This window comes from Nycticebus coucang, chromosome 9, assembly GCF_027406575.1.
Source record: "Nycticebus coucang isolate mNycCou1 chromosome 9, mNycCou1.pri, whole genome shotgun sequence".
NCBI lineage: Eukaryota > Metazoa > Chordata > Mammalia > Primates > Lorisidae > Nycticebus > Nycticebus coucang.
In genome coordinates this window covers 57,386,644-57,458,732 of record NC_069788.1, presented here as the reverse complement: position 1 = coordinate 57,458,732, position 72,089 = coordinate 57,386,644, and the positions used below count along the sequence as shown (strand labels likewise).

The following is a 72,089-nucleotide window of genomic DNA, read 5'->3' as shown; positions in this document are numbered from 1 at the left end:
AGTTATTATGATTTGTGGATAATACCTGAGTGATACCAGCTACATACCTGTGTATTCAGCAGGCTGTAAACATCTCCATATTCAGTCCCAAAGGTAAATCAAACCCAAGGCATCTGAGACCAAACGCATATCATTTTGGTGCTTCATCCTAGAAAAAGTAATCTGGTCTTTTATTGTTTCCTGCTTTACAGAGAATCCTAATATTCTGTCATTTGCTCAAGTACAAAGATACTCTCCCCATCACCCCTCTCCTCTCTCATTTCTGTTTTACCAACCTTTAAACTTGGCCCACTACATTTCTGTTAAAAGCTTCTATTTCTCAACATTTCTGCTGCCACCACAGTAGCCAGAGAGGCCATCATTTGGTGATCAACTCATCTTTGTCTGAGTTCTATACAAAGAGATCTGCTTGTCACTCCCAGGAAGTTCTCCCTCTCCCCACTGTACCCCTGTTGTCAGAATGCTCACTTCAGAAGTCCAACTTGATCTTCCCTTTGCTTCAGACCTTTCCATGGTTTCCCGTTACTCTTAAGATAATGACCACAGACCTTCACATGCTTTGCCCAGCCTGGCCACTGAGGCCTCTTCGGCCGTCTCCCTTTCTATCTCCTGCTTCTCCCTGTGCTCTGGCTGTGCTGACATCATTCAGCTATGATCTACAAATCATAACTACAGCTACAGACCCAAGGGGCATTCACTATTTGACTGGCATTGCCGTGAGCACTTTACATGTATGAATACGTCCTCACCACAGCTGGAGGAGGTGGGTATTGTCACTATTCTCACTTTCAGTTGCTTACACACACTCTGCTGTCCCTCACCAGAGGACCTGTGTACCTGCAGTTCACTGTGCTGGAAAGCTCTCTCTGTCTCTGCCTCTCCTCTGCCCCACTTCCTGGTAAATTCTTATGCATCCATCAGATCTCAGCCCAAATCCTGCTCCTTCAGGGAAACTTTCCCTGACCAGGTAACCACTTTACTAAGCTCCACACACTGTTTTCTCTTCTTTAGAGCATATACCTCATTTTTTAACTGGAGTTTTGTGTTTGAGGTCCCCATGACCATGCTCAGGCTCAATGATTTCTTAGAAGGACTCATTATACTTCTGGTTAAAGTTTATTACAGTGAGAGAATATAGATTAAAACCAACAAGTGAAAAGGTGGATAGGGTGTGGAGCCGAGAAGCAATCTAGCTCCCTCTTCCAATTGCCCCATCCCAGTGGAGTCACATGGGTGACACTTAATTCCCTCAACAACAATGTGTGACAACACACGTAAAGTGTTGCCAGCCAAAGATGCTCTCTTGATTGTGTGTCCAGGCTTTTTACTGGAAGTCAGTCACATAAGCATGCAGCACCTAGCTTCAGTTTCCTTCCAAAAGAGCAAACTAAGGTGACATGGTCCAAAGCCTCGGCATACAGACATAGGTGTTCGCCGTAAATCACAGTGATGGCATAAACCATCTAGTGTGGCTCATCGTCTCAAGCACACAAAGACACTTCTATCTTAGCCAAGGGTTCAGAAGTAATCTGCCAGGAACTAGGCCGACACCAGCCCTAAAGACCCTGGGAATGTGCAGGAGGTGGGAGCCCAGGGCTTTGCAGTTAACCCGTTTTCCTGCACATTTTAGTAGAGCCATTATTTGGCTGGCTATGATGGCTCACACCTGTAATCCTAGCACTCTGGGAGGCTGAGGTGGGAGGATCACTTGAGCTCAAGAGTTCAAGACCAGCCTGAGCAATAGCAAGATCCAATCTCTCCTAAAAATAGAAAAATTAGCTGGGCACGGTGGCATGCATCAGTGTGTAGTCCCAGCTAGTCTGGAGGCTATTGCAGGAGGATAGTTTCAACTCAGGAGTTTGAGGTTGCCGTGAACTACGATGATGCCACTGTACTCTAGCCCAGGTGACAGAGAGAGACTGTGTCTCAAAAAAAAAAAAAAAATGAAAAGCCATTATTTGATTAATATCTCTTTTTCCACAGACTACACAAGAGCAAAGTCTGTAACTATCCAGTGTAATATACGTAAGCCTTGGCATGCGTCCTAAGCGCAGTTGCTGACCAAGAGGAGGTGCTCTGCAAATATTTTTTGAACAAATGAATAAAAATCTACTTTTTCTTGTCTTCATCTCCTTTTAGTCTATACTGTGTCTCTGTCTTTCTGCCCAACTGCTTTCATGCGCTTGTTCTTTATTGTGGAGTCTTGGCATGCATTTAAAGTTACTTTGTGCTAATGAATAATATGCAGTAAATGCCTAAAATATTTATCATTTTCCTTTCAGTCCTAATTATATGCTATACCTCCAAGTAGTATGCTGTCTATGTATTAAAATTTTAAACTGGCAACTGTTATTACACTTGTACTTTAAATACATGTAGTCAGTATGTCAGATTATGTGATAGCTATTTACAGCACAAGAGCTATTTCTAATAGAGTGAGGTATTGACCCAGCATCTGCGTTAAGAGTTCCAGTAACCACATCTTGTTTAACTTTGAAACCACTGACTATATATTGAATTTTATCCTGCGTATATCAGAAATGTAGGAAGAAAGTTCCCTGGGATGAGGGGATATATCTGCATTGTCTCTGCATGAGATGGGATAGCAAAAATACCTTCCTTGATGGTCCTCAGTTTCTTAACTTTCAACATCCATGGATATCCAAGCACTTTGCCCCACCTACAATCTCTTTGGCCCAGAGTCAAAAGGTGTCAGGCCATTTCAGCAATGAATTTGAATATACCTCTATTTAAAAATTCTTCATTGTGACAGTTTGAATAATAATTTAAAATATAAAATAAATAATCTTGAGTTCATACTGTTATAAAAATGATTGATTGAATAAATAAATAAGAGAGAAGAGACAATTTGCTCATGCAGAAGAGTTCCAAATAATTTATGTAGCTATTTTGTCCAGAGTGGGTGGGGTATAACTTCCCACTCCTTAAGGGTGGGCTGCACACAGTGACATCTTTCCAGAGTGTGGTATGGGCGAGTGGGCAAGGGGAAGAGTAACTTTACAATGGAGAAATGTAACAAACATTTCCACAGCCAGGTGATCAAGGTTCACCAATATAAACATGTTGATGGTATGTATACTTTTTAATTTGGTGAGAATGGTACTTCACCTTGGTGGTCTTCCCCACCCAACCCCCCAATCCATTGCTCCAGTCAAACCCTAAGAAAAATGTCAAACTCAAATTCAAACTCAAACAAATGGCTTCTGATCTGAGACCCTACAGTGTCAATGCTGCCATTTCTGCTGACCCACTTGCCTGGAGTTTGACCTGGTTTGTCTGTACAGAACTCTTATGTTTCATGACGTAAATGATGATTTGAGTTTGATCCATTGTACTATGAGTGTAATATCAAGAGCATCCTACATGTATACAAATAATGCTCGCTTAAACTCTCAAGCTCATTCAAAACAAGGAAAGTCTGGGAAGCTCACAGCAAGAGGTGCCCACAAGCACATGACAAGTTAGTGTAATGTGGTGAACCAGATGGGCTCCTGGAACCACAAAAGGACGTTAGGTAAAAAAGAAGGAAATTGAAATGAATTAATTGAGTATTAATTAATACTATATTGATTATTCATTAATTATGACAAATGTGAGATGCCGGTGATAGGAGAAACTGGGACCTCTGTTTAGCTTTGTAATTTTCCTGTATATCTAAACTATCTAAAATTTAAAAATTATTAAAGGTTTTTATAATGTGTTAAAAGTGTTTCAATTTCATCGCAATGCTCTTTAATGAAATTTGCTTATCATTTGTTTTATTTGTACTTGATTAAATATTATCTGAAGTTTATTGGGGTTCTTCAGATTTTTTTAATGCAGTTGTCAAAAGGCTGATTTTTCTACAGCAGATACAGAAATCGTTCCATCATGTAATTGTTGAAAAATAATTCTATTCTCTGTAGTTATGAATTTCTTGAGATTCTTTTTTTTTTCAATTTTATCAAACTTTTAATGAAGAAACAATACCACACAAACTCAGAAAATAGAGGAATGATTTCCAATTCATTTTATGACATTGGCATACTGGGATACTGAAACCAGGCATCACAAAAAATAAAACTACAGACTATCCCTCAAAAATATAGGTAGAAAAATTCCTAACAAAATACTAGCAAATAGAATTCAGCAATATATAACATAGTTTGAGCAAATGAAGGTTAGCCCAGAAGCCCAAGGTCAATCAATTTAATTTACTACATTAACAAAATGTAGAGAAAATTGAAAGATTTTAAGATATTGAGAATTTTAGACTATATCCAGTTTTAAAAGTAATAGGACAAGGGAGGCACCTGTGGCTCAAGGAGTAGGGTAACAGCCCCATATATCAGAGGTGGTGGCTTCAAACCCAGCCCCAGCCAAAAAAAATCCTGCAAAAATAAATAAATGAATAAACAAAAATAAAAGTAACAGGACAAAATCATTAAATTAGCTAACTATATTGGCATAAAATTAAAAAACTGCATTTTTAAGAGCATGAGCCCAGACAATATGTCTGCAAGATAGACTTTACAAACTTAGTTTGATTAATTTTTGTTTTTCCGAGGATATGATTCTTTTCTGTAATTATCGTTCTGTTTTCCCTGACAGGCTATCAAATATTGGCTGCCTTAAGCTCCCTGTGAATTGAGTTATTCTCAATAATACTCTGTATTATGAAGGCATTATTTGAGTGGCTGTCCACTGTGATCTGGTTATTTGGAGCTTTACATAAAGCAGGTGGTTCTTCCATCTCATCGACATTTCTTATTATCCAGAACTCGCCCTCTTCTCTCCATGACTCGTCGTACTTCGTCCATGGCAGACGTGGCTCTGCGCTCTAGTTCACCCCAGTTTATTTGGTTTCTCATTTACATTCTTTTCTCTTAGGTACACCAAGTTCTCTTGTTTTCTGACTTTATCAAAGGTTCTGTGTTTATTTTCACTCTGACTAATTCCCAAAAGGCTTTGCAGCAGCTGATTTTATTTGTTTGGCTCTGAGAGATGATTCAGGCATTTATTGTCCATGGGCACAGGACGGATGACCCCAACCAGAGAACAAATGGCTTCTGATCTGAGACCCTAGTGTGTCAATGCTACCATTTCTGCTGACCCACTTGCCTGGAGTTTGACCTGGTTTGTCTGTCCAGAACTCTTATGTTTCATGACGTAAATGATGATTTGAGTTTGATCCACTGTACTATGAGTGTAATCTCAAGAGCACAGAAACTTTTAGAGTCATATAGAACAATGCCTGAATCTTGTTGCGATCATTTGTTAACTTTGTCACCTTGAGGAAGTTATTTAATATCTGTGGGTCTCGGTTTCCCCACCTATAAAATGAGAATAATAAGGGCACAGTTGCAGAATTGTTATTAAACAGATAAAGTGTATTTATAATGCCTCTGGAAGGCCTAATTCTGTATCATGGCCACTTATTGTGAGGCCTGGGCAGATTAAAGAGAGGGATTTGCTTTTGATTTGGTTTTGGGGTGTTAAGGATGAGGTGGGAGAAGGGGAAAAGAAAGAAGAGATGCTAGGCAGAGGGACGGACCCTTGGGTAATAGCTCTGGACCCCCATTGCCTGAATTTGCAGCCTGGCAGCCTGGCTCCCTTTCTTGAGGACTCAGTGGCCTTGGTCAAGTTACCTAACTGCTCTGTTGCTACAGTTTCCTCATCTGAAAAATGGGAATTAAAAACAGGTCCTAACTCAGTAAATGTGGGTGCTCGGAGCAATACCTAACATGTATTAAGTAAAACAAGTGTCCGACATTATTAGAATTATTTTTTCCAAAGCTTTTGCAGCATTTACTACATCAGATAATCCACTTACTGATGTGTCTTTTATAGTCTCAGTAACATAGAGTGACAAGATCACTCTGGTTTTCTTAGCATACTCATACAGACAAAAGTTGCTCCTTTCAAAGTTGTCACACTAAAACGTGCTACACTTATGTCAATTTCACAACATAGTCAACGTATGTGATTAATTACTTTAAAATTTTCTTTGGGTTCTACAAAACATCATTCTTACCCTCAGTGATAACAAATCACTGTCTTTTGAACATGGTGTATCAGAAGTTAGGCCAGCTCTACTAAATTAGTAAGTGGTATGTGTTGATAGTCTTTCCTCCATATCTGTATAATTTCATGTACTTATATAATTATATAAATTTTACAAGTTTCTGATCTTAATAAAGCATGTGATATGCATGTAATATATTCATTCACACATAAAATATCTATGTGAGTGTGTGTGCGTTTTGGAAAGGGAGAGTTAAGGATGAGTGCCTGATGTAAGCTGAATTATTTTCATGAAGAAAAAGTCATGAAACAGTTCACTTGCAAAAAAATTCACACATAATTTTTCTTATGTTCCAGAATTTTCATTTTAAGCCTTATTAAGCTTTTGGCCTTATGGGATTCATTCTACACAAAGAATAATTGGAAGGAAACAGAGTAAAGAAAGAACATCTCGTCTTTTCGGGTTCTGGTGGTCTTTTCTTCCTTTCCATATTTTTACATTCCTATAGACATCATAACACTGTAGCACTGATCCTGGGGACCTACAGAAAAGGCCATCAAATTGGGGAGTGGGGGAAGTGTGCTTCAATAAGATACTCAGTCTAACTAAAAGTCTTGGGCATATGCCTTCCTCCTCTACTGTTTGAAAATGCCTCACTGCTTTAGCAGCCAGTGATGTATATGTATGCATGTGACATCCTCAAGATGGCTATTTTAATTCTTTTAAAGTTTCCTCTGAATATCTGTCTTACTACTTGAATGGATATGTGGTCATGTGTGGTAATTGCATTTTAGAGTCTCTATTATATTGGTGACAGTAAGCTAATGTTTATAACTTTTGTTCATATCAAATGCTATTTAGGCACTTAATTATGTAACAGTTTGCTGCATAGGTATGTTTTGCAAACATCAAGAAGCATCAGTCCATCTCCACATCACTACCTACGTCTACGGCATGTGCACTGGATGGTGTAGCTTCCTGTTTAGGCTCCCAGGAGTCTTGCAATCCATTGCTCCTCACCCCAGAGTCCTAGCTTGATAACCCTCTGCCCAACTCCCACATAGATATTTAAGACTGAAGCAATATTGTTGCACTAGGGGCTGTGCAACCAGGCTCCTAACAATCAGAGAAACTAGGAGACAGCACGACTTAAGGATCTCCAGGATCACAGACAGATTGTGTAGTTTATATGTCAAGAGCAGAGGATCTGCACAGTCCAGAAATGCATGCCTCCTCTCTGACAGGTCAGCAGACAACCTGGATACTCCTTATCTCCTTTCTGATGGGTCAGCAGAGGACCTGGACACTCCTTGTCTTACAGAGGATTATGCTAAAGACAGAACAGTGAAGGGACGTGCACAAGAAAGGCTGGGCAAAAACTGAGCCCAGATCTTGAGAAAATGAATCCCACCTTTTCAATTTTTATTTTTAGTTCTTTCGATCTAAAAGAAAAACGGCGTAGTCTAATAACATACTTTAGTAAAAAGATCAACTATTGTACTCTGTGAGGTTAATGTGAGGAGGGTTATATGTGTCTTAGAATTTCATTATGGAGTTAATTTTACTCAAGGCAAGAGCCTAAGATGAGCTGCTTTTCTGTTGTTATGACCAACTCCATCATTCTCTCCCTTCTTGCTCAGAATGTGAATAGTGTTCCCATTGTAAGACCTGCTGATTGACATCAAGCAACTCTGTTGTCACGGCTCTCGTTAAAAAATGTGAAAGAAACTAGATCTTTTCAACCTAAAGGTTCTCTCTGTATGGTTAATTAAAGACATTTTAAGAAGACATTTGGATTATAGGAAAGTGATGATATCACATTGTGACATTTAGTCCTTACCCCAAGAATCTCAGTAATTGGTTCACCTATTCAAAACTATTATTTTATCAGAGGGTAAAGATGCCAGGACCCCCAATCAGATTTATCTAATTTAGCTAATTGGTATATTCTTTTACAAACAATTCTAGACAGGAGAACTTTTGATTCATGAATATAACATTCACTTATTTTGAGACACAATTTAAGGTGAAGCTTATCTAATTTCAATGAACATCTACAGGAAACTTGGGCCAGGGGTTGATATTTTATGTAAACCATTGTATTAAAGAAAAGATTTTTAAAATTTAATTAATAATTCCACAGAAACACAAACTGTTAGAATACTGTTGAGCACTGGGTATATATTGTTCAGGTTCTCATTTGTAGCTGAAGAAGTTAAGGCTTGGAAAGAGATAAATAACCTTCCTGCAATCATATAGCAGATAAACAGTTTGTGGCAAAATGTATATCAAAACTCAGAGCCTTGAATTTCTAGTCCTGTATTCTTTTTATAGGCCAAGCTGTGATCAGAGTTTATAGGCCAACCTATTTTATGTAATCAGAATTATTTCACCCTATCCTGTGTGGTGGTGACATAGGAAAGATAGAAGTTTTGCTCATTGCCTTCTGAGAACTCGCGCTCTGATGGGGACTGTATCCTCCCAGGGAAGAGATTCATATGCGTACAAGTGTATCTGTGGCAGAGATTCTCATGTGTACAAGTATATCTGTGAGTCCTTTGAGAATAGTTTACTTTTGCTTCTTTCTTTAAAAAAAAATTTTTTTATACTATAGAATCTGATCCTATGCGGTAACCAAAAATAACTATGACCAACTAAAACAGTCAAGTAAATATACAATGATAAAGATGTTTTCAAAGCAAGTCAGTTGGAAATTGTGTGAATGAAGGCGGCACAGGTAAGCTGAACAGGAGTCACCGACGTGCCCACCGAGAAAGCCGAGGCAGGTTGGCCTGCTCTAACTGTGATGTGGTCAGTCAATGCAGTAGGACCATTTCATTTGGTGTGACCATGGGATCTTGTGTTCTGTTTTGTGTGACACATTGTTCCACGTGCTACCAGTAAGCTGGAGTGTATTGCTAGGCTGGGAAATGAAATGCTGAGTAGACTTGAAGTCACAGAGTAATAGCTAAAGAAACTGCAAATATTTTGTGTAGAGGGAAGAATCCCAGTGGTGAAGGCAGGTGCTCTCTAATGACTGAGGGGACCAGCATGTGGAAACCATACCAGACTTGATCTCTAAACTTCTCAGTGCAGGGCTAATCAGTGCTAATCAATGCAGCTACAGTGAAGTTCCAACTACCGTGGAATCAGACCCTTTGGCTCAAGGCTTTTAAATACTGGGGCTATTTACAATCAAAAGACGGAGCAGTTTGTACCCCTCCACAGGCATTGCGTTTTCAGTCACTGGAGGTGTTCCCTCTGAGCCGGGATGATTACACGGAGGAGAGGAGGTATTTTAAAGGGCAGCATTCACAATTTAGATTTGCAGTTGGACCCAATGACCTTTAAGGTGCTTTCCAGCACCTGGGGTTTTATGATTCTATTTCTATTATGCATCTATGCTGGGTATGTGTCACATTGTTTGAAGCAAACACCAAGAATGAACAGGAGTGCACAGTTTGGAATGTTGATGGCGCTCACATCTATTTTGTGTTTCAATTTCTGGAAACGGTCTTTGTCTTTGAGGCAGTTTGGTCCCTGACCTTCTGTAACATTTGGAGCCCAGCCACACTCTCTTTGTTTACTGTAAAGAGCATGGAAAAACCGACTTCCTGACAGTGCTCTCCAAAGTCTAAGGTCAAACCACTCACAGGTGAACAAACACAGTCCTTCCACCTTCAACTTGCCATTTGGCCCTTGTAAAATGGACGAGGGTAATAATGCTGGGTAACAGAAAGAGGGGAAATCAGTCCTCTGCCAGCAGCCAGCAATTAGTCACTCTGTCAGTCTGCTTTGTGAAGAGCTAATCTTAATTCAGCACCCATTTGGGGGAGGTTAGAAAATGTGGCATGGGATTCTCAGGCCTCTCACAACTGCTAAGTAAACCCAGCCACTGACCCTACCTTTCTCTACACTGGCATCACATCCTTAATATTTCGCAGGATTCCAAAGATAAAGCACAGCATTCTTATTCACTTAAAGGATTTAGAGTTACACTCATTGAATATTCACATCATCCAATCTATTTCTGTTACAGTAAGACTTCAAAATGGCTTAGGTGGGTTGACATCCTGTCAAAAGGGCATATCCATTTTTTACTCACCCTTGCTATGTTTTACTACCATCAAATCCCATTTATCAAAGGAAGGGAAGTGTCTTCCTAGATGACTATGTCATGTGCTCGTTAAGGGCCTAGAGAGTGCCTCATTCATTGTCCCTCCCACAGTGCTTACCCCCCCGTCTCAGATTAGCAGAGCCACACAGGGCATTTGTGGGGTCATCACTGTATTAAATAATGACCTTGCTCATACTTTCTCCCTTTTACTCAATATCACTTACTTGTGAGATCCAAATTTTCTTCAGAATATTTAAAGATTAGTTATTAGAATTGATCTAAAGCAATATAAATAAAAATACTCCTAACATAAATGCACATGTTTTTCTTTTTTTCCTTCAAGAATTTAGGAATAAATTCAACTTTACATGTATTTTGATTGTTTTTTTTTTTTATTTATTTTTTCTTTCCTTCTTCTTCTTCTTTCTTTTTTGGTCTCTAGTGTAAGCAGCTCTTGAAATGCCCTAGTTATCTAACATTGCTCTTGAACTCCACTTAGAGATGATATACTAGCCTTTTACTAAAATATATCTGGATATTAAAAGCTCGATTCTTTACTGCTGATGAGAAAGATTATTAACACTTTTTTTCCTCAGCTATAATATGAGGCAATAACACCCCTTTTTACTTCCAGAACCAGAGGCAGTATATCATATTAACCTTCATTAACTGCCCAAGAAATGAGGTACGTTCATTAATTTAGTATGCTGGTTAGCTAAGATTGTGTGAGAAGGCTGATAAACGTCTGTGGTTTCTCTCTTGCTATTAAAATAAAAAAAGTGAAGAAATGGTATAAAGTATGTTAGGCCACCTAATTTTATTGGCTTGACAAATCTAGCCAGATGTGGATGGGATGGGGCTACAGTTGGTGGGTGAGGATTGAGGTGGCCCACGCAGGAGGAACAAGCTCAGTCTGCTGGAGAGCAGCCTGAAGAGCATTCATCTGAGGTGTGAGGGGGGATGCAGAGAGCAGCCCCAAACCAGGCTAAAACCAGACAGAGAAGAGAAATTGTACTTCCACATAAGTAATGCCATGATGGAAGCCAACCCACCTAAGCCACTTGGATATCCTAAAAATATCCTGGGAGATACTAAATTCACAGTAGAGCTTTTCCTTCTATGCAGTATCACCTCTGATTCTCCCATTTCTACATCAATCCCTTTGATATATTCATTATTTTAGAAAAGTGCACCATGCACCTTGCTAGCTACTGTGGAAACAGACTAATGACACAACTCCTAAGCTCAAGGAACTGCTTTCTTTATTTATCCAGGCTTAAAAAAAAGTGTGGAATCAACTTTGCCATTATCATGTTCCCCATTTCCCAAGAATACCTCAGTAATGTCATTTCTTTCTTTGTAACACCTCCAGAATCTATCTTGAATTTTCTTTTGCCACTCCCAGAGTTCAGGTCCATTCTCATTCAGTCAGGCTGCTGCAGGGACTTCTTTATCACTCTCCCCCTCGCGTTTTAGACACGGCTACCAGACCATCCAGTTTGGTGGTGGTTTCCATGGCTTATGAAGGGGGTAATACTTTTGATTTGTGTTGTGTCTCTCAACAACCCAGTCCCAGTTCCACAAAACCAGTACCCTACTTGAATCATGGAGATCCCTCCACACACCGTCCGGCACGTGTATGTATTCTCTCCTCTCTGATCTCGCTTGCCCTGTTTTATGTAACCCCAGGGCAGTGCAACATGATGGTTAAAACCATGTGCCTGGGGCCACATACATTTTACCAGTCACTTGCTATGCTGTTTGGGACAACACATTCAATTTCTCTTTTGTGCTTCTGTTTCCATATCATTGAAAAGAGTTATTTAAAAACTACTTTTCTCGTAGGATTACAATTGAGTTAATATGTCTAAAATGCTTAGGGGAGACCCTAAGACTTAATAAATGCTAATTTTTAGCTATTGCCATTGCTACTGTTAATACCTAAACCCTACCCCAACCCTGGTCAGACATTTCATAACTCGCTGCAAATCCCAGGGTCCTCCGAGAACCTTTCCAGACATTTAGGTGGAAGTAATTCTTTCCTTCTCAGCCCTTCTGTGGAACTACTTACCTGACCCACATTTAGCAGGCAGATTGAGACCTACTTATTAATTTTTATAGGAAATAAAACTCGAAGAAACAGCCAGCAACAGAAGATAATAGATGGTTAGTACCAACTGAAAAAGTAGCACAGGCTCTATGTAGATGGTATATTTTCTGAGGGCAGGGACAGTGTTTCATGTGTCTCTGTTTCTCTTACAGTGCTCTGTGCCTGGTTATTAACAAAAATAAGCCCCCAATTCTTTTTACAATTCAATGGAGGATGTGATCAGAGGTTCGTGAATTGACCGGTCTGTTTAAATAGACAATTAACTGTACAATCAGTTAATAGAGTGTCTGGACGGGTAGCATAAAAATGTAAAGAAATAAGAAGCCATTCTCAGTTCTGGACAAAAGGTTGTCTAGATCATCTGGACAGTAGTTCTAGACATCATGAATGTGGTGGTTTAGTAGGATTCATTTGGTGGCAGGCTGCCAAACTGAATGAAACAAAAAAGGGGCAGGAGGGAATTGGAGAAGAGATTAAGTAGGTGGGTGTGAGGACCTGAGCTTGGACTGTAGGAAGGAGTGGAAAAGAAATCTTAAATCCAAGGATTGATTAAAGAAAGAATACATCAGACCTGAAGATGACAGAGAGGGCAGGGTAAAAAGGTGCCTGGTAGGCCTCTTCCTTTGTTAACTTTGGATCATTCAAATTGGGAGGAGGTTGTCCTTGAAGGAAAAAAGATGAAGTCCCTAGGCCTTGAGCTTCAAGATGGCAGAGACTAGGCCAGATAGCGACCCCTGGATCCCAGTGTCTGGGTCAGTCCTTGGCACACGCACACAGTGAGAGCAGGATGCTGATAAAGACACCTTGAATGAGTTAACAGCCATTTACCTGGATCTCTAAACAGTCAAATAAGACAAGTTGTAGGCAATTATCTCCCACCTGTATAACAAATCTCTGGTTCTAGTTAGTTGGCATAATCAATTTTGCTAAAAAGGCCTACATTTCACTTCTTGGAAGGATGTTCTAAATAGACAACGTTATTTGATTTCAGGACAGGTGACAGAATCTATAGGCCCCGGGGCCATCTCGCTCCTAAAGGTGCCTTAATGTAAGTAATGAAACGCACCTGGCCATACAGCACCTAGTCAAAGAGGTGCTCCAGACAGCGATCCTTTGCTCTCACCCTGCTGAGAGGTAGCAGTATCCATGTGGGTTAAGGGCTCTAGCTCCAGCCATGAACAGTGTTAAAAAAATACCACCACCATTTGCCAGCATGAGATGCCAAATTGCAAATAAGAAACATGTCAATTCAACGAAGCAGAAATATTTCGCTTGTTCTTAATGATTACTTGCGAGAGAACTTTATTGCTATGTGTTTGTATGCCTTTAAATAAGAAATTGCATTTTTTTTTTTAAATGATGAACACTGTCTCCTTTTTCCTCCCTACAAAGGGACAGGTTTTCCCACTTGGGTGAATATTGCCAGCGCTGCTTGCCGAAGAAAGGGAGCAGCCTCGGCAAGCATCTTATTAGTCTAAAAATAAATTATTCAGAATGCAGGTTCAGATAAAGATTGCAGGGAGAGATAATAGAATTGGTTTTCCAAGCCTGATCATGCTATGAAGACATGGTGTGTGCTTTTCAGGAATCCACTTTAGGGGAATCAGCTTTGACTAATACAAACTAGAAATAATCTTGCTGCCATCCAGCTAGAGACTGTGGTACAGCATCCTGGGCTTGTCTTGAGTATCCATGGCTCTCTAGTCTCTGTAAGTGTGCATATGTAAGACTGTATGTGTATTCCTGAGCAATCTTCAGAGATGTCTGCTTCCCATTGTTCTCCTAAGGAAATTTCCTTCTGGCAGCGCGAGAGGGGCATGTCTCACTTGAGATTTGTCTGCCTCCTACCCCCCCTGCCTCGGTGAAATAGTTGACCACATCAGCAGCCGACTCCGGCTCGTCATGTGGTTTCTCATGTGATGCTGGGTCTGCAGCACTTTGGAGCACGAGCCTTTGTGACTCGGCACTCATGGACAGACAGTGGCGTTCAGGGACAGGAGAGGTTTTGAGGGGGTGGGGAGACCGATAAACCGAGAAACGTCAGAAATAAAAGTCGCATGAAGTACTCTGATCTCTGTATTCCTTTTTTTTTTTTTTTAAATTTGATTTTAACTCTTGTTTTTCTTTTTATGGTTTGTGTGTATTTTTTGCACCCCCACAGGCGCCGAGCTGCGCTGTTTTGTATTTTTTTCCCTTTTCTTTTCTTTTTTTCTTTCTTCTTCTTTTTTAAATTCTGAAGCCAGACCGTCCTTCCTCACAGCTCCGGGGCTGCATCGCTGTGGGCACCTCCGGCTACCCCGGCTACCTGAGCTGCTCCTGCCGTCCTCGCCCCGGCTTCACCCAGGTGCACCCGATCCAGAATCAGGCGACAGCGCCGGGCAGAAGAAGGACCTGCTGGCGGAGCGCTGGGCGAGGGGACGTGGAGGACTGAGTGAAGCCACTGAAGACCTGGGGTGGGACAGCTAGAGAGGATGCCAAGGACCGGGACAGGGGCAGTTAGGAATACTACACGTCCGGTGCCCACCGACGCTCCGCCGTGCAAGGGCTGCAGCCGCCCCTCCCGCGAGCCCCCAGCTTCGGCTGTGCCCAGGGATTAGTCCGGGGGACAACCCTTGGCGCGATGTGGTGGCATCTCTCCTCAGAGTGGAGCTGAAGATGGATAAACAAGGTATCTGATCTATCTGCTTAAGAAGGCAGAGCTGGAGAAAAGCAGAGTGAGGGCGCATGAAAAGAAAGAGGAGAGGCCGAATGCCGTGTGATGGTCTGCCGCTGGCTCTGCAGTCTCATTCCAGGGAAAATGGCATAATTTATAACCCAGTACATGGATGGAGGAACTGTAAATTGTAGTCTGAATGTCCCTGGTGCTGTCAGAGAAGAAACTGATGGGCTAGGTGACTGTACCAGTGTCCCCAGAGAAAATAGCAGCCTGGCAGCATGGATTTAAATGCATGTGCATGCGTGTAGAGACACGGAGAGGGGTTCTGGCCATTTTACACAGGAAGTCTGTCACTGTGCTGGGTCGGGCTTGATTGCAGCTTGTGTTTTCAGCTCCAGCTCAACACCCATTTCCTGACTAGTGAGAGAGAGCATGGCCCAAGCAGCTGCATGCAGAATTTTCTTTTTTATGTGAAAGCAAGGCCCCTTGGTTTTAACTCCTTGAAGTTCTCAGTGCTCTGTGCTTTTGCTAGGACTGATTGTGGGGTTTTGTTTTCTTCTTCTTCTGCGAATCCCTATAAACACAGCTGTATTCAGTTCGGCGAAAAATTCTATCCTGTAAATAGAAATGTGATCAATTTAATCAAAATAAATGTATCCCAGATGACTCTGAGACCAGCTGGCTACCACAGGCTTCAGATGCTAAAGGCTCGGTGGAGATGAATACAGTGATATATTTACATGTTTTAGAATGCCAGGGATCAGCCTATAATTAAGAAAAGAAAGCCTTTTCTAAGGAAGAGGGGTGGTCCTCCCGGCTCACAGCTAGATGGTTAGGTACAGGTGCGATGCTGTTCATGTGATTTGGGAATCCTCAGTGTTTCTTTCAAAGGGTGTGCGTCACAAGGCACAATATGGCTGTTGTCAACATGGAGAATGCTTGCAGCTAACTTGCTGTTATGGAGAGGCAGAGTGCCCTCCAAACAGCCTGTGATGGGGCTGGGGGAGGCACTTGAGGCTTGTTGTAGATTCAGATGAGTGAGCTGTGGTGCTCCCAGCCAGGGCTCGGTGGAGTCAGCTCAACCCTGGGGTGAAGAGCTTTCCCAGTCGTCATGGGGAGCTCTTCTGGGACGCCTGTCTGGCCCTTCCACTGTTTGTTACTAATTCTACAAAGGCAGCTCTGTGTGTTGGATTATGTTTGGCCAGCTGTTGATGCATTCCTGCGGGTGGGGCTGGGCGAGGATCTTATTACTGTACTTTCAAACTGTAGATCTGTGTGCAGGGAGAGGAGTGGGGGAAAGGAGAGGAAGCCAGTTAAAGAACCTGATGATTCTCACCCCTGTCTCCAGATAGTCCTAGAGTGAATCCAGAAAGGGTTGAAAGGGAAAAAAGGATAAAGGAATGGGAGGGTGGGAGGAGTCTGAGGGCAAGAGAAAGAAACTGAGCAAGCACACAAGAGAAAAACAGACATAGAACTTCAAAGCTGCCTAGACAAGCAGAATGTCAGCAGCTTGTAATTAGCGGTTCATGGTTGCGTCAGAGACGGTATCTCTCCAAAAATAACTATGTGCTGTGTGCCACGGAGTGGAGAAGGTAGTCATAACTAAGTTATCAAACTCAGTTCAAACCAGGGCACACGGGTTAAAAATTTGTCAATGTTTTTGTAAATCAAATCCTGATGGGTTACATGTCTACAACTTGCTGAGTTCTGCATAATTGAAGGCTGAACTCTTCGTTTGTCAGGGTGGGGGGAATATGTTCATTAAAGGAAACTCTGAACGCTGAAGAATGTAAATACATCATGTGAGAAAGTATCAACGCAGTATCTATCGCTACAAGATATTTCCCAAAATAGCAAAAAACTGCACTTCCGGTCTCCTATCTCTGCATCCACTATGACTATGGATTGTTTTTGTGCGTCACAAGTCACATTCAAGAAAATGTGGTCGTTTAAATTGTAAATATCCTAGTTTAGAATTAAAAAACAGCTATGGCGGTCTGATTTTTGTGGATAGCTGTAGTTTAAGCCTTGAAGGAGCTTTTGTCATCTTAAATTCAAACAGTAGTGGGTTAGTAATCCCGTGGGAAGTTGGGGCACCACTGTTGTTGAGATCGCAAGGCCACGTTCGCTTCCCTCCCTGTCTCCTGCGCTTGGAGATTTTGGTGGCACCACAGCTCCCACCAAGCGACGGTGGGAGGATCTGATTGGTCGGGGGCTTACACTGTTTACTCTCATTTGTCTTCCGTGCCCCTCCAGCGCATTTATTTTGTGTTGGTATTTGTGTTCACGCGGCACAATTACTCCCGACCCACTTGGTTTCTTTGCCCAGGAAGAGAAGTCAATTTCAGTTCAGCTCTGCGCATTTGGCTTCCTGGGTAATGTGCGCATATGTATTGTGTTACTAGTGTGTGCATTTTCCTTTTTTTAATGTGGATTAGGGAAAATTGTAGGCAGAGAAAGCTGTGTATATTAAATCAATAGCTTTTTTAATCACATGTAATATAATTTAAATATACTCACTTTGAGGTTGCCAAAACTGACATTGTCGGAGCCCCTTTAATTTACATCTTCGATTTAGTCAAGAAGCGGAACCTGCCAGATCAGAATAGTGTATTCTGTGCACCCAACAGGGTGGAAGACATTATTTTGTTTGTGTTAGTTCAAACAGCTGGTCATTAATGCAGTCCCCATTTCCAGAGCGAAGTGCTGGTGGACGTGAATGCTGCCTGATTAATGCTGCCCCTCCGAGGGTCCTTCCCCCGGCAGTCATGCTCCCAGCAGAATAATGTAGCATGATGTGATTGCACTCTAACAGGATAGTATGTCATTGTGTCACCAAGCAATTGAGGTTATTATGGGGCAGGGCAGACAGACGGGACAGTGGGGTTACTAGACCGTAGCATTTTTAGAAATACAGGCCTGACCTACTTAGAGTTATTCTCTCTGGCTGGCAGCTGCATGGTACATAAAGTCTCCTGATAGGCTGAGGCTGTTGCTAGGGGGAATTAGCATGAATTTTTCCACACACCGATTCAGTGACTGAATGATAAAAGCTGACTGGAATTAAAGAGATTTGGTTTAGTATTATACAGATTTATCTGCCTCCTTTTCTTTCTCAAGTGCAGAGAAAGAGTGCAAAATACAGATTTTGTTTCCATTTGTCCTTTGACCTTCTTGTTCTCCCTTCTTCAGTCCCCCAAGAGGCATGAGAGGAGGGGAGCAGGACAGTTGTGACATTTTTGGCTCATCTCTTACTGTCGGGGGTCATCAAAATGAAGTTACAGATTGCAAGGTATTTAGGCTTAAAGACTGCTGAGAAGGACTAGCAGAAGGTTGGATTATTTTTCCTCTTCTGTGCACTGAGCTGTTTTGAAGTTGGGCATGCATCTTTCACGCACTGTATATTTAAAGTCTCTTTCCCTTTTGGGCTTGAACAAAACATTTATATAAATTCTTTTCTATCCAAACAGATTGAGGCTTGCAATCTCTGGCTTGTTTAAAATAAGATAGTCAGAATTCCACATTTAGACAGGAAAAAAATATATATACCGTTTTCGTTATTACAAAATATTATTTTCTGAGCTATTTTGGGTTTGGCTGTCTTTAAAAACCAGCCTGATGTTTATGCTGAAGGATAAAACTTAACTGCTCCTACTCTACGCCCTTGCTTCACAATGTACAGAAAGACATAGGTTTTTCTCCAGAAGAAAGTCTCTCTGCAGAATGTATCTGGAGATTGTTTTTCCTTGTTGCTAACATAGGAACCGCATGTAGAAAACTCATGTAATTTTATAAGATGACCCATTTTTTTTTTTCTTCCTCTGTATCTCCAGTGTCTGTGGCTTTTTGAGGAGAGGAGTTTTAATAGACCTTTCTAAGGTAATCTGAAAATCCATCAGGAGAAAAATTAAAACAACCTATGTTCAAGAATACTTTGATTTTTTTAATCTGTACTTAAACTGCAGTTTCTTTCTGTTACCTTTTGCTTCTGAAAGTAGTTATTATCCTGCCTCTTGGATTTGAAATTAATTTTCGTAAGAACATACTGTGGTATCACAAGTAAATAAGAGGCTTGCTTACATAAAGGAGAACAAGGTAGATTCTTACAAACTTGTAACATTAGATTGCTTGGCCACATAAAAAAGGGCAACAGAAAATTTGGGTATGTATTTTTTTTTAATTTAGATTTATAAAAATATTTGTAACTGTTTAAATACGTATGTTTTCAAACAATTGTTTCTATTTACACCAAGACTACAGTCAAAAAAAAGACAAAAAAATCCTGAAATGGTGTCACAGCCAAGAAATCTATCAATCACCTTTCTCTTTAACCCAGCAGTGTTTATTTTTCAGCATATAAATATTGCTTATCGAGCTAAAATGGAGTATGTTTTCTGATGTTGTAACTGATAGCTCATATCCTCACTAGCTTTGGGAGTCCCCACAATAACATTTATTGTAAAGGTTTCCAAACATACTAGTAATCTTTCTTAATAGAATAAAATGTCAACTTATATTTATTGAATAAAAGATTACCTTGGTGTGCTGCTCCTTCCAAAATAAAGCAATGTCTTTATTATTTTTATAAGTGAACATTTTGACTTTACATGTGAAGTACAACTTATATCCAAGTACCTGGTTGAATCAAATATTTATTTATTTTATTTTATTTTTTTTTTTAGAGACAGAGTCTCATTTTATCATCCTTGGTAGAGTGCTGTGGCGTCACAGCTCACAGCAACCTCCAATTCTTGGGCTTAGGCAGTTCTCTTACCTCAGCCTCCCAAGTAGCTGCAACTACAGGCGCCCACCACAACGCATGCAAATATTTATTGTTTGATTAAAAATAAACTGATGACATTGAAATTGTTTAGTATAAGTCTTATTTGGTTGTTGTTAAGTTGTTAAGAATTTCTTTCTTTCTTTTTTTTTTTTGGCTTTCATCTAGTACCAGAGAGGTAGGTATTCCATGGATCAAAACCATATTTTAAAATATCATTTCTGCTGATTTAGCTATTGTAAACTTAGCTCCTAGGTATTCACTGAGACAATGTCTGTCTGTATTATTAATTTCATCCATTGCCATTTATCAAAAAGCCAAAGGAGCAATCATACTCACTCATTGCATCAGTCATTTATTTATTAGGTAACTATTTGGTTTCTGCTCACATAGGAGTTACCTTCTCCAGTTATAAGTTTCTGACATAGACCAGTGAGTTTTGGCTTTGCTGGGTAAACAATAAAATGGAATGTAACACTTGGTTATTGTGTGCCACCAAGCATAGGTAGATCTTGAGTTAAACCATTTCCTTGACTGTGTTTTTTCCAATTCCTGATATTACCTAATCCTTATGACTTGGGGGGAAAGTTGTGATCTTCCTACTAGATGCTTGGAGATGATCAGCTCTCCTGAGCTCACAAACAAGCTACATCTCTCCCCAACTATCACAACACTCTTAATATTAAAAATTTAACGTGAAGTCAGAATGTGCCTTTTGTGAAGTCATGAAAGCACATTGTAACCCAGAGACTTTTGAGATTATCATTCATCATTTAAAGTCTTTTTTTTTTTTTTTTTGAGACAGAATCTCACTATGAGTGCTGTGGCATCACAGCTCACAGCAACCTCAAACTCTTGGGCTTAAGTGATTCTCTTGCCTCAGCCTCCCAAGTAGCTGGGACTACGGGCGCCCACCACAATGCCTGGCTATTTATTTTTGTTGTAGTTGTCATTGTTGTTTAGCAGGCCCAGGCAGGGTTCAAACCCACCAGCCCCCATGTATGTGGCTGGTGCCCTAACCACTTAGCTATGGTGCCAAGCCTAAATAGTCTTCATAGTATTTCCATGACAGCACTTTAAGGGCCCTGGCTGTATCCTAAGATCTTGTCTGATCCCCTCAGCCTGATACTTTCCAGGATCCTTCTTATTAGAGCCAGGTGTTCCTGTGGGGCTGTTTCTCCACTATTCTCTAACTCTGTCTTCATCTATGTGCCAGGTGCATAGAAGTTTCTTCATAGACATTAGTTGGTTAATGAATGAATAAAAGTGTGAATTTATGGGTATCTAGGAGAAAAAGTTTAGAGAAGAAAAATGAAGTCTTCTATCTCAGGATTTATCAGTGGTATAGGGTGGGGAATAGTAAACTTTTTTGTAAAGGGCCAGATAATGAACACTTAGCCTTGGAGGACCATGTGCTCTCTGTAGGAACTACTTGACTCAGCTGGCATAGCTAGAAAGCAGCCATAGGCAGTACGTAAATGAGTGAGTGTGGCTGTGTTCTAATAAAACTTGGTTTAGAAAAACAGACAATAGGCTGGTTTTGCCTACAGGCTATAGACCCCAAGTATAAGCATTATCTAAGATATTTTGAGGGTATGATTTACCACAATGATAGATATGCTGAAGATCAATGTATTAAAAAAGAAGGGAAATGTCAAACAATTCAATAAAAGACAAAAGAGCAGGTCAGGGTCATGCCTATAATCTCAGCACTTTGGAAGGCTAAGGCAGGAGGATCACTTGAGGCTAGGAATTTGAGACCAGCCTGGACAACATAGTGAGACCCTGACTCTTCAGAACATTAAAAATATTAACCTGGTGTGGTGGTAAGTGCTCAGGAGGGAGGATCTCTTTGGCCTAGGAGTTCAAGATTATGCCACTGCACTCTAGTCTGGGTGACTCTCTGTCACCCAGACTGCATTAAAAAAACTTGCATTAATAAAACTTTCTTAAAATATAATGGTATAAGAGTCAAAACATGAAAAGGAAAAATAGAAAATTTCTCTCTTTAAAAATTATCCTTCTGGAGTTGGTTGTCTAGGGGCAAAGAGGAAGCCCAGCCTCTTTATTGGAAGAGCTGACATAAAATTTAAAACATACAAAATGGTAACTCTGGAAGTGGGCCACTCAACCAAGTTACCATTTTAATCATTTGCATATTGGTTTTTGTTTTGGGTGTTTTTTGTTCTTTTTTGAGACAGAGTCTTGCTTTGTGGCCCAGGGCTAGAGTGGTGCTGTGGCATCTTCACAGTTCACTGCAACCTCAAACCCCTGAGTTCGAGTGATCTTCTGGCCTTAGCATACCATGTAGCTAGGACTAGAGGCACCTACTACAATGCTCAGCTAAGTTTTCTATTTTTAGTAGAAATGGGGTCTCAGTGTTGGTCCTGGTCCTGGTCCTGAAACCCCGAGTTCAAGTGATCCTCCTAGTTTGACCTCTTGGAGTGCCAGGAGTCCAGGTGTGAGCTGCCACTCTGGTCTTTACATATTCTTTTTAGTCAATGTGAATAATGTGTGATTTCAACAACCTAAGTCAGATCTCTCCTTTATCCCATCTTCCCAGTCTCTTGTCTGTTAGATAGTAATGGGCTGCTCAGTTAAAAGCTCCACACGATCCTATTTCTTGTTCCACTGAGTCCTTTCCTTGCCTTTACTCATTGTTGAAGAGCAGCTGATGTTGGCCTTATATATTGGGGGATGGTGTGGGAGGCAGTGAACCAGGACAGACAGTGGTCTAAAAGCACAGGCCTGGGGGTCAAGCAACCCTCTGTGTAACTTTTCACTCCACATCTACCAGCTGTGGGACTTGGAACACTTTAATGAACTTCCCTAAGCTTGAACTTCCTCATTCATTAACTAAAGATGATGATAATACTTACAGAGGCTTTGTGAGGGTGAGATACCCTCTCCTAGGACTAAGTTTTCAGTGATTCTGGACTGCTAATGCTACAGCTCCAGCTCCAGTTCTTGCTTTTATAACTGGGAGTTGCTCTCCTTCAAGGAAATATGAGATCCACAGTAGACTTTAAGATTTTGGTGGCATCCTTCATGGGAGGAGTCACCGAGAGCATTTATTTTGGGGAGTTAGATTCAGAAGTGCTGAAGCCAAAAGCAGATCAGATATAGGCTCCTAGAATTAAGTCCAGAAGCATCCAATATGTTTCAAGAAATTGTGTACTTATTGTTTCACACCTCTCTCTCTCTCTCTCTCTCTCTATATATATATATATATATATTTTTTTTTTTTTTTATTGACTTAGGTGTTTTTTTTTAGCATATTCTCTTCCAGGACTGTCTTAGTGAAACAGTTTAGTGTTTTGTTTTTTTTTTTAGTCTTTTTGGAATTAGATCAAAGACAGATGGAACAAAAAGGGTTGCTGTTCTACCCTAAGGCTATGATTTCCTTGTTTGAAAATTATGCTGAAGACATCCTGATTGGTTGGGAGCAATGCATCTCCATAGATATTCTTTGGTCTAAAGCTGATTTTGTGTCCAGTGATTATTTTTTTAAAAGAGCATGTATTCACCTTGGCATGACCAACTTCTCTGTCCCTTCTAGGCCTCTCTTTAGTAATCTTACTCCATCGGAAGCCCTTTGGTCCCATATGTGGCCAGGATTGTGCTCATATGTGATCACCCCTGAGATTCCCGAGCAAAGCACTTACTCAACTTTATTTTCACTTTTGACCTCTCTGATCACCTCCATTAGACTGTAAGTGCCACAGGGCTTACTTTAATATGATATTCCCAGAAACTAGTAGATCCATAAGTACATTCTAAGTGCTCAATAAATATTTGTAAGTCAAATGCCTGTCAGAGGCTTGCCCATTCGGTATCTTCTACTAATTCATATTAAGTAAGCCATGTAGAATGTTGATGAACTATTAGAATTAAGTACAAATTAATGGTGAGATTCATGTGTTAATCTATACCAGTAGTTGTGGAATATCACTTAAGAATAAAGGATCCTTTCCAAACAGTTATGGAATGAATACATGAGAAAATTACATACATTATTGTTACTTCCTCTGCTGTTGGATCCAATAAGGAATCCATGTTCATTAAATGGAGTATGGCACAGAGATGACGATGAGAAACCAAATTATTAAAAGTAGCAAACAAAAAAGGAATTATCCCAAAGCAAGAATGATCCTTCTTCCTTTGTGGGGATTTCATAAAACATGTATCTTATGTTGTGAGTGAGACATGTTCTTAGTTCTGACACACCATTGAGAAGCTTATTAAATGAAAAGTGTTCAGGAAACATCCATTGAATTTAATATTTGATATTTTAGCTTGTCTTTATATTTTCTTCTTAATAAAAAAAGCCTTTAGTTCTCTAACAGAGAAATGTTAGACTTTGATGCTTTTAAGAACCCTTTCCTAACGCACAAGGCTAAAGTATATTAATAGCAGCGAGGTATAGAGGCAGGAGGGGTGGGGGTGTAATTGAACATATCTGGTTTCCCTGGGGCTTTTTCCTTGTGGCTGCTGGTGGCTATATATAAATGGCCTTGTACCCCAGGGTGAGTGAATGCAACAGCATGGGAGTGAGAGCCTTTTTGTGTTTTCTGCCAATTATTAGGTGTGATTGAATATTTTGAAAGAAGCCAGTACATAAAAATTGGCATTTGGCTAGTGCCTTATAGAAGTGATTCTTCCCCCTCCCCCAGTTTTTCTTTCAAATGTGTTTGATATTTTGGCTTTAGACTCTGCCTACCCCTCTTGTTATCAGAGGTAGACATCAAGCTTACAAAAGACGTTCAATAGATACTGGGTGGATGACATTGGATTTAAAATATTTTTTTGTTCCTTTGCTACTGTGGGTTTATATGTTTTTCCTTCCTCTGTTATAGGGAAACCTTTATTTCATCTTTTTCTAGGACCATAGTAATCAAAGTTTATACTACAAAGGCTTGGTGCTTGGTTTCTAGTTGTAAGTATTGGGAATGCCAGTATTTTTTTTTCTAAGAATGACCACTGAAGTTTTTAATTCTACTATATTTTCAGAATGACATAAAAGGGTTTATAATTTTTATAATTTTAAGGACATCTTTTATACTTTCTTATGGGAAAAATATTCTATAGAATTTTGCATTTCACATTTTCAACAGAAAACACAATAGTAGCAAGAGGGATATTTGACCATCATTAAATTTTTAGTAGAGTCTCGGGACTCTTAATTAAAGAATTGTGGGAGCCCCAGGGTTTTTTAGGCAACATATGTAAATATAAAAAGAGAGAGTCTTATGGCAAAATATTAATTACTTAGAGTCCATTGAAATGAGGACCAGCAAATGGAGTTTAACTTTGCATCCCTCTTTTGACCAATTTTCCATGTTGCTAATTGCTACAAATCAGGGGAAAGGGACTTGGTTTCCTTTTGGAGTCTTGTTTGGAGTTTTGAGAAACTACATTGGCATACAGAACCCTACTGTATTTTCAGGAATTTGTATTTCCAGGACTCTATAGAACCAAGGTACTGATTTTTGCCTTTTTAATCACATATATATTGTGGTAGAAAGGTAACCATGGGTAAGGGACTATATTTTTGAGAGCTGTTTGTGGGAATGATACCAGAATTTCACTCTTGGGTAGGTCCTTGGTCTCGGGGATTCAAAGAATGAACCCACGGACCACAAATCTGTGATAAGATAGGACTTTTATTAGAAATTAGAAAGGAATATGGAAGAAGTAAAAAGGACCAGAGCTTCTGGAAGGGGGAAAGAACTGAACTGAGGAATCTCCACATGGGCTCTTTTTTCTAGGGGTCTTAGGTCTAGAGGATTACACATGGCCAGCAGTTGGTAGATGGAAAAACATCTTTTCAAAGTTAGTGGGTGCATTAACAAATGAATGTCATTCCTCCTTCACTAGGGCAAGGTTATCAGGTCTTTTATAGTCCTTGTCTCTGAAAAGGAATTAGGGTGTGTGCTCCTACCCAAGGAAGAGGGTGTGTCCCCCAAAAGGAGGTCTGCTTATGCCTGGAAATGGGAGTCTGACCTCTGAGCTCATCTGGGTCTAGAGAATGGGGGGCTCCTTGTCTAGCCCTGAGTGGTGTAATCTTATGTCAATCCTCCCTCTCCAAATAGAAGCTCTAACTGCTGTTAGGGAAAAGGGGCACTGACCACTCCAAACTGCTTCCTGCTTCCTGGTGATATTGGCGGAGCCAGTTAGAGGTTCCTCAGAGGAGGTTGATCCAGGGTTCACCATGAATGGAAATCTAGGTTGATTCTTCTACCTTAGAATAAAAATGTTAGTGTATTCTCTTCATGAAATTGCCCAGGTCCAGAAAACTGGGGCCCCTTGTCCAGGCTGGAATGAGGGAACCCTGTATCAATAGAAAGGGACAGTTAGGGTCTCTTCAGATGAGCAGTGATCCAGGAGTCCGCAACAGAGTGAAGTCTGGGCTGGAACTCTTTTCATTGTGGTTTGATGATATTATTTCTGAAAGACATAAATCTGATTAGTACATTAAAAGGCAAAGTTAGAACAGTGAGCAGAGGGAGTTAATAAAGTTTGTGATTTTGAGAGAAAACTATATTAACGCTTCTCTTGCTGTCTTCTAAATAATAATTTCAAATCTTCTTTAGGCTCACAAGTGTAGGTGGAGTGTAGTTGATTCTCTTCATGGTCTGCTTCTGTAGGAGGTGGTGGGTTCCAGGATTTTACTCGTGAATGATAAATCCAGGAATCTAGTCCCATAACTTTAACAGCTGTAGAAGAAGACAAGATAACAGAAAAGGGACCTTCCCAAGTTGGGGTTAGGGAAGGTGAATTAAGGGGAAGAGTCACAAGTCCTTGTTATTCGTTTTTTGATTCTCATTCCAGAGTGATCAGGCACTCCTTTTTTGAACATTTTTAATTAAAGAATAGAGTGGTTTAAGCCATTTTACTATATCCAGGAATCCAGAGTCTGTAAAAGCCTGTAATTCCTAGGAAGCCTCGAAGCTGTTTGAGAGTTTGAGGTTTAGAGTGAACCAATATTGGTCTTATTCTTTCTTTGTCCAATGCTCTCTTCCTCTGTGAAAGCTGGAGACCCAAATAGTGAATTTCAGGTACACATAATTGCACCTTAGCCTTGGAAACTTTGTACCCACAATCAGCTAGAAAGTTTAATAGTTTGTGTAGCTTTATGGCATTCCTCTCCACCTGGTGCTCCTAAAAGAATGTCATCTACATACTAAATAAGAGTCACTGTAGGATACAAAAAGGAACTCAAGTCCTTGGCAAAGGCTTGTCCAAACAAGTGCGGGCTGTCCAATTTCTGTCTCTAATAAAGGAAGGCATAGTATAGGTTCCTGTCCCATATTCATATAAATGGTTGTTCCCTCTTTAGTTAGTATGTCCTTCCCCAAAAGGGGGGCAGGACTTTCAGGCATGATTAGGAAGGCATGAGAGAACAGCCGCTCACCCAAATTGCAGCTTAAAGGCTGAGAAAAAAATTTGTTAACTGGCTTTCCAGACACTCCCTGTATAGTTACAGATTTGGGGGATAAAAGACCAGGGTTAGGAGAGGAGTACAGAAAAGGTTGCTGCAGTGTTCAGAAGAAATTCTGTCTCCTGGCCCTCCACTATGAGGCAAACCTGGGGCTCTTGAGAGGTGATGACACAAGCTGGAGCCATGAGAATCTGCCTCAGGCACCCTCACTCCAGTTTGGGCGCTGATGGGATCACTGTCCCAGCAGGCCTTTGCCTCTAGGGACAGGATACCCTCCAGTGATCAACCTTGCATTCTGGACAGGGGCCAGGTGGCTTGCCCAGACAGTGGTGCTGCTGGGGGCAGTCTTTCCTAAAGTGGCCAGTCTGACCACATTGGAAGCACTTGTTCTTAGCTCTTCTGGCTTCCCTCTGCCCCGAATGGTGCCTGTTTGTTGGAGTGCCATTACTAGAGCTGTCATTCTTTTTATATCCCTTCTCTCTTTTTCCTTCCCTTTCTCCTGATCTTGATTACAAAAGACCACAGTGGCCATTTTAAGAAGATTCTCCAGGTTATGATCTGGGCCTAGAGCCAATTTCTGGAGTTTTCTTTGAATGTTTGGGGCCGCCTGAGTGATAAATTTATCTATTAAAATAATTTGGCCCTCTAAGGAGTCAGGTGTTAACTGGGTATGTTTTCTCATCACCTCCCTAAGCCCCTCAAGAAAGGCTGAAGGACTCTCATTTGGCTCCTGGTAAATAGTAGACAACTTAGAATAGTTCATAGGTTTTTTCTTGGATTGACATAAACTTTTTAGGATACATGTTAGGGTATCCTTGTTTCTCAGGGTCCCATTCGGGATCCTCAAAGGGAACTGCCTGTCTTCCCATGGGGTATCTGTTATCTGTCCCTTTCCTTAGGAGACATACTGCCATCAGTATTGGACATGGACCACAAATCACCCCACTTTCTAGCTTCATCTAAGACTTCGTTTTTCTCCTTAAAAGTTAAAGTTTGATCTAGTAGTAGCATTACATCTCTTCAAGAGAGAGAGCTCTTGTCAAAGCTTTGTCCTAACCCTTGGAGAACATCTGTATGCCTATCTGGGTCATCAGAAAACTTGCCTAAATCAACCTTAATTTGCTTTAAATCTGCCAGAGAGAATGGAGTGTATACTTGTGCACTTCCCCTTTCACCACCTGTAGTCTCAATCAAAGGACAAAAAGAAGGATATGGTTGCCTTCTGGGGGTCCAAGTAGAACCAGAAAAAATTCCTGGGACAGCCTCCCTCCTGGGGTTTTCTGAATGCACAGAGGAAGGTGTGGGAGAAGTAGATGGTGGGTTTGAACTAGGTGACAGTGTCTCTCTTGGGAATCCCTGACCATTTGGAGAAGTCACTGCAGCCAGGAGAGTTGAATCTATCTGACAGGTCTTACACAGTTGGGGGTTGTTCCTGAGGAAAAAGAAAGCTTACATATAGGGTACATCAGCCTACTTCAGTCTTGTTCACAAAAAATGTCTAACTGAAAAATGGTGTCATAATTTAGAGTACCCTCTGGGGGCCATTGTTCACCAGTGGAGAGTTAATACTGAGACCAGGCCTGGGTGCAGAAGAAAACCATTACATTCTTTTTCAGTGTTTGGTGATCAAACATGTCCCAACATAGCCCAGCGGGGTGTTCCAGAAGCACAGGCCGAAATATCAGGTGTCTGGGAGCCTGGTCCCACCTGAAGACCATTCTCTTGGCAAGAGAATGTTACTCGGGCATTCTCTTAGAGAGAGAACATTACCCATCTGTTGGAAAGAACAAACGTCCAAAGGTCTTAATTAACCCATCCTGTATTTCTGGGTTGTCAAAGGGTCCTCTGACCAACCCAAGAAGCCTTACGGCCAAATAAAAAGAAGTGTCCTTCTGATGCTTGGGGAAGAATCCCTGAGGACAGTGGCCTCCTCAGCCCTTGCTCTTGTCTGGAATTAGACACTTTTACCAGTGTAGCGTTTAGTACCCGCTGGTTCTCCTGTGCTTATTACTTGCTGGCAGCACAGCCCGAGAAATCAGGTATCAGGGACCCTGGTCCCACTTGATGCAAGTTCTTCCCCTTTCTGCACCTGCTCCAGAGTATCAGTCACAGTGGGGATGAGCCCCACTCTGGAGAAAACAGCTGTATACAGGTGCTTGTACATTTAACCTTTCATTATTTCTAAGCTTCTTCTTCTAAGTAACAAAGGAAAACAGGCTTTTTATCGTGAGCAGGTCATAAATGCTATAATTTCCACGTTCCTTCCCCCCCCCAAATGTTAGCAAGATAACCATAATTTTAGAGTGTTGAGAGACACTCTAAATTTTTTGCATTATAACCAGCTACAACTAGGTGAAGTCTTACAGAAACCCAGAATGACTTTGAACTCTTCCATTTATGTCAATAGACTAGAAAAAAATCAAATAGCCGGGGTCATTTTTCCTGCCTTTCTTCATTTTCAAGAGACTGGACAGTAGCAGAGGGTTTTAGGCCATTCTTGCCTTAGGGAGTTACCCCCCAGGCTAACATTCATAGGCTCCTGGTCACCCAGAGAAGCCCTGTAGGAGAGTCATTTTGTCCTTTGTTTGGAGCTGACTTCTTGGCCTCTAACTGTTAACATCATTTAGCTTTTTCTCAAATACACAGAGAGCCAATTGAATTTAATTCTGTAATGCAAGGCAGTAAAAACGACCTTATCACCCACCTACAACATCCAAAGCACACTGATAACATCTGAAAAATACCCAAATGAACCCATACAAATGTAACTAGTATATAGAGCAATCCTTTACCAACATTCAAACCAAGCATGCAAACTACAAGGAGAGAGAGAGAAGCAGAAGAGGTCTATAGAGATAAATAGGAAAAATTTGAGACCATGGAAGAGGAGAGAAGATAGAGTTGGGATAGCATGATTTTCCCAAGGCCCTCCTGGGCCGTGGGTCAGAACCATTGCTAGGCACCCCAGGACCTCTGGGAGTTACTTCTATTTGTTCAGCTCTCAAGCCTTCTAACATTCCCTTCTGCTCCCTTCTTTTGGAGCCAAGGGGAATTAGAAAGTTCATTCCCCAACAGCTTCTTGCCCATGACCTTGAGGTCGGCAGACACACTATGACCTTTTAGGGGCAAATGGGCATCCAAATTATTAGTTATTAATTATTATCATGATTATGAAGAAAAACAGGATCAGGGAAGTGGTCCCATTGCTCACCACAGATCTTTAGTCCCGGACGAGCCCCCAAATATGATACTGGAATTTTGCTCTTTGGTAGGTCCTTGGTCTAAGGATTGGAAGAATGAAACCACGGACCACAGATCTGTGGTAAGAGAGGATTTTTATTAGAAATTAGAAAGGTATACAGAAGAAGTAAAAATGACCAGAGCTTCTGGAAGGCGGAAAGAACTGAATTGAACTGAGGAATCTCCATGTGGGCTCTTGTTTCTAGGGGTTTTAGGTCTAGAAGATTACAAACGGCCGGCAGTTGGTAGATGGAAAAACAACTTTTCAAAGTTAGTGAGTGCATTAACAAATGAATAAATGTAGTTCCTCCTCCACTACAGTGAGGTTATCATGTGCTTTACAGCCTTTGTCTCTGAGAAGGGATTAGGGTGTGTGCTCCTACTCAAAGTAGAACCACCCCCAAAACCATCTCAGGCTGCTTTGTCTTATCAGAGCCCAGAAGGTATGTCCCAAAAAAGGAGGTCTGCTTGTGCCTGGAAATGGGGGTCTGACCTCACCTTGGCCTAGAGAATTGGGGGGCCTCCCTGTCTTGCCCTGGGTGATGGAATCCTGTATCAGGAAGAATCAATTTTTTTCGGAAGAATCAATTTTTAATATTGGAAGAATGATATGGCTGTATTATATACTCAATCCTTAAAGGAGCATTGATTTTCTTCAGATCTATTGTTCAGACCGTAGGATTCATGGAGACAAGCATTTTATCAGTTTAGCTCACCATTAGACAAGGCCCAGCTCAGAGAAGATACTATATACATATCTATTTAATGAATTGAAAGCAGATGGGGGTGTTTAGATACTTTAAACCAAAATTTCAATATAAACCACTAGTTTTCTGTTCAAAAATTTTTAACAAGTCTATCCATGGAATACAGTTATGTCATCAATTTCTCACTTTTATTTATACAAAATAAAATTTTCTGAAGAAAAGCATGATTTTAATCATGCTATTAGTTTGTATGATGCATATTGGAGTAGAATGCTTGCTCGTAGAGAATAATTACCATAATTACTTGAGATTTAACTTTTTTTCTTTACAGAAACATCTAATATTATTTGACCAATCTTGAAGTAACCATAAAAAGAACAGGTGGTACCATTTTTTTCTCTCTATGTAGAAGACCAACATAGAAAGGTTACTATATAATCTTTTGTCTAGCAGGAATTAGAATAAGTATCTTAGAACTGGAAAGGACCTTAGAAATAATCTAATCCTCCCACTGCCAGTCATTTTGCATATAAGGAGATTGTGTCATGGAGAGGTTAAGAGATTTGCTCAAGGTCACACAGCTAGTTTTTACCAGAATCAGAGCTCATTTTTTTTCTTTTTCATGATTTCAATGTTGTATATATTTTGCAACTATGCTACACCTTACATCTTGTTTCTGTAGTTCAGACCTAGTCTATAATTCCTATGTTTTAGAAGTTATTTGAACTTGTTCATTACTTTTAATATGTATTATTAAGAGTTCACCTTGGGAAAATATAGGGGAAGTTCTAATATATTGCCATGCAATAGAAATATGTATAAGACTTGAGTTGGTAAAATTCAACATATTCTAGCAGAAGGTGCTTCAAAACTAGAAATGTGGATTACCAACCTGGCTGTGCTGCTATCTAGCTGTATGAACTTAGGTGAATCATTCCACCCAGTAGGTGTAGTCTTGTGTAGTGAGCAAACTGCACATTCATAATCACTTAAGGTTGCCTCTAGTTCTGTTCCTCTGACAGTCTGCCAGTACCCACCAAAAGTGATCCTGTATTTCTGAAGCTGTGACTAAAGCACATCTTTATGTCACCATAGCTATGAAGTCTGTCATGAATTAAGGCGAGTCTGTTTCCAGGCAGGTTAAAGTCATATCTTAAGAAACTGTTGCCCTAGTGTTCTTTCCCAAATTCAAGAAAAAAAAAAGGAAAAGAGTTCTGGGCTTGAAAATCTATCAGATTTGTGCCAATTTTTAAACTTCTGGAACATAATAGTAGATATGGTTACCTTGAATCTATGGTTATAGTTGGCCAACATTAGCTGAAAACAGAAAAATAAATATATAGGAAAAATATACGCAAAAGTACTAGACAGTGCACTGTCCAATATGGTAGCCACCAGCCCTTCATTGCTACATAGCATTTGAAATGTGGCTAGTACAAACTGAGATGTACTGTAAGGATAAAGTACAGTCTGGACTTAGATAACTTAACATGATATGAGTAAAAGGAATGTAAAATATATATTCCATTAGTTTGAATACTGATTGAATGCTAAAATGATAATATTTTGATTAAAATATGTTATTAGAATTATTTTTCTCTTTGATTTTACTTTGTAAAAATGTGACTTCTAGACAATTTTAAATTATGTATTTTGCTCATGTTATATTTCTATTGGACAGTGCTCTTCTGTATTATCACTTGCCACTTTTTATGTGGCAAATAACTATGTCTCAAAAGCTTAGTGGATGGGGAACACTGAGAATTTGCTGGGGAGTCTGAGGAGGATAGATGACCCACCATTCGCTCATTGAGAGGAATGAGCTTCCAGAGGTTAGTGTGGGGACTTCTTTCTGGCTGCTACAGATGCTCTCCTATTCATATTTTAATGCCACTGAGTTAAAATAGAGTGCCCTCAAGTAACCCAGAGATGGATGTAATCCGCTACCAATTCATAATCAATCAACTGATGGAAATTGATTTCCAAGGTCCCTCTGATATCTATAGAGGGTACCTGATGCTTTGCCTTTGATAGGAATTTTCCTTTTATAATGCAGTTCACTGGCGGTCAAGTCAATTCAGTCTGAAGTTTTCTTACAAGGCCAAAGATGCAATTACCCAGAGGATTCGTGATAATAGGGAAATTATAGAATTTAGAGTAGAATAAATGGAATAGATACTCTAAAGGATCATAAAGGGGTTATTATAACTTTGATAGTAATAACAAAACATTTAAGCAATAACAATTATAAACTTGTGGGATGACCACTACCATCATGAACAAGCTGTAGGGCTCTTTGAAAATGGTATTGAATTTAAGTTTTGGAAAAGGATGAATAGAACACTGAACTGATTATAGTCATTTGTTTAGTATATATTAATATTGCTTTAAATTAAGAAACTATGACTGTTTATTGAACATGGTAATACTTAGACTTAGAGGTGTTTTTTGTTTGTTTGTTTCCTATATGGCTGAAAGCTTGCCACAGTTTTAGAATTGAAATAGACATTTTTTAGTAATGAGGAAACAGAGGCTCAGACATGATAAGTAATTTGGTGGTGCCAGATATTAGGCCCACATTTCTTGATTTCAAGTCAAATCCTATTTCCATATTACCATGGAAACATACTTCTTAAAAGTTATTGTTATTTAAAATAAAATATTACATCATGAAAGACCAGGGTTTTCCAGTTTCCTAAATCTTCTTGGTGACTTGTTTCTTAAATAACAGAATAAAATGCAACGGGACCTGTTCAGAACCCCTAGCCCTTTATGAAAATTAAGTAATATTTGAAATAAGAGTATTGAGAACCATACACTCTTTGAAAACACTAAGGGAACATTTTGTTTGCTAACTAGAAGAAAGGAATACTTTTGACCAACTAACAGTGACTGTCAAGGTCAAGACCTCCTGAAACTAAAACAAGCATCAAAGGAAAGGGAAGGAAGGATTGGCTTTATGTAATTACTAAGAAGGTTCCTATAGACTGATATACCTGACAGAAAATGACAATACATTCTGGACATAATACAAAAAGCAGCCACTGGACAGTAGTAAAAAGGAAATACAAATAGCAGAATCTAACAAAGGAGTCTCTTCTTGGGGGAGGAGAATTGGATGGTATTATTTCATGTCATCAGGATTTTTAATCTTTAGACATGGCATGTAGAGGAAGAGGGTGCTAGTTAAGAAATCTGCAGTCTGTCTAGATCAAAAATCAGAAGAAAGAATCTACAGATACCTCAGCCATTAGAGAGAAGGGGAAATCTCAAGAAGAAGATTCCCACATTCTGTCTCTCACATATGTAGTTTACCTTTGATTCACACCTACATAGGGCAGATTCAAAGTCTGTCAGGTAAAGATAAAATAGCTGAATTGGGACCAGAGATGTCATCCAAAAACCAGAGTTTGAAGCTCTGAGGGGATTTGGGGTTAAAAGGAACAACACTTATAGGAGAGAACTAACAGAATCTATAGTCCCTTCATCTAACAGAATCCATAGTCTCTTCATCTCAATACTCATGATGTCCAGCATACAATCCAAAATTACATGACATACAAATAGGACAATGGAATATATTCCCATGAGGAAAGAACATTAACTGATATGAACTCCAAGATGGCTCAGGTGTTGGAAGTAACAGACAATATTTAAAACAGCTATACTGACCCTACCCTATGCAATAAGTATAATATGCTTACAGTGAATGAAGAGATAGAGATCTGTGAAGAAAAATAGAAAAAGTAAACAACCAATGGAAATTCTATAACTAAAGAATGCAATATCTAAAAAAAAATTACTTGATGTACTAACAGACAAATAGAGTTGACAAAATAAAGAATAAGTGAACTTTAATCAACAGTAATTATTCAATGTAAAAAGAGAGAGAAAAACAGATGGAAATAAAAATGAACAGAACTTCAGAGATCCATTAGAAAATACTAAATGGTTTTTATTTGTAACCACAATCTCCTATTATGTAGCTATTTTTATTACTGGGATGATACTAGGCAAATTGGTTTTGACTAAATTCCTTATAAAATTAAGTTAGCTTTTGGATAAAAATATTTAACAAATAATTTTAATTGAGCAGCTAATATAAATAGTTCAGAAACAATATTTAACAGTAAATCTTTTAGAATATGCATTGTAATTGACACATAATTGTACATATGTATGGCATACAGTGTGATATTTTGATACATGTATACAGTGTGTAATCAAATTGGGGTAATTAGAATATCTATCACCTCAAACATTTATCATTGTGTTGGTAACATTCAAATTTTTTTCTTCTAGCTATTGTTTACTGTAGTTACCCTACAGAACATTATAATTTATTTCTCTTATCTAGCTATAAATTTGCATCTATCAAGCAACCCCTCCCTTTTTTTCCTGTCCCTTACCCTTTATAGCCTCTATTAATCACTACTCTGCTGTCTATTTCCATGAGAGCAGTGTTTTAAAACTTCCACATATGAGTGGTAATGTGGTACTTATATTTCCATGCCTGATTTTTTCCACTTAACATAATGTCCTCCAGGCTCATCCCTGTTGCTGTGAATGATAGGATTTTATTCTTTTTTATGGCTGAATATATGGTATGGTATTCTACTGTGCATGTGCACCACATTTTCTTTATCCATTCATCTGTTGATGGACGTTTAATTTGATTCCATATATTGGCTATGGTGAAAAGTGCTGTAATAAACATAGACATGCTAATCTCTCTTCAGCATATTAATTTCCTTTTCTTTGGTTATATACCCAGTAGTGTGTGATTGCTGGATCACCTGGTAGTTCTATTTTCAGCTTTTTGAGGAAACTCCATACTGTTTTCCATAATGGATGAATTGATTTACATTCTTACCAACAATGTATAAGAGTTTCCTTGCCAGCCTTTGTTATTTTTTTGGTCTTTTTGATAACAGTCATTTAACTGGGATGAGATGTTATCTTACTGTGATTTCACTTTGTTTTCCTGATGACTAGTGATGTTGAGAAATTTTTTCATGTACTTGTTAGCCACTTGGATGTCTTCTTTTGAGAATATCCATTCAGATGCTTTGCCTTTTTTTTTTTATCTTGAATTATTACTATTATCATTTTTTTTGCTGTTGACTTATTTGAGCTCTTTATATATTATGGATATTAAACCCCTCATCAGATAAACAGTTTGCAAATATTTTCTCCCATTTTGTGGGTTGTTTCTCAATTCTATCATTTGTTTCCTTTGTTGTGTAAGGGATTTTTAGTTTGGTATAATTCCATTTCTCTATTATTTGCTTTTGGTGCCTATGCTTTTGATATCTTAACCATTCAATATTTGCCCTGGTCAATGTCCTGAAACATTTCCCCCTGAGATGCATTGTCAAGTTGTTTACTTGAATTTTTTCTACTTTTGTGATGTAGACCTCTCTTTATTGCTATAAATTTCCCTCTTAGTACTGCTTTTGTTGTATCCCATAAGTTTGAGTATGTTATATTTCTATTTGTATTTCAAAAATTTTTCTAACTTCCTTCTTCACCTATGTCATTTAGGAGCATGCGGTTTAATTTTCAGATATTTGTACAGTTTCCAAAGTTTCTCTTGTTCATTTCTAATTTTAGTCCATTGTCACCAGAAGAGATATTTGATATGATTTAGATTTTTAAACATTTATTGAGGCACTTTTTTTTGTGACCAAGCCTTTTTTTCTGAAAAAACCTGGACTTTTTTTTTTTTTTTTATGTCCCTACTATTTTATTGATTAATTCGGCCTGTGCCAGGCTGGATGGAGTCACTATTCACCAGCTTCCAGGTGGAGCCTTGAGAAGACCTTGGCCTAGCCTCCAGGGATTGTGGAGTTTGGAGGGGCAGGTTCAGCCTTTTCTGGCTCAGCACAGGGAACCCAGCTAGGATTAGATATGGGGGCCAAGAGCACAAGGTCACTCTCTGTCTGCCAGCCTACTTGTGCTTAGAGAAGTACTCCTTGCTGTCATCCACATTGGCCTTGATTGTGTCACTGCCTCTGTTGTTCCATGTGCTGATGAGAAGAATGCGTATTTTGCCTCTGTTGGATGCAGTGTTCTGTAAACATCTTTTAGGTCCAATTGGTATATGGTGCAATATAAATCAGATGTTTGTCTTTATTGTTTAGATGGTATGTCCAATGCTGAGAGTGAGGTGTTGAAGTCCTCATCTATTATTATATTCAGGTTTATCTCTCCCTTTAGCCTAGTAATATTTATTCTATATATCTGGCTACTTAGGTTTTCAGTACATATATATTTGGAATTATTGTATCCTCTTGCTGAATTGATCCCTTTATTGTTGCATACTGCCATCATTATCTCTCTTTACAGATTTTGACATAAAGTCTATTTTATCAGTATAGCTCACTTTTGCTTACTTTGGCATTCATTTGCTTATCATATCTTTGTCACCCCTTTATTTTCAGTCTGTATGTGTCTAGGTAAGGTGAGTTTCTTGTAGGTAGCATGTATTTCGGTCTTTGTTTTTAATCCATTTGGATAGTTTATATTCTTTAATTTGGGAATTTAATCAATTTATATTCAAGTTATTATTGACAGGTGAAGACTTAGTCCTGTCATTTTATTTACTGTTTTCTGTTTTTTTGTTTGTTTATTCTTTGTATATCCTCTATTTCTTTCTTCTTTTATTGTTGATCTTTGCAGTTTCGTGATTTTTTTTCTATAATGATAGGATTTGATTCCTTTCTCATTTGTAGTTGTCTACCTACTCTAGCAGTGAGTTTTATACTTTCACATGTTTTCATGATGGTAATCACCATTCTTTAGCTTCCAGTTGAAACATATCCTTATTCATTTCTTATAAGGCTAATCTAATATTTATGAATTCCCTCAGTTTTTGCTGAGGGAATAAAGATTTTATTATCCCTTTGTTTCGAAAGGATAACTTTGCTGGGCATCTTGGCTGCTTTTTTTTTTTTCAGCACTTCGAATATATCCTTTTATTACTTCCTGGCCTAAATGTTTACTTCTGAGAAATCTGCTGTTATTCTAATAGGAGTTTCCTTATATGTGATTTGATGCTTTTCTTTATTGTTTTTAGAATTCTCTTTGTCTTTAACTTTCGAAATGTGTCTTAGAGAGAACTTTTTGGTTGAAATTATTTTGCATGCTTTGAACTCTTGTTCATAATTCATGTCCATAATTCTCCCAAGACTTGGGAACTTTTCAGCTGTTGTTTGATTAAATAGGTTTTTTGAGCCTTTCCTCATATCTTCTTACAGAATTACCATAAGGCAATCATTTGCTTCCTTAATGGTGTCTGATATGTCTCAGAGACTTTCTTCACGTTTTTTTCCTTTATTTTTCTGTCTGACTGTTATTTTAAAAGATCTAACTTCACATTCAGAGAGTCTGTCTTCTGCTTGATCTAACCTGTTATTGAAGCTCTCAATTTTATTTTTTATTTCATTTGCTGATTTTTTTCAGCTCCCAGATTGGTTTGAAATCAATTTCTTTGTTGATTTTTTTATTCAAATCAAGAATTGTTTCAATTCTCTTGTATCTTTCTGAGTTTCCTTAAGATTATTATTTTGAATTTCTTTTTAGGCAATTTTAAATAGCTTTTTCTTTAGGGTCACTCATATATTGTGTTTTGGTGGTGTCTTCTTTCTTGGGTTTTCATGTTTCTTATCTGGTTGCTTGATATTTGTGTATCTAGTGGAACAGTCACCTCTTTCGATTTTGTAGAGTGGCTTTTGTGGGGAAAGACATTTACCTGCACATGTGTCCTAGGGTATCAGTTGGGTAGGGTATGTTGGCTTTGTTAAGCATGTGTGCACTAGTGTAGTCTCTGTGCAATTTCTTCAACTATAGTCAGTGTCTTCAATAACTATAGATACCTCATTAATTTAGGCTATCAAAGTTTATATGTCTAGTCCACTTGTTCAAGCTTTCATCCCTCAAGATGAGGTGCTAGTCTGGTCTGCTCTTCAGGGAAGTGATGGGCTGGTTGGTCATTTGCCTAGCTTAGCTTGGGCTCTTCTCTTCACATTAAATAAAGGTATGAAGTTTAATTACAAAGCCATATACAAACCTTTGCTGTTTTGAATCTTATACTGACTTGATTATAAATGATTGTATTCTTCTAATATTTCTAGCTATGTAACAGTGGTTAAAACATCTGGGAAGGTGAAAAACACTTAGAAAGAACAATGAAACCAAAGTAATGTCAAAACCTGAAAAGAAAAATGATACATTGCTTTTCTCCTCATTCTTCTTTGATCCCCTTTGGAGAGATGGCTTTTCATAATAGCAAAATCTGTGACCTTGAGCCAGTTATTTGTCTGGAGCCACAGCTTGTTTACCTATAAAATAAATCAATGCCATCTATATCTCAAAAGTTGTGAATATTGGATAAGAAATATTGTTGTGAAATCTCATGCAGTACATGTCACACAGTAAGGTTGGTAAGGTAAATCCTTTAATAACTTTCTCCCTCAGCATAAAAACAAAAATAGATGGCCTTACTTCATAGAAGTTTCACTTTGCCCTAGTTACCAACTTGTCTGAATTCAATGAGGTAGAACACTCCCACACACAGATCACATATAGCCAGTTTACTACTTATAGATAGGCAGCAAGGGACAACAGAAGACTGGTATTCATGAGCTGGGCCCCAAGGCTCAGGAAATCTGCCTGGAGTGGATAAAGTCTCTTCTTATATGCCCCATTTGCTCTGTAGCTTAAGGAACCTAGAAAGCAGCCCACCCTGGTATTTATACCCTAGCATCACATGACTTGCAGGCTAATGTATTTAAGGACATCCTGTTTCTAGAGAGGGACTGGAGCAGAGTCAAAGTTATTCAAGCAAGTTTCACTCTATCTCAAGATGTTGCATTCCCAGCATATTCTATAATTATTTTTGAGAAACACAAGTGGAAAGGAAGGAGAATTGGGTTAGTTGAAGACCACCTCGAGAATTATCCTGGACTGACTAATGACAGAGAAGTTTCTAGGTAATTTAAAGTCAAATAATTTCACAAAGTAGTTAATGTCAAAAATTATTAATTGCCAATTTTGTGGTTAGTTCCATGATAATACTAATAACAATAATTATGATAATAATAACTAAAATGTATTTAGCAGTTATTTTTACCACTTATTGTTTGAAGAATTTTTTTTTTTTTTTTTGTCGGGGCTGGTTTGAACCCGCCACTGCTGGCATATGGGGCCAGTGGCCTACTCCTTTGAGCCATAGGCACCGCCCTGTTTGAAAAATATTACATGCATTATTTTATTTACTTCTCCTAGAAACCAGTAAGATAGTTTGTACTATTGTCTCTATTTTGCAGATTAGGATATACTGAGCTTCAAGTGTTTAAGTAAAAAAACTACAGTAACATTGGTATTTGTGGCAGAAGAATAACTTAATCCTAGTCTATTTGCCCTGTTTTTTAACCAGATTACTAGTTCAGAAAATAAATACCAGCCATCAAAAAATCTACCCGTCTAATTCAGAGGGAAAGTTTATAACTTAAAGCAATAAGTTCTAAGAGATTACAGAGAAGTTAAAATCCAATGTTGCCTTGAGTAATTGGAGAAGGTTTTATTTTAAACATAAATAGTAAGATCTTGAGTTGCTTTTTTATAGCATTGGTTTTGTTTCAAGAAGAAGGAGCAAATAGGAAGACTTTTCATGATGGGCATGTAAATAGAGTCTGAACTCCTCCAACTCAGTTGAAATAAGCATATTAAAGTAGAACATTACAAGTAAGATTCAGCACACAGCTTGCTATGTGACTTTTCATGATATCCATCACAGAATTCTAGTTATCTGTTGGAGCTAAGGGACCATTCTTTGGTCACCACCCTGGATCTTCCTACACCATACACCACCCCTCATTCCTACCCCTGACATCTTCCATCCTTGAGCCAACTAACAGGGCCAGTAAGGGGTAAGATAGGAGAAAGATGGAGGCAGAATAAAGCAGTATAATGGAGGGCCTTGAAAGCCAATTCAAAATTGTTTTATCATTTAGTAGTAGATCCTAGATTAGCAACTTTTGAACTTTGACTTGACTTCTCAGGAGGTTATAAAATTAATGTGTTGTGTTACTACCAACATATTTATTTTAATGAAATAGAATTGAAAGTATAAAGGTGTCTTCCAGTTAATAAAGGATTGTGTGAAACATTTGTTTTAGTTATATAAGTCAATTCTTGTTATTTGTAGTAGTTAAAAGTTATAAAGTCACCAGCAACACTGAATTTGTAGTCACTGAACCATTCCTTCTTGAGTAAATACAGGGTTAGTTGCCTTCATTCTTCGGTCACAAGATTTTGTCCATAGATCAGTGTGAAACTTTTCTTTTTTATGTGTGTTTCTATTTAAAGAAACCTTATTTAACACATATTGTTGATTCATTAACATTAACCTCATGGCCAAGAGCTCTTAACTCATGCTTGAACAGAGCTTATCGAACACAGGTATCTTCTCCCTATGGCACATCCCAGTCTTCGTTCACTGAGTTAGCACTTCAGAATTATGTTAGGGAGCCATTTTTCATGGTGAAATTACCAAGAAAAAAGCACAAGAATGCCAAAATTGTGACATTGAATAGAACATTTAAAGGATACTTATTGACAGTCTGAGCTGTAACAAGATGGCAGAAGGTCACCTTTTTCAGCCTGAGTTGGGAACATGTGCATCAGGTTAGTGATCACAAATGTACATTGAGTACTGATTTGACAGTTACAAATAAATTTTAGAGAGTAGGTGAATTTGCAAATACATGATCTGTGAATACGAGAATCAACTAACTGTGTTAAAAGGCATGTGAATGTGTTTCCATAAATTAGGTTATACTATAAAATGTGTTTCTCAAGAGAAAGGTTTTTTGTTTTTTTTTAAGAAATGTTTCCCTATAAAATCAAATTCCTATAGAATGACCTGGTAGACAGTGTTTTAAGATGTATCCAGTAAGCAGAATGTGGTTTAGAGGCAATGAGATTAGCTGCTGAGAAGGCTCCTATAGTAATTTAAGGCCATGGGGTAACAAAAGGGAAAGTAAGGAGAGGGAGAAGAAGTGGAAACTAAGCCAAGAAAAAAAAATTTGGTGACTTGATGGCTCAGTTACAAATTGAATATATGAATGGAGAAGAATTTTTAGTCTAGAAATTGGAAGAGTGGTCGGTGTATTGAGGTATGTGGTATATATTAGAAAGAATCGTGCTTTGAATGGTGGTAGAATCCTTTTGAGTCTTGGTTCTATGACATCAGAAGAGATACTTATCAGGCCCCTGAAAATATGAGATGACAATAAAGCTAAAAGGCCAAGATTACTATATATGTGGATTATCAGTTTTTCAAGGCACTAGCCCAGTGATTTTCAACTGGTGTGCCGTGAGAGGATCTTAGGTGTGCTACAACATTTTTAAAAGATCATTAATTAAATTATTATTATTATTATTATTATTATTTTTGAGAAAGAGTCTCACTTTGTCACCCTTGGTAGAGAGCCATGGTGTCATAGCTCACAGCAACCTCAAACTCTTGGGTTTAAGCAATCCTCTTGCCTCAGTCTCCTGAATAGCTGGGACTACAGGCACCCACCAGGATGCCCAGCTATTTTTATAGACTGAGTCTACCTCTTGCTGGGGCTGGTCTCAAACTCCTGAGCTCAAAGGATCCACCCACCTCGGCCTCCCAGAGTGCTAGGATTACAGGTGTGAGCCACTGCGCCCGGCTTTAATTAACTTATTGTGAAAGAAGTTCAAAGCACAGTAGATATATTCTTTTTTGCACCCTTTGTTTTGATCAACATAATTTAAATGTGTCATGGAAGTTTTCCTGTAGGTTCAAGTGTGCATGAGATAAAAGAGTTTGAAAAACAGTGCACTCGAGCACTGGAGCATAAGTAATATATAATTAAAGTGCCCAACAAAATGTTACCCTTGCTTGAGAATGCAGTGTGATCTTGCTACCCAGCATGATCATAAATACCAATGTTCACTATATCGGCAAAGCTCAAAATTGTTAGTAAAGAAGAACTTCTGGTTGATGGACTACCAAATACACAGACTTTTACTGTAATTTGTTCTACAGGTAAAGGTTGATATTGTCAAAAAATACTGCAGGGGATATTATAGATTTTAAGGCTTCAGTATCATTATAGCTCCCATGGTATTAAATATAATTCAAACACAGAAAAAGGCTCTTCTCTCATTTTGTCTTTTCTTTCTGATGAGAGATGAATAGGTCCACTTGAGAAATGATTTTATTGACTCTTGTAGTTTAAATTTTCTTTAGCACTACAAAACTGGCAAGAAGTAGCAGGCCAGCAAGCCCAAATAAATAGCTGATTTGTGATTTTCTCTGCAGCATAACACAATGCATTGTAAGGGAGTTATCTGCCAGTGAATTAAAATCCCTCTTGAATCCTTTATGCGCGGATTTCAGCAATATTAATAATTGCTAATTCTAACACTTGCCAGGGAATAATAGGAACTCTGTTTTTACAAATTTAGCCTTACAAAGACTGTATTTTTTTCTGTGTTTTGGTCATGGCATAGTCTGATAGTTTTCAAAGAACAAGCCAAATTGTCAAACGCTGTCAGTTTGTAATGTCATGTTCGATCTGGAGCTGAAAAGTGTGGCCTCCAGTTTCTAGCCTGTCTTTTATGTCTCAGAAGCACAGAATTGTTAAACAATCTTGGGAAATTGAAGGAGCAAATGTGCATGAAAAATTTCCTTCCTAGTTCAATGCTACATAACAAAAGAGACCAATAAACTTCGCTCCACTCTAGCATTGGATGGCGGCAACCGATAGATGTAAATAAAATCGGATAGATATTAACTCTTTAAAATAAACTTTAGAAGATAGCTTAAAGTCTCCTTTTCTCTATGTTTCAGCTAATGCTCAAAGCTTTGCTATAATGCTGTATTGGAAGCAATGAGGCTGGAATACACACTCTTATTTTCCATTTTCTTTTCTTGTTTCAGAGCTTTCACCATGTCCTTTTAATAACCCTGGACTTGAAGTGTTTTAATTAAGGACTTCATTGTTAGAGTATAACAACATAAATCTAAGATCTCCCTGTGATAATCATGCTTTGTTTATGGTTTTACAACAACCTTGTCTTTTATTCTGTTGGTACAGTCATTGTATCTTAGAGTTTCTTTTGAAAATGCCAAAAAATCCCAGTGACAGCATCTAAACCCACTTTAACCTTCCCTTCCCTGCCCTACCCGGCACTTCTCTGCCCCGCCCCCCACCTCCTTTTCTTTCTTTTTTGGCAAAGTGATATATCTCTGAAAAACTCTACTTAATTCAGTACTTGGATCTCTTAAGTACATTTACTGTTTTAAAATTTCCTATTTATTTAGATCAAATTAAGAGTGACAATGTTGAAAATAAGACAGAAAATAATTTTATAAAATAATTTTTATCCTTCTCCACCAAGAACACTATATGTGTTTTCCTCACATTAGGAAGTGGGGATAATTTGATACCTTTTACTTTATTTTAGAAAGAGGTTGTACTTTGTTTTGTAAGGAAGTAATAAGAAAAGTAAGGAATACTAACTGCTCAGTACCCAAAGTCTTTTTCATTGAAGTAAAAGGTTAATGAAATCCCCCTCTCTTCTTGTAACTCTGAAATTCAGCCTCAAAGTCATAAAGTGGGCAGAGCAAGTAGGAGCCTACAGCAGGGAGAAGGAGGAGCCATAGTCGTCCAGAGAAGTGTGTTAGATCCGAGAGGGTGTGTAGGCATTGATGAGGGGCAGCTAGGCAAGAGGTGTCAGAGCCTTGGTGGGGAGAGGAGGATGTTCCCATGTGACAACAGTCTGCATGGAGTTTGGGAGCTCAAGTCAGGTGAAGAGGGTCACTGTCGGTATAGTGGGCCGAAATACGGAGCCCAAAGAGATTTGTCTCAGCGCCAATGCCTGGTGCCAAATTCTGCATTGATTTCCCAGGGCTGCCATAACTAATTCAATTAAACTTGGTGACTTAATTCAGTAGGAATTTATTCTTTCAGTAGGAAATTATTCTTTCACAACCAGAAGGCCAAAATCATGGTATGGACAGGGTTGGTTGCTTTGGGAGATTCTAAGGAAGAAACTGTCCCCTGCTTTTCTCCTACCTTCTGGGTGGGTGTCAGCAATGCTTGGCCTTCCTTGGCTTGTAGACACCACTCCAATCTCTGCCTCTTTTCCACATTCTGTTCTCCCCCTGTGTCTCTGTGTTATGCTCTTTCCTGAGTTCTATATGAATAAGGATGCTTGTGGTTGGATTTAGAGCCCACCCTAATCCAGGATGATCTTCTCTTGAGCTCCCCTTACTTTAAGTACATCTGCAAAATCCCTTATACCAATTAAGGTCACATTCTGAGATTTGGAGTAGACATGGATTTTGATGTGCCACTGTTCAGCACACTATAACTACCATGACCACAGGTGACTCTTCATGTGGAGTCAGGGATCAAGAAGAAGGGCATTCTGGAGAGGAGTGGCTTTTTTCTTGGGGAGTCAAAGCCCATGAAGGATAAGGAGAGTGTCCATTGAGGAGGTGGCCCAGCACAGGGTGTCAGACCCTAAGTGGGGTGAGGAGGAGTGATATAAAAGTGGTTACATATGGGACAGTGCCTGTGGCTCAGTGAGTAGGGCACCAGCCCCATATACCAAGGACGGAGGGTTTAAACCTGACCCTAGCTAAACTGCAACAACAACAAAAAAATAGCCAGGCTTTGGGGCAGGCACCTGTAGTCTGAGCTACCTGCAAGGCTGAGGCAAGAGAATTGCCTAAGCCTAAGAGCTGGAGGTTGCTGTCAGCTGTGATACCACAGCATTCTACTTAGGATGACAAAGTGAGACTGTATCTCTAAAAAAAAAAAAATGGTTACATATGGTGGACGAATCAAATAGGCCAGTATATTGAGGTTAATAGAAGCCAAGATTCTGGCAGAGAAAGAAGTTATAAGGGAAGGAGAAACTATTATAATTAAAGGTAATGGTTTGAACTCATTATTTTTGATAACTATAATTAGATACAGTGACGCCCAAAGAGGTAAAGTGTGAGGGTGCATGTATGCCTAGCTCTGTCCACTGACATGGCCTAAGAACAAGACCACTGCAGTCACAATGGGCACACTTTGTACCCATATCTCGGTTTCTAAATATCTTCACAAAAGAGAAAGAGCTTTTTGGATAAATGGCCAACTTCTGGAATTTGTACAGAGGAATTACCATATGAAGCATTTTTGTGCCATTTTATGTAAGGAAGTGCTCGATGAATGATGGTAACATGTCAAAAGGGCCCAGAGGTCACCTTATAGTAGCTCTCAAAAGAAGGCTAAATGGGGGACTAATTTGAACATCAAAATTAATGATAGTAATGCATTATAACCCACTAAAAATACAGAGCCATAATCCACAATGATGAAAGCAAATAGGCGAGTCAATAAAAATTTGGTGAAGAATGAGATATTTACATACTTTCAAATATCTCCTCACAAAATACTTGCTAATCACAAAGGGGAAAATGAGTAACTTTTGAGTGGAGAAACATACACCACTTTACCCAACTGATCTAAGTGATCCAAGTGAATATAGTCAGTGATAGCATAAATCAAAATTGTCTGTCACCTGGTAGAATGCAATGAGAAACATCTGTGATGTTCCTGCCACAGATGCATAACCTGAATCTAATCATAAGGAAGCACCTTAAACCAAAACTGAAGCATATTTTACAAAATAATTGAACTGTAATTTTTAGAAGTATCAAAGTTATGAAATTGAAGGAAAGACTAATAAACTCTTCCAGACTGAATGCCTCTAGAGCTTGGTTCTCAACCTTCCTAATGCCTCCTAATGCTGTGACCCTTTAATACAGTTCCTCATGTTGTGGTGACCCCAACCATAAAATTATTTTCATTGCTACTTCATAACTGTAATTTTGCTACCGTTATGAATAGTAATGTAAATATCTGATATGCAGGATGTATTTTCATTGTTACAAAGGGGTCGCGACCCACAGGTTGAGAACCGCTTCTCTAGAGAGACATGATGAGTAATTCCAATGTGTGTTTCAGAAAAGGACCCCTAATTTTGACAATTGAATAGGTTCTGAAGTTTAGACTCAAAAATTATGAGTTCAAGAATAGGCTTTGAAGGCTCTCAACATTATCAATTGCTTAAGAAATGACTGGAGCAGAGAAAGCACTTCTTCATTTTAGCTGTGATGATAAGGATGATGACGAAGTTGATGACTACCACAATGATGACAATGATGACTAAAAAAATCACGTGAGAAATATACTTTGCAACTATTGACTCAGTATCCTGGAATTCTGGAAGAAGAATGTTCTTGATTCAGAACTGGAAAATTCTGATTCTGAGACTGTTTCCTTTAGGTCTAATCAAATTAAATTTGAGAGGTACATGCAAGTAAGTTATATTCCTTTTAGACAACAGAGAAAAATCATGTTGCCAGGTAACTCAACACTTGGGACCCAGTTAAATTATTTTCATGAAAGTGAAAAAATTTAGTTTTCTTCCAATAACCAAAGAAGAGGAATGAATATGAGAATGGGAGGTTGAATTGTCCCAACATTGGAGTGTTGGGAACGATTCATTTAAGTGTGGATCTGGAAGAGATAGCAGTGAGAGTGCCAAGATATTTTTATAATGCCAGTTGGAAGACTGATCCCTCCTTCTGCTGTTTGAGGGAAAGATAAATCCCAGTATAGTATTTGTATCCCTGTGTTGATACTTGCTCATGTTTCCCAAAATTTAGAGTTCCAAATGTACCATCATTTGTATTTAAGGAGGTCTGATGGGTATCCTCACTTACTAATGTTACAGTAATATCCCTGTGGAATCTACAAATATATCCATAGGCCTTAGTTTCAGCAATCCCAACATAGCATAATACAGCCTCAACCAAGAGGTATGCAGAGAAAGTATTTGTAGTTCCATAGCAGCCACAGAGCCTTTGTTTGAAAACTATCTCATATAGTCTCAAACTGTCAGTCAGTGCAGATATGACTCTTTTAACACATAATCTTCAACATGCTTGATTATCTGATTTTTCCAGAGTCCCTCATATAAAGAAATAGTACATTATTGGTACAATCATGATGGTGAGAAAGTTGGTGTTTGTGGAGGAGCAATGCAGAAACAGAGAGTAAGTCAGAGCTAGCTGCCTGACAGATGGGAAGAAAAGATGAAAATCCAGACACAGAAGTACTTTGTTCCACACATGGAAAGGGAAGAGTAATTAAAAAAATACTAGACTAAGCTTCTTTTTTTGTGTGTGTTTTTTGGCTAGGGCTGGGTTTGAACCCACCACCTCCGGCATATGGGACCGGCACCCTACTCCTTGAGCCACAGGCGCCACCCTAGACTAAGCTTCTTAAGACTTGAGTTCTAGTCTTATTAGCTGCGACAAGCTTTGAGGGAGTTACAAAATTAATTTCTCTCTTTTTACATCTATAAAATGGGAACAGTGATAACTTACCTTGTTGTTTCACAACATTGAATTGGGAATAATTTTATAATAAAAGAGTATTTTAGGCTGGATACAGTGGCTCATGCCTATAATTCTAGCACTCTTGGAGGCCAAAGAAGAAGAATCACTTGAAGCCAGGAGTTCAAGACCTGCCAGAGGAAGAGCATGACCATGTCTCTACAGAAAGTTGAAAATTAGCTGCGTGTTATGGCAGGCACCTGTAATCCCAGGTACTTGGGAGGCTGAGGCAGGAGGGTTGCTTGAGCCCAGGAGTTTGAGGTGCCATGAGCTATTATGATACCACTATACTATAGCCTGGGCAAAATCCTGTCTCAAAAAAAATTTTTTTTGTACTTTATGTTTCTACACAAATGTAAGGTTTCAGTCACATGTTTATAATGTGGATTATTCTTTAAATGACTTTAAAATATGCTCATCTCTGCGTAAGCCTGCAGAGAGGTATATTAAAAAATTTCTGAAGAATTTCCATTGAAAGTCATCAACATAGAAGATAGAAATTATGATAAATAATTTAAGTGAAAATAATTTAAAGTGGTAAAATAATGTATGTGATATATCCCAGAGAAGTGAAAATTCACTTAGCCGATTGTTTAGTATTTTGGTTGTGACAGAAATCTAACGGTACATAAAGGACATACCTCAGAAGTATGGTTCAGTATTCAAAAATATGAATATGTTGGGACTCATATTTCATTTAAATTGTCTTCATCCCCAAGCAATCTGTTTGCACCTGGGGCAAAAATGACTGTTCGTGAAAGGTGGATCCCTACTTTTTATTAAGGGATGTTTTTTATTAAGGGTCACTTCAAGTCATTTTAGAAAAGCATAAAAGCTATTTCAGGCACACAGGGGATTTATATTTCCTTTCCCTAATTTGTGACAAGAGGAACACTGAGCTGGGGTATAGAATAATGTCCTATAATGTGAGGGTTGGTGGAGTATGGCAATTGGGCTAAATCTGGTCTTTAGCGTGTTTTGTAAATAAAGTTTTATAGTAACACAACCATACCCATTCCTTATATATTGTGGCTGCTTTTGGTCTACAGGGGCAGATGAATAGCTGTGACAGAGATCACAGAGCTCACAGTATGTGAAATATTTACTCCCTGGCCCTTTACAGAAAGTTTATAGATCCCTGCTCTAGGGGAATGTGTGTTTCCTGCCTCAGCAATAAACTTCTTGGATTTGTTTTCTTATCTTTACAATGTTGGTTGCAGAGTAGATGATTCCTAGACCCCCTTTTTGAATGCTACCATTTATTCTGAGAAAGCTCTATGCTCTGTTCCTTATGCTGCTCAGTGCACAATTTAACACAGAATTTCTCTCTCTCTTCTGCTAAACTCATGTAAAAATCCTGTTAAACCTCAGGAGTCTCCAAAGTCATTGTCCAAAATTAAGAGGAGCTGGTTTCAAAGTTAACCTTTATGCCATGCACACTATGGTTGAAAAGAACATCTCTTTTATGCATTTTGTGTGCTGGAACATCCACACAGGTTCTTAGGTAGAAAGGAAAGAGTCTTCCACAGCTCATATTAGCCATATCTAGGTCAGAAGCTCTTCTTTATCAGGGAGGATAATGACATAAAGGTGCGAGATGAGATGGTAGGCAAGAGATATGATGAAGAATCATAGAATGTGAGAACTAGAAAAAGACCTGTAATGTTTAATCACCCAATTATTTTTTTTTATTTAATTAGAAAAATGATTACTAGTCAGCTTTCACATTCTTTATTGACTCTTCTGGCAATACCTTTATGTTGGCTTTTAATATCTCATACAATAGATTTTAAAAATCTCAGATGATAAAATTCTGGGCAGTGCCGGTGGCTCAGTGGCTAGGGCGCTGGCCCCATATACCAAGGGTGGTGGGTTCAAACCCGGCCCCAGCCAAACTGCAACAAAAAATAGCTGGGCATTGTGGCAGGTGCCTGTAATCCCAGCTACTCGGGAGGCTGAGGCAAGAGAATCACCTAAGCCCAGGAGTTGGAAGTTGCTGTGAGCTGTAATGCCATGGCACTCAACCAAGGGCCATAAAGTGACACTCTGTGTCTACAAAAAAAAAAAAAACTCAGATGATAAAATTCTAAAAATAAAGTTAAAACATATTAAATAAGCACAAAATCCAGAATCAGCATTCTCTTCTTCACTTTTCCACTCTTTTATTGGTTGTTGCTTCCAGTTTCTCAATCCAGCTAGGCTGTTCTTTGCTTTTTATTACTTGTTTACCAATCACGTTTGCCATTTGTAGCATTTGTAGTAATGGAATCCTTGTCTATGTGTTCATGACCTTGTATGTCTAATTAAGTAGAAAAAGGATAGTGACTGGGCAGCACCTGTGGTTCAACAGAATAAGGTGCCAGCCCCATATGCTGGAGGTGGTGGGTTCAAACCCAGCCCCAGCCAAAAACTGCAAAAAAAAAAAAAGAAAAGAAAAAGGATAGTGGCACCTCAGCAGGGGACTGCACTTCCTATGCTGTACCTTTTGTGTTAGTGCAGGGTGGGTGAGTGGCTTTCAAATATCAATACTTAGCACATTTCCCAATTGCCAGCCTTTTGGAAAGGGCTATACATTTGCGCTAAGATATCAACATTTCTGCCTTACTGTAGAACCAATTTAAAGTAGATGTAAGTGTTGGTCAGTTTGGCATAACACGATGTACCCACACAATTACTTAACTGATGAAACTTGGAGCTTGAATGTAGACATTTTATACCATTTTAAGTATACCCTAGGCCTTAAAAGTGTACATATCCTCTGTCTTCCACAACCTGGGAACAAAAATAAATATTTTTACAAGAAAGGAAGTATGCCATAATAAGTATTGACTTAATAAAGAAAGACGAGGAATGGTTTCTATAGGCCAAGAGAAAATGGGGCTTCAGATATATTAATATTTGTAACAGAGGAGTGTTATGAATGTAAAAAGCAGCCTGACCAAAAACAAAGCAAAACAAAACAAAACCCCACAAAACTAAATTTATGTCATTCCAACACTAACTATATATAGATGTAATTTTATTTATTTTTAGAGTTATATTGCATGAAGTTTTTTGTTTTTTTGAGACAGAGGCTCACTCTCTTGCCCCAGGTTTGAGTGCTTCCTGTCCTGGGTTCAAATGATCCTCTTGCCTCAGCCTCCCCAGTTGCTGGGACTAAAAGGTACTTGTGATATCACCTGGCTGATTTTTTTGTTTTTAGTAGAGACAGGGTCTCACTAATTTTTCTTGGCTTTTTTTTTTTTTTTTTCCTCCAGTAAAGATGGGGGTTTTGCTCTTGCTTAGGCTGGTCTTGAACTCTTGAGCTTAAAATATCCCCCCGCCTAGGCCTCCCAGAGTGCTGGGATTATAGGTGTGAGCCACAATGCTAGGCCTTGCCTGATGGTTTTAACCTTTAATTTGATGACTGTAATAGTTATAAATAAGGCAAAGGTGAAAGCCAGAAGCAAATGAAAAATAAGTGTGAAATCTCTAAAAGGTATGAATCTCAGCACAACAGCTCAGGTGAACAAGAAACGTAACTTATTTTTATACATTTAAGCCTGATTAACTTATAAACTTGCGATTGCATGGTGCTCCAATACCTTCTCAGGGCCTGCCATTCTCTCAACATCTGAATTTGTTCACCAACAAAGAAGCTCTTGGAACCCCATCATTTGGAGTTTTTATGGAGGTTCCACTAGGTAGATGTGATTGATTGAATCACTGGCCATTAGTGATGGACTCAATCGGATGTCCTCTTTCCTCTCTGCAAGTGGGGAGTTGAGGGAGTGGGGCTAAGTTCCAACAATCACGTGGCTGGCTCTTTCTGCAAAAAGTCCCATCCTGAAGCTATCAAGGGTCCACCAAGAGACACCTCTGTCACATGAACTTGGGTGTGACTGAATAACAAAAGATGTTTCTCTTAGGCCCATCGCTTAGGAAACTCCAAGGGTTTTGGATGTTCTTATGCTGGGAGCTGGGGAAAAAAGTATTTATTATAGTCAAATGAAATCTCAAAGAGCCCGTCAGAATAGCCCATGGATCAATGTGGTGTGGAATGAATGGAAGGGTCTCCGTGTGATCAAAAGTGGCTGGAAAACACCCACGAAGGATTCTGAGCTGAAGAAGCTAAAGAGCACGTGGGAGACCCAGTGCGAAAGAAGGCATCCCGGTCTCCACCAGCATTGACGCATGCCCATCTAGACAGAGGCCAGTATGGCCACACGGAGCCGTGGAAGACCAGACTCTCTCCCGGCCCCTGAAACATAGGTGTGATGGGTGTCAGGCCATGCTACTCCAAGATAGTTTAAGCTGAAGGAATTTGAGAGAACAGCAGAAGCAGGAAGGTTACTCTTATCTTCCCTTTGCCTTTTCCCCGTGTAACAGGCCATAAAATCTAGGAGTTTCTTTGCCCTGAAGTAGGGTCTCTCCAAGACCCTCATTGGAGAGACACCTCCCTATTCCAAGAAGAAAGGAAAATCCTTTTCTCCAAAGACACAAGGACGCAGAGAATCTGACAAACAGGGCTTGCTAAGTTCCCCCCAGTTTCTTGTCTTTGGATTATACCCCTTTTCTCTTCCAATTACACTTCTGCATGATAAGTTCTTCTTCAAACCCAGCATAAACATACACAGCCTTCCCCAATTGGTTGGGTCTTTATTTCCTTATGAAGGCTCCATGTCATATAAAATTTAAATGATTTTGTCTGCTTTTCTCTACTCACCTGTCTTTTGTTATGGGGGCCTCACTATAAACCATACTATTATTTAGGGCAGGATAATATTTTGAAATATTAGTTTATTATATAGGGTGGACATGAGGTTAGTGTGCAATTTAAGATAGTTTAACATAGCAAATTGCACACGAACTTTATGTCCACCCTGTATATTCATCACCCATGAACCTGGTGATGGGTGAAGAAGAGATATTTCCTTTTCCCACAAGTGCAAAAGGGAGAGGGAGCAATCCTTGACCTCAATGAAATTATAGCCCAGAGATAAGAGACTCAATAGTGAAATTAGGTTTAAATGTAGAGAAATACAATCCTTTTTCATTTGAGAGCTCCCAGATACCCACATTTAACTAGCTGTTTTTCAGAAGTTCACAGAGCTTAAATACCCCCATTTCCCCTCCTGCCTCCCTCCTCTGTGTGGGGAAACTATGTCTAGTTTGGGAGTGAGGCCCTGGCTCTCCTTATTGAGCCTACGCTCAAGACTATGGAGACTATTGCTTATTATTATTATTATTATTTTTCCATTTCTTCTTGAGAAGTAGGCTTTTTAAAATAAGAATTGACTCCATTTATTTTTTTCCTTTAGGCTTCTGCTGGCATATGCCTTCTCTACAGCAATGCATAAAAAATGTTTTAGCTGAATAAATGGGGCAAAGATAAGAGAGAATAAGCTAATATTTCAAAATATTATTCTACCATAAATAAAAGTACGGTTGGTTTATGCGACCACAGTGGGGGCAGGAGTTACAGGGTAATTGAAATGCCACCTTATTCACGACTGCCAGCTCCCTTGGCTTTTCTGATGGCTGCAGAGTAGTGACACAAAGGCAGAATCAGCTGAAGGGATAAAAATCCTGTTGTCTTACTGGGCAGTTATAGGGCTGTCTGAAATTAGACTCAGTTCTTTGGTGAAAGAGCCTACTCATTCTTAATGTCCAGAAAAAAATTGTGAATATGTGGATGTTGTTGTATTAGTTTACGATGAGTTGATTACTGGGCCCAGTGGAATGATGGAGAGAGAGATGGGTATTGACCAGGGAGTGGACATCTCATTTCAAGTTCTGGTTCTTTTGCTAATGGAGGTTTTAATTCTGTATTTAGTATTTGCCTTCTTTATATCACATCCTAAAATTTATAATAAAGGAGTAGATTGATTTTCAAGGCATGTTTCAGCTTTCTTCTGAGTCAAATATAATTAGTATACCTATCAGGCAAGTGTGGAGTATAAGGAAAAATAAAGATCTGGATCCTGAAAATGTAGAGAATTCAGGTTGCTGGGGGATATCTTGGGGTCCCTAGAACCCCAATGCATGGAAGAGTGGAGAGGTTAAATGGATGCTCTTTGGCAAATAAACAATCCTCATTTAGCATTTTTCTTAAAGCTAAACACAGGCACATTTTTCTCTTTACCCCAGTCAGGCTTCCTTGTTCATTTGTCCTATATTTATGTTATATGTTTATATGTTTATGAGTATCCAAGCCCACATGCAATCATGACCTGTTCCAACCTTCAAGGGGCTCACTCTGGGTTGCCAAGAATCAAATTAAGTGGAGCCAGCTAAATCTTTCCACCATTTCCCTTTCATTTGGACTCCTGAGAGAATCAGAGCTGTTTGATTTGGTATCTATTTTCCATACAAACTCTGCCCCGTCAGGACTGTGGTTTTGCTGCTTTAGGTCCATATTAGAAAGTGCCCACATAGATTTATAGAAAATCCATGAAAGAAGCTCTGGTCCCTTAAAGAGTTGTATTTGTATTATATGGCCCTTTTTCTTTAAAGAGGGCAGTTTAATAGAAATTACTTAGGCGTTTGAAATGATAGCTTTAAAATGTGGGGCTGGGAAGAATAAGAACACTTGACCTCTCTCTGCAAAACCGAATTGCTCTTTGGGTTTAAAGTTTTGACAAAGAGAGTGAAAGGGAGAAAGGATGGGAATATGTCCTGATTTGGTAACCAGTATCCATGGAAAGGCCAGCACCTATCATGTCATCTTCCCACTCCATATTTCTGTTTTAAGGAATTGAGAGGAAGGGGCTGTGAGGCTGCCGGCAGGTAGTTTTGGTGGCATGTTAATGGGTGCTCAATAATGTGTGTAGTCTGAGTGGTGGAGCTTAATTAGCTTCAGTAAACCTGAAATGTACCGAATAGCTCCCATGTGGCTGGTGCTGTGCTGCCGGCTGAAGTGGTTAAAAGTGAGAGCTGTTGAAACTTAGAGATGAAAAGAAACTTGGAGAGACTGGTTTCCTGCCAGCCACAGCTATTAACATCAAGGAACCTGTTTGTTATTTTCTTTTGACCATGTAGTCCATGGAAATATTTGGTTTATTCAACCAAATTTATTAGTGGGATTTTTTTATATCAAAGAGAGTAATTCTAGCAATCAGGGCTTCTGGCCAGCATAAAATAACCAAGTTCCATGCTGAACACATTAATTTCAGTCACAAATTAAGACATTTGATGTTAATTCTGCTGTGTTGTCTCCTGCCTTTTCAGAGGTGAAGTAGATTCGTGTGGCATCCGTTTACACTGGTCACGAGTGTGTTCTTTCAGGCTGCCAACCCCGTCAGCCCCTCATTTCAGATAGGCAGTGGGCTAAGGTGCAATGATCACTATATTTAGATTCAAAAGTCCAGGGTCTGAGTTCTGATACAGCTATTCTAGCTGGTGAGCCTCAGTTTTCTCATCTGCTAAAGGGACATGATAATTATCCCACTGTCATTCCAGTTGTTTTAAGTGGCAAATGAGGTGGTGTCCATGCCAGCTTCTTATAAGCAACAGAAGCTATTGTGTGGTGAGCCCGTGCTATGGGCTGAATTTGGTTTCCCAAAATGCATATCTTGAAGTGCAAAACCTGGTAGCTCAGAACGTATTTGGAGAGAGGGCCGTGAGAGAGGTGGTTAAGTTAGAATGAGGTCGTTTGGGTGGAACCTAGTCCCATACGACTGGTATCTTTACAAGAAGAGGGAATTTGTGACAGACATACTCAGACAGAAGCTCATGAGAAGACACAGGGAGAATGTGGCTGCCAACGAGCCAAGGAGAGGGGGCCTTAGAAGAAACCAGTCCCATTGATACCTTTATCATGGACATCTAGTGTCTAGAACTGTGAGAGAATTTATTTCTGCTGGTTAAGCCACCCAGTCTGTGGCACATTTTAGTAGTATGATTTTAGACGAACAGCGTTGAAAGCCAACGCACCCAAACGATTTGTGGCATGTGCCTTTGAAGTGTTTTCACTCTTCTAAGGCCTGATAAGATGCACACGTGGAAAATAAAATAGTATATATCCAAGTGCCTGAGTTAGTAATTATTATAATCGGTACCGTAACATTTAGGAACCTTCTACCCCAGGTTTTCACATTCCATCTTGGTGGCTTTTCCCAAGCTTAGTTTTGTCACTCAATGCTAGACTGATGTGTTTGTCTTTCAGTATTTGATTTCGTGCACTAAACTAGGAAGGAGGTGGATAAATGGCTGTGCTCAAGGAACCAGTCCAGCTTATTTTAAATTATATTACAAAAATTTAATCCTCATAAAAATAGAAATCATTATTGGTTCTATTTTTCAGGTGAGAAAAGTTAAGGTCAAAGAGATGAAAGCTAGTCAGTGGAGGGAGGGACAGGTATTCCACAACCTGTTCTGTCTAAAACTAAATCCTTGTTCTTTCCAGAAGGCAGTGTTTTCAACCATTTTTATCTCATGGCACACACACCTGAACCTATAGTTACACTTCTGTGGCACACTTAAATTATGTTGATAAAAAAAAAAAAGAAGGGTGGCGCCTGTGGCTGAACAGAGTAGGGCACCAGCCCCATATGCTGGAGGTGGTGGGTTCAAACCCAGCCCTGGCCAAAAACTGCAAAAAAAAAAAAAAAGAAAAAAGAATAAAAAAAGAATATACTTACTGTGCTTTGAATTTCTTTCAAAAATTATCTAGTTAATAATCTTGAAAATTTTTCATGGCACACCTAAGATCCTCTCATAGCACACTGGTTGAAAATCACTGCACTAGAGTGATGGGTTTTGTCTGGATTCTAACTTTGTGACAAGGCAGTACAGTCTGCTCAGGAATACATACAATGGAAGAGGCATAGAGAAGGCCAATTAAAATGGCCTTTTGGATTTGTGAATCTGAACTAGTTTCAAACGACTTTCACATCAGCAGCTCCTCCTCTGACATAGAGAGTGGAGGCCGGCAGCGAGCCTGACTACCTTAATGCACCAGCTTGCAGAGAAATTTCATTTACTCCAAAGCATGTGAAGTGTGGGAAAGGCTGGCCTGCCCGGCATCAGTACAGCCCCACCTAACACCTCCTGCAGAAGGACTTGAGGGCCCTCTGGCTTGCGGTCAGTTGCCTTGTGTACCAACTTTCCACTGTGGAGTCCAGTCTTGGTCTTGCCATCCTATTATCTTCCAATCTGAGTTTTTATCCTTAGTCCTTATTCTTGCTAACGGTATCACCTCTCTTGCTTTTATAGTCTAGAAACCTTGGTAGTGTTATTACTTCTCTCTTCTTCCCCCCCTTGCTCTTTCACATTCTATTTCCTTTCTGCAAAATCTACCAAGGCTTGACTGGTTTTCATTTTGGGTGCTGTATCATAGAGTTGCAATGAACTTTGCCTGGGGCTTCCATTGCATTCTCCTCAGTCTACATTCTCCCTGGCAAAGGTTTAGGCAGCTCTGTCCATGTGAACGATTAGATTTCAGCTCACTATTCTGTACACAGACTGGGTTTCCAAATCTGTGCCCTAGACCTGCCTATCCAACTCAACACAAGCATCAATTGCCTATCTGATCTCAACTCCTCCATGAAGCTCCCCGGGGTTATCCAGAAATAGCCTCTCCTCTCTATTTCCATTCCATTATTGCTTTTAACACTCTTAAAGCATAGATTGTATCCTGGCCTTTATTTAGCATAAAGAAAAAAATTCAGTGATAAATTTTAAAACTTATGTCTGTGTTTGATAAATATAAAAAAAAAACCTCATTATTTCCTTCACAATATACTATATATTGTGATTGAAAACTAATTTTTGGAGTATTCTTTTTTAGAACATGCACGCCCCTTTCCAGACTCTAATGTCTTTTCTTATACTCCACACCCTTTCCAAGTGCCCCCTATGGAAGTTGTCTTTGGGTGGTGGAGATCTGTGCCTGCTACCTCTCTCTTTTCTCCTTTGTATCAATAAGTGTTTATTTTGAGATTACAAGAGGAAAAAAACTAGATAATGCTTAGAAAATGCAGCACTTTTAAAAGCTACATGAGAAATATGGCCAAGCAAATGAGTTGAAATGTCAAGAACTTACAGACACCCCCAGTTCACAGTGGTGAAATGAGCAGATAGGAGTGAAGAGCAAAGAAGGTGATACCTGGCAGGGGCAGAGCTGCCAGGCAGGTTTCTGTCTACGCAGTGGTTTTTATTTTGGCAAAGTGCAGAGGTCTAACAAAGTGGCGGCTCATTTGTCCTGTAAACAGAATTGCCAGACTGGCTTTGCAAGGCTGGGCTCAGCAGGGGGCCCACCTCCTCAGTCTGAGGCAGCCACATCACGTCTGAATCTTAGCAGAATGGAAACCCCAAACCCCATTCCTCCTGTTGATTTCTTTCTGTCAAATTCACATGAAGGATTTCTATTGGTAAAAGCAGACTGCAGGGTTCAAGACCTGGTGCTGGAATCAAATCCACCATTCATTTCTTTGGGTAGATTAAGGATAAATCAACAGAGAAATAACTGAAATGGGTGGAAGCTGTGCATTTTCAATGTCATATTAAAAATGAAAATGTTTAGAAGAGAAAGTAGATAAGTCATTAACTAGGGTAGGGAGAGGGACTGGGAAATGGCAAAAGGTACCTTTAGGGTGATTAGAAAGTTTTTGAATGATGATGGTTGTACAGTTCTGTAACTGTACTATAATTTATTGAATTGTATAATTTAAACATATAAATTTTAGTGTATTTAATGTATACCTTGACAACACTGTTTAAAAGTTGGCTTCCTCCTAGTGTAGAATGAAATGAATAAGGGAAAATGTGTCTCATTTGGGGGTATTTCTTCACAGTGCGTCTGAAGTTAGGCAGGTAGAATCCAGCACCAATTTGGATGCCCACCCTTGCAAGATGACGCCCAGGACAATCACTCGGATATCGTCCCTGACAGGCCAGTGTTCAGTCAGTAACAGCAGGCATCAGAAGATGATGCCATTCCCTGCCGTTAGTATGATTATATTAACTTGGGTTTTTAATTTTCTTTCTTGCTGTGTTTTTTTAGCCCTCCCTTCTTAGCCAGTAAAGCATGAACATCTGTATATTTCAGCTGCCTTTTCAGAAGGCAATAAAAAGGATGTGTTCAATTTCTCTCTTCCGGATCTTTTGGATCATCAACACACCTGATCAGCTTAAGTGAACACAAACCTGAAACAACACTGAAAGGATCATAAAAAAACTGTAATATGTGTCTGCTACGGACTGCCCCTCCCCCTCATTTATATGTTGATGTGATTGTATCCGGAGATGGTGTCTTCTGGAGGTAATTTTAAATGAGGTCATGAGGGTGGGGCCCTAAGCCAGTGGGACTTTAACTTCATAAGGAGAGGAAGAGAGACCTCTCACTGCCCACACCATAGAGGACACAGGAAGAAGGCCCAGAGCTTTTCCTAGGAACCTAGGATGACAGATCACCTCGCTCATGGACTGGCAACCTCCAAAACTGAAGGGAAATAAATTTTGTCATGTTTGCTACTGTTTCAGATGTAAGGACAGGATTGTTTTCCTTTTGTAACTCCTCTTGTGCCAACTTCTCCTGGGTTTTTCTAATCCATATAACAATAGGAAGATAGGTTGCTCAGAGCAGAAAGTATGTATATAGTATACTGCTGTATCTGTTGCAGTGTGAGAGCTGCTTCCTTCCTCTGTGTCTTTCCTGAAATGTCTTCATTCCCGTATGTCTTCATCCATTTTTCTGTACAGCTTAACTAGTATTTCTCACCAGAGTGAACTTGTAATTTATATTTTAAACTGAGACAATTTTGAGAGTAAAAATAGGCACATGTTAATTATGACTCCAGAATCATAGGCCTAAACTGACATTGACTTACATAAATAGTGATGAATGGTTATCCTATTTCCAGCTAAAACTTTACACTTTATCTTCTTTAGGAATCCATAACGTGTCATAACTCACTTTTGTTTCCACACGATCATGCTAATTTGCAAAAAGTGCCTGAGAGGTTGATGAGGTGTGCAGAACTCTGGCAGGCCTATCGGGTTGAGGAGACTAAAATCAAATATCTTCAGGTCCTTCAATATAGAGGGCCGTAGGAAGGATCCCAAGTTTTTCCTTAGAACCTCAAACAAGTTACATAATAAAAAGAGAAGTGAAAAGAAAATAAAAGAGCATCCACAACTTAAACCCAGATTCAAATAAGCAAAATACCTGATCAAATGAAAATCATCTGTTTCTAACTTATCAAAAATAAAATTAAACTCGAATCTAGGGAAATATCATCCAAAGTTTTAAATTATATCTTTGGATTTTTTTTTTTGCATGCTTAGATGTAATCACAAATAATCAGGCACCCTAGAGGACTAGATAAATTGAACAAAAATGATGATAAACAATAAAAATAATCCTGCAAGTCATCTAGATATTAAAGTTGTCAGATATGGACTTTAAAATATTTCTGATTAATATAGTCAAAAAAATTACATGCTAAAATGAAGAACCAGCATGAAGTAAAAAATATTTTTATATTACATTATGTGAAATTAGGCATTTGGTAGAGTATTTCTATTCTTTAAGCAAAGCAAAACAGAGGATTGATGAACAGGAGGCCAAGTCCATATAAAATGACTATATTAAAGCAGAGAGAGGAGAGAGGGGAAAATATAGAAGGTAATCTGAAGAGATATATGAAACAGATATATTTGAAGAAATACTGGCCAAGAATATTCAAACTTAACAAAAGTATCCAAATCACAGTTTTAAGATACAGTTTGTAGATACTCTTGTATGAATTCCAAGCAAGAGTATCTACATCTAGGAGAAAACACACCTAGGTACCTCAGAGTCAATTTTTTTTTTTAAGCAAAAAGAAAATTGAAAAACAGTGCAGTAAAAAGTTAAAACATTAAAAGGAGCAATAGTGGGCTAATCCCAGGGCAATGGTGTTCACAATTAGTTGTTCACAACCAGTTACAGATTCCTTTGTTCCTTTTCCACTCCCACCGCTTCACTTGACTAGCCTTTAAAAAAAAAAAAGAAAGAAAAGGAGCAATAGTCATACTGATTAATAACTTTACAGAAGAAATTATCTTCCAACCCAGATTTAATACCCATTGAAAATATACTTCAAAGGTAAAAGCAAAATGAAAACACTCAGACAAAAAAGAGGTATGAACATTTTACCATCACAGATTCAAGGCAAGCATTCTGAATTCTTCCTATAGGATGTTGGTTTTGGAGGAAGCACTGAGGGGCAGAAGGGAAAGTAAAGTATAAAAAATGGAATAATAAAATAATATAAAAATAAAAGTATTAATTAATCCAAAAGAAGGCAGGAATGTAGGTAGTGGAGCACATAATATATAAACATAAATGACAAAATGATAGATTTAACCAAATGTATTAATAATTAAATATAAATAGATTAAATTCTCCTATGATAAAAGATTGTCATGTTAAAATAAAACAATAAGATTTGATTATATGCTGTTTACAGGGAAAAAGTTAATGTTCTGCTTATTAAGGCTAATGACAACTTATCTTTCTTTATGAAAACACTTTTTGATGCTAACTTATGTCAGACATTTTATTTTCTGGAAAAAAAATCAATCGTTCAGTATATTTAAATGTCTGACAATGCTGAAAAAATTCAGTTTTTTAATTAATATGCTTTTAACTCTAGTCAGGCTTATCTATAGATGAAGTATAATGTGTTCTAATCAGTGATGCTTGATATATTGTTAAAGCTAACATATATAAATATATATAACATGCTCATGTGTATTTCATTTTATAGCTGTGTTGATTTCTCAGTAAATAGGCTGACTTAGCTTTACTATAGTAACAAAAAGGAAGTCCTTGATGAACCCCAGTTCTGTTGTCTGACAGCTCTCAGTTCATAGTTTTTTGGGATGTCCTTCCTTTTCCACCATCTTCCTTGGGTGTATCTGAAAGGAACCTTGAAAAATAGGTCCTCCTTGGACATATTTAGTACAGATTTATCAGCACACTATTTCATGGTAGAAATTTGGAAGCCCGCAAAGATCATTTAGGTTTTGATTTGTCACAGTCTTTCCTTTACTCCTGGTTGGTGGCACTTTTGCTGGCACAATTCTACATCCATAGATTGAACCAACAACTGATCGAAACGATTTTCTTTGAAAGCGTGTACTGAACATGTATAGACTTTTTTCTTGTCATTGTTCCCTAAACAATACAGCATAACAACTATTTACATAGCACTTACATTCTGCTAAATATTATAAGTAATCTAGAGATGATTGAACGTGTATAGTAAGATTTATGTAGGTTATATGCAAGTACTACATCATTTTACATAAGGGATGCAGATTTTGGTATCTGTGGGGGTCACGGACCAATTCCCTTTGGGTACTGAGGGATGACTGTATCATCTGCCAAAACTTTATTGGCGTCCAAACAGCTCTAAGTGCTGAGAGCTGTACCCACAATTATTTTTGAGATACACCTCTTACTTACATTTGAGTTCACTAACCTCTTAGATAAGCCATGTTCACTTCTCTTTATCCTGAATGTGATTTTTTTCTTAACTAAAACGTTTTCTATGGGCAATTTCAAACCATCCTCAGTGTTTAAGAAGGTGATGACCATACTAAAGATTTGCTTTAGTTCCTTGAGATCTGTTCTGTAGCCCAGCATCTCCCAATATTTTCCTTTACTGGTTATAGATGAAAAATGACCTGTGTCTTTCACCTTGTTAGAATGTAAGTTTCTGGATTCTGTCTCTACACTTTCATCTCAGGATTCACTCTATATACTTTCATCCAAATTCTACTGAGTTTCTCTTACTCTTGTAATACCTTGTCAAAGGCGGCTAAAAATAACAACACAGGCATCCTAGCAAAATTCTTGCTTTGTAAAAGCCACAAATCCAAAGGTACATTGGCTCACTGCCATGCTATCAGAGGTAACATTTTTCAAATATGGCATCACTCAGAAACTTAGGTCATCATTTTCTCAGCCTCCAAGGATAGTTCCCTCATCACCTACCATCTGGCTTTGAGGCCAATGGCTCATATTTTGTTTTTGTTAAGTCATCACCCTACTTTTAGTACCAATTGCCTGTCTCTGGTTCAAATTTTTGTATTTTCAGAGTTGCTTCAGTGGCAGCAACCGTAAAATTCCATTAACTTACAACAACACACATTTGTTTTTCTGCTCTCATATTTTGGCAGCTAGCATATTGGTAGCCCTGCTCCCCAGGTCTTCATGTTTTTCTTTTTCTTTCTTTCTTTCTTTCTTTTTTTGGTCTTCTCACAAACATGTATTGCAAGTACCACAGAAACCCATAACCACACATACAACACGGGCTGGTTTTCAGCCTAAAGAGAGTGGGAGCAAGAGGGGTGAGTACTGGAGATCTGGGCAGTCCATGGCGGTCAGTCCCCCGGGTGCCCTCACGGTCCCTGGAGGAAGACTTCTGAAGACCGGGGCTGCAGCTCCAGGCACAAAGGCCCCTCTCCGGGCCCCGGGTCCTTTACTCCTTCTCTTCTGTCTCCTTGGTGTATTTGTACTGTGAATGTTTGACTTTGTCACTTTCAAAGCCGGCTGTGACTCTGGCCTTTAGCAAGGAGCCTGGTACAGAGTGGCCCACACAGAGCACCTCCCAGGTTATGGCCGAAGCCCGGGAGCTGGAGCAGTGAGCGGGCAGGCCCGGCTTTCTTAAGCACCCTTTGCCCCAATTTCAGTTGGTGCTCCGCTGTGGATACAAACTTGCTTTTCACAACCCCTGGATCACATCTACACCCCTGGGTGCTGACATCGAAGTGGCACCCACCTGGGAACGGACTATGCAAATCCCTAATGTGAAGAAAGATCCCCTCTGTGGCTTCACAGGTCAGGGCTCTGGGCAGGGCACCTACACCTCTCTTTGCCTCCGAATTTTCTGGAATTAGATTGCCTTGTTTCTGTCATTTCAGGGTTCCAGAGGAGCGAACCAATGGAGGAAGACTGGCATGGGAGCAAGCTGGGTGTTTGAAGAGCCCCAGGCTAATCGCAGAGCATCCAGGCCCTGGGACCCCCATCTGCTGCTTAGAGCCGCTCGGAACAGGAGCCCCGGCATCTCACATCTAGATAACTGCCTGTAAGCTGACGGAACTCCAAACTGGCGATGACACAGTCACTTGTGGAGAGCCGTGTTGTCCCCAAAGAACTGGACAGCTGCCCTTGCACCCCTGACGATGGATGAGAAGCAGCAAGGGCAGCAGGTGGCCGGGCAGGCCAGGGGGTCATGGCCGCGAATGCAGCGAGCGGGCCCTGCTGGGGCTGAGGGCCGGGTAGGGCTCCGCACACCTCGGCCCGCAACCCCCTCCTCTGCCTCCTGCAGCCTCGCCCCTTGGACTCCCAGATGGAATCTGGGTTTGCCGCCCATCCGGTGGTGAAGGCAGCAGGTCTTCACATTCTAAGCTGCAGATCCGAGGAGCTGCTGGTGTAATGTTTAGTCAACGCTGCATAACGCTTCATCAACGAATGCCCACATACACGACAGAGGTCCCGTAAGATTATAGCCGAGCTGAAAAATTCCTGTCGCCTAGCCACCTCCTAGCGGTCATAGTGTTGTAATGCAACACATTGCTCAAGTGGCGGTGGTGTAAACAAACCCACCGCGCTGCCAGCCCTCCCCGAGTCTAGCGCATAATACTTGCTAGTGCTAAGAAACCACTGTTTATGTATTTACTACTGTTCTTTTAGAGTGTACTCCTACTTACAAAAAGTGTTAACTGTAAAACAGCCTCGGGTAGGTCTTTTGGGAGGTATTTCAGATGAGTGCATTGTTACCACAGGAGACGACCGCTCCATGAGTGTGGTGGGTCCTGAAGACCTTCAGGTGGACACGTGGGGAGGGTAGAAGACAGTGATATTGGGGATCCTGACCCTCCGTAGGCCCAAGCTAATAATGTCTGTGTTTGTGTCTTAGCTTTTAACAAAAATGTATAAAAAGAAAATAAATAAATAATAGGTAAGGGCAAAGTACCTTACAGAATAAGGATATTGAGAAAGAAAACATTTTGTACAGTTGTAAAATGTGTTTGTGTTTTAAGGTATGTTAATTCAAAAAGTCAAAAAGTTTAAACAAATTAAAAAGTTATAGTAAGCTAAGGTAAACTTATTATTGAAGAAAAAAATTTTAAATACATTTTGTGTAGCATAAGTGTTCACTGTTTATAAAGTCTACAGTGGCCTAAAGCAATTCCCTATGGTTCCATTCACTCCCACTCACTGGCTGACTCACCCAGAACGATTTGCTGCTATCATGTGGTCTTAGTTATATGTATGCATTGTATTTATGAACTATGTATGAGACATAGTGATAAGCCTTTTCTTGACCTTAGTAAGCAGCTCTGACACGTAACTCTTTCTCTTCCTATTTACAGACAAGAATATAAAGAGGCAGAATAATTATGCAACTTGTCCAAAGTCACAGATCCCTGCTGTTGCCCATTATAATACATTTGTTTTCTCCACTTTCCATTTTCATGTAACACAGAAATTCTATTAATATCATCATCCATCCCCTATTTGGCTATTGCAGGAATGGGGACTTGCCACCTCAAGAAGTAGTTTATACTAGAAAAACATTTAATGGGTATTTAATCATTACTCATTTAATTAATTAGGCTCCAGTAGAATTTTTTTCCAGTTGCTTTTACTTTTATCTTAGGGAACTAAATGAATAGAAAATATCCAAATAGGTCTTGTTACAGACAGTAGAAACCATCTTCTAATTTTTATCTTTCCCAATCTAAAAATAAGTTAGTGTTTCAGCAATTCCTTTAGTAACACGCAGATTTTCATCATCTTGGTTACCTTTCTGTGGGACGGCCATTACTCTTTTGCATGAAACAAGAAGCTACAATGAAACATGGGAATGTTGATGCTAGATTTGCAAGCAATGATAGTGGCTGTTCAAAGGATGTATCTCAGAACATGAGAATACTTGCTATTCCAGGAAATCTGGTTCCTGCCTTTCTCTTGTCTGAATTGTTATATTAATGAATTTGCAATATTTTGGCTGAAGAACCAATTCTGTTGTCTTTAAGGAGGGAACAGTGTCTGTCCCTAATATTTTTGTGGAATTGTAGCCTAAAGTCACCACCATCACCCCAAAGACTTAAAAAACATAAAAGTTGAGTAATGGGTTTCTCTGGCCTGCTTTGGTAAATTTATGTGCTCACATAGCACATTAATTGCTTAGGTTTAACTCAAGACAAATACTTGAATGTTTATTTTGACACTTGTATTTGTGAAATTTCAAAGCTGATCTCAACCTTAAAAAACCAACTTCTCGGCATCTCCTCCAGATAGCAAATGCATAGCAAATACTATTGACTTCAATTGTTCTATAAAATGTCAACTCAGCTTTTCTTTCACTCATAGGAGCTATTAAAAGATTTTATTTAAAAACCCTAAACTTGGTAATGAATGCTAAATTCTTCTCTTACCATTAGGTAGGTCACTTCCTAGCAGTCACATTTTAAAAGAATCTGCCATTGAAAAAGTCTATGTATTTGTCTTGTACTATGTAACAAGTAGGTCAGCGTAAAAACGTTCTAACATAATTATACTGATAAAGAATACCTTGTTGTAAATGAGCTGTGTTTGGAAAATGGAAGTTATTAATCTGTATTTCCTAGCACTGAGTCTAGTACAATGTGTATCTTAGTCCTATGCAGATTTGCATGACAGAAATAAAGCTCAGAAAATCCACAACTGCTTCCTGCTGTTTGATCTCTGATCTTTTTGTGTATTTTATTGTTGAATTTTGGGAGCCAATCTTTTTTTTTTTTTTATTAAATCATAGCTGCGTACATTGATATAAGGGAGCCAATCTTGAACTTGTTTAGAAATCAAGAAATCCTTAAACAATGGGATTCACCTGGAAGTCACGTTAAACCACACCATGCTGGGCACCACTCCCAGAGTTTCTGGGGTAGCAGCCCAATAATTTGTGTTTCTAAAAGTTCCCAGATGATGCCAAAGCTGCTTTCCAGGGGACCACATGTTTAGAACCACTGGAGTGAAGGAGGTTTTACATGGATCCATTCTGTTGAGGAACTGAGGCCTCCTCCAGGCACTCAACAATGTGACTCTCAGCACAGAGTGGTTAATGCGCTTAGAGAGTCCCCTCTGAGCTAGAATACTGAACAGTACTAAACAGTACTAAACAAAAATAAATTTCAACAACTGTTAACTTCGTAGTGAGGGTGGGATTGCAGAAGATTCAATTTGGCATAGGCAGAACGAAGGACCGTTGGACTGAATGGAGTCATTCTTCAGCCTTTTAAAAATGTACTGTATGTTGCAATAATGTGCACTCTTTTGACCAATTTTTTTTAATTGAATTTAGTGTTTCATTTATGTTAATATTGTTTGATATACAGCATTTTTTAACTCTATCATTCAAAAAATGATGAATTTTTTCCAACAGAAAACCAACATTCTTAGTTTCCTTGGTATCCTGCAAGATCTCTTTTTTGACCAAATTTTTGAGAAAAAAAGTAAGGATGCACATTATACATGGATAGTACTAATTCTGTATCTATATGAATGTTTTTAATTCTTTTATTTATGCTTATGCATTACAAAAAGCAATAACGATATACATATGTACAATAATACCCCGGAATACAATAATTGGTTTTGTCAAATTTGCAACAAACTTGCAATGAAAGCATTTTTGGGCACCAAAGAGCAACATATTTCTCTTTGTGCACTTTAGGCGGGAGCTAGCAATCTAGCTGATATTTTGACAAAAATTATTGGACAATCCCTTGGAAAATGTCAAAATGGGTTGTGTACATGGCAAGTTTTAAGGTTTGAAGTGGAATTAAAAAATTCAAATGAAAGATTTTTTTCCCTAAAGTTTGTGCCAAAAATGTGGGCAAAATGTGGTATTTTCTAATTTTAATTTCTAGTTAGTGATTGATGTTACAAAAAGTTTGAGGGAGTACAGATTATATGTGCAGGTTTATTCATAACTTTCACATTTTCAAAATGTCCATAGTGACTTTTTAAAAATTAAGACGGCATTTTAGGATATTTTCTAATAACCAGAAAACATGTTACTATATCACTATACTCAAAAGAGCTGAATTAAGGCTCATACCTCATTATCTGAATTAACAGTTTCATATTTTATTTGTCATTAACAATAAGAGAATGCATAGTGTTGTGATACTTTAGTTCAAAGAAATGTTTATTTAAACAATATATATTTATGGATATATTTATTCAATTTTAAATGTCTGATATTAAATTACTAAATGAGCTTTGTTTAGTTATGATTTCCCAGTAATCATTTTCCATTCTCTTATTTTCATTTTTTTGTGTATTATTCCTTAATATAGAATAGTGGGTTTATTTTAAAGGTAATGTGAAAATCCATGTCTTTATCAATAAGCAAGTTTTATCATTTATATTCATTATTATTACTGGTAGGTTCAATCTTTCTTTTGCTATCTTGAATTTATCACATTTTTTATTTGTTTTCTTTTTCTGACATTAATTTCAACCTGTTATGAGAAAATTGAGTTTTATTTTCTATCTCCCATTATACTGATTTAGAATTTATTTCAGTAACTGTCTTAAATCTTTAGTAAGCATGCCTAACAAAGTATAATTTTAATGTAAATTTGAATCTGTGCAAGAATCTCAGGGTACTTTATTTCCAAATTATGCCCATTTTTTGAGAGGGTAATTTTAATCTCTTATCTACTCCCCTTACTTCTATTTTTTCTTTATCTATTTGTTTGTTTATTTATTGAGACAGAATCTCACTATGTCACCCTTGGTAGAGTGTCGTGGCATCACGGCTCACAGCAACCTCAAACTCTTGGGCTTACGCGATACTCTTGCCTCAACCTCCCAAGTAGCTGGGACTACAGGCGCCTGCCACAATGCCCAGCTATTTTGTTGTCGAAGTTGTCATTGTTGTTCAGCAGGCGTGGGCCAGGCTCGAACCCACCAGCCCAGTGTATGTGGCTGGCGCAGTAACCACTGTGCTATGGGCACTGAGCCAACTCCCCCTTACTTTTAAATACATCTTATTAGTAGATTCTATTATTAATATTTATGCTTAATTTTTACTTAACATTTATCCTCAAGTTTAATTTTATTTTTACTCCTTAAAACTGTGAGATGCTGTGAAAAATCTGATATTATACGAGCTAATAATAGGTTTTCAGTTGCTTGGATGCTGATGGAAAACAAGAGGAACCTGAGTCAGAGGTAGGGCACTCTCTCCTGATGGCAACAGCAGCAGTCATAGTGTTTTAGCATTTTTCTCACGTTTCCCTTTGCCTTCCAAGTCCCACAGGGGCAATTCTCTGAGTCTTTGGTATGTGCTAGATGTGGGCTATAAATGATTTTATTTGCCTTCCTTGCTGATTTATGTGGTTATAATATGTGAAAATACTAAAATGTAAATAGTTTTCCATTATGCTATAGGAACTCAAAAGTCTATTTTTTTTTTTCATTTGTTAAGGGAATCTATGAACATGTACTTGTCAAAGGTGCCACCAGTAGATATTATCCTCAGAAGTTTAGTGGATGTTATTAATAATAAGCCCTGGAGCAAAATTTTCAAGAAGAGTCTAAAAGAATTGCTGAACATGTCATTCTAAGTTCAATAAAATTGCCTTCTAGGACTATTTCTTTCGGACGAAGGCATCACGATGGAGTTGAACAAGCAGTAGATTAACATCTGAACACCAATTTTAAATTAGAGTTTTGTCTGATATTATAGAGTGATTGTAATTAAAGAACTAGACCTTCTTCCATGTTGTTTCTTTCTTGGGTAAAATAATCTACTCTTACTATCGCCATCACTACTGATATAAAAACATTTAAAATATTGCTGCTTGTGATAAGCAGAAGTCCAGCCCCAAAGATGGTTATGTCTTAATCCCTGGAACCTGTGACTATATTAGCTCATGCAGTGAAAGGAATCGTCAAACGTGATTAGAATCTTGAAATTGGGGGATTATTCTCACTACCTGGGAGAATGGGCCCATTCTTGAGAGAGAAAGAAGCTGAGTTAGCGTGACGCAGCCTGAGAAACACCTGACTCTGGATCACTTCCAGGCTTAGAAGACGGAAGGGACCAGGAGCTGAGGAATGCAGGTGGCTTCTAAAAGTGGGAAAAGGTAAGGAAACAAATTCTCCCCTCCATCCTCAAAGACAGACCTCCCAATACCTTGAGTTTAGTTAGCCCCATGAAACCTGTTCTGGACTTCGGAATTCTTAAAATGAAATAAGATCAATTGTGCTGTTTTAAGCCATTAAATTTGCTGTAATCACAGCAATAGGAGGTGTATACACCACTTTACTAGATTATATTGTGACAATTTTGAAATTTAACAAATGATGAGAAAGTGCTTTGTAAACTGAAGTACTATAGAAATGTTAATTATGATTAATAAAACTAAAGTGAGTCCTAACAACTCTAATTAGAAGGATAAGGTCTATTTCAAACAAAATCTAGATTAGAGATGGGCTAGTGGGTCTTTGCCATTTTTATCGACTTTAATAGTGTTTCTTCCAAAGTGAATTCACAGAACCATTAGAAGCAACCCCTCTGGGATTAATCTGAAATTAATATTTCAGCTTTATCTCCCAAACATTCTCTAACCCATAAATTAACAGGAAGCAATAATTCTCTTCTGAATAGAGCAACTGTTTAAGTTAGAGGTCCAGTGGTATATCCCACAAGTGGCCTGAGGAAAAAACAATCTTTGCTGGTAGAAAATTTTTAAGTCAGAAAAATCTGTTATATATGTCGTGGCCCACTGTAGTGTAATTGTGATGATAAGTCAATTATTTTTAAATGTTGTAGTCTGCAAATATATAGAGAATACATTTTTAGCTGAAGAAAGAATTGAATTTGTTCTCTCACTCTTTCTTACTCTCTGTCTTTCCTGCCTCCTCTCCTAACCTCCATTTCTGGTTGTTACCATGAATTAACTCTCATGAGAAAATCTATTGTCATCGTTGTTTGGCAACAAGACTATCAAGGTAATCCAACTGATACAAGTTATTAGAGATTGTCACATTTTAGCCAGGGATTTCTTCCTTTGTGCACAAAAAAAATATTTTACACTCAGAAACAATAATATTTGAAATTTAAGTCAACTGGTATGATTGCTTTAAATTACTCATATATTTAATAATATGTAAAAAAGTGATGAACGTCTTCACTGGTGTTCCAGATAGCCTGTTGTCAAATTAAAAGGAATTCGCTTCTGTATCCTCAAAATTATGTTTGTCTTTACAGTGATTTTCAAAAGCACATATGATGTTGAAATTAAAACAAATTAAATTTATTTATTATAGATATACCCTTGGTTTGTTGGGGGGGGTTGGGGTTTTTTGTTTGTTTGAGACAGAGTCTCACTTTGTTGCCCTTGGTAGTGTGCTGTGGCATCATAGCTCACAGCAACCTCAAACTCTTAGGCTCAAGAAATCCTCTTGCCTCACCTCCCAAACTGGGACTATAGGCATCTACCACAACACCCAGCTATTTTTAGAGACAGAGTCTTGC

The 72,089-nt window shown here is 38.9% G+C and overlaps 1 long non-coding RNA gene across 1 annotated transcript; it reads left to right on the top strand.

Annotated features, from left to right (window-relative positions):
- The first annotated feature begins 14,048 nt into the window (after positions 1–14,048).
- LOC128593958 (uncharacterized) lies at positions 14,049–67,261 on the top strand. The gene is made up of 2 exons (XR_008382429.1): positions 14,049–14,920; positions 64,471–67,261. It is a non-coding gene; the product is annotated as an uncharacterized LOC128593958 (long non-coding RNA).
- Positions 67,262–72,089: the final 4,828 nt, after the last annotated feature.